This window comes from Stegostoma tigrinum, chromosome 28 (genome assembly GCF_030684315.1).
Source record: "Stegostoma tigrinum isolate sSteTig4 chromosome 28, sSteTig4.hap1, whole genome shotgun sequence".
NCBI lineage: Eukaryota > Metazoa > Chordata > Chondrichthyes > Orectolobiformes > Stegostomatidae > Stegostoma > Stegostoma tigrinum.
The window spans coordinates 36,983,242-37,055,330 of record NC_081381.1 but is presented as its reverse complement, the minus strand read 5'-3'; the positions used below and the strand labels follow the sequence as shown (position 1 = coordinate 37,055,330).

At 42.0% G+C, this 72,089-nt stretch overlaps 1 protein-coding gene across 2 annotated transcripts; it reads left to right on the top strand.

Annotated features, from left to right (window-relative positions):
• Positions 1-13,942: 13,942 nt before the first annotated feature.
• cdc42 (cell division cycle 42) lies at positions 13,943-44,441 on the top strand. 2 transcript variants are annotated; one of them, XM_048561865.2, is made up of 6 exons: positions 13,943-14,058; positions 30,036-30,192; positions 34,332-34,404; positions 35,990-36,099; positions 37,357-37,554; positions 42,119-44,441. In XM_048561865.2, exons 2-6 carry the CDS (start codon positions 30,088-30,090, stop codon positions 42,209-42,211), a joined length of 579 nt encoding a protein of 192 aa, XP_048417822.1. In that variant the 5' UTR covers positions 13,943-14,058; positions 30,036-30,087; the 3' UTR covers positions 42,212-44,441. The 2 variants fall into 2 exon arrangements, with proteins under 2 accessions (XP_048417822.1, XP_048417824.1); XM_048561867.2 differs by lacking the exons at positions 13,943-14,058; positions 42,119-44,441 and adding an exon at positions 40,301-40,634.
• The last annotated feature ends 27,648 nt before the right edge of the window (positions 44,442-72,089 follow it).

The following is a 72,089-nucleotide window of genomic DNA, read 5'->3' as shown; positions in this document are numbered from 1 at the left end:
AAATTTATTGAGGTAACGGACGACCAACCGAACTGACATTGCCCCCCCATATACCCACCAACCCAACTCGCTTCCCAACTCTTGCGAACCTCCTCCCCGGTGTGAAATGTTCAGTCCTTTCCACAAGATATGTGTTCCAAATGTTTAAAAAAGAACCCTATGGAAATTACTGCAGTTTTGAAATGGGGCTAAAGGGTTAAATAAGGTGCTATGATGCAATCAAATCTGTCGTGTTGGCTCCTGCTTATATTTCATCTGAACTCTCAATAAATCTTGTCTGCAGCTTGACACGGACTGTCAGATTATTACTTCCAGCGTGTGAAGGAGCTCACTGTTCATCCTGTAGGTTTGTTATCTCACATGATTTTGCACGTTAGGTGACATTTTGGTTCAAAAACTTCCTGGGGTATGCCTAACAGTTATTCATCTCTTTACTGCTTATGGCTCATCGTGGGGCAGAAAGCATGCTGTATTTACCTGTACAGTAACTGCTCACTGGCGGGGATTGCTTGGTAGAATTGCAGCTGTTATTTCTAGGAACATAGTTGGTTTTGTTTCAATGCTTTTGATATCTGTCTCACTTTGGTGCTGAAATATCATTACCAACATTTGACCTTGTGAATGCAATGCACATTTACAGTAGCTCACAGATCGGCAGCGAGAGGAATGAGATATAACAAGTCTGTCAAGTTTCACCTGTTTCCTGCAACAGTCTCTTATTCAGCAACCTCTAACCAAAGGTTTCGCTATGAGTATAAATAACCCCTTTAGGTTCATTACTTTTCTAAATCACTTCCACCCTCCTCATCCACGAAATCGTTGTTTCCAATAACCTGACCTTGGTGAATGCATCGCAGTTAACAGTTACACTTCCTGCAAAATAGTAACAATGTTGTAACAATTTTATTAAAAAATATATTTGAATCAATCCACACCTCTTTTTTGGGAAAGACTAACATTTGCTTCAACCCCTCTCTAACAACACAGAATCAATCATTATTGTTTGTCGTTCAACAGTATTAACATTACTGACACTACCTGCAAGCGTTCCCCCCCCCCCCCCCCCCCCCCGGCCACCCCCGACCCCCCGCCACCCAAACATTAACATCCTGGTCAGCATTGAGCAAGTAATCAAACTGGATCAGCTTTGTTCTCCCACGACTGCAACAGCAGGTGCCATGCTGAGAATCCTATAGCACTTGACTCATCTCTTGTCTCCCTAAAGCCTTTTCACCATCCAGACACAACTCAGGCATGTGATGGAACACTCTCCACTTGACTGGATGAGCTCTGCTCTAACAAAGCTCAAGAATCTCAACACCATCCAAGGCAGAACAACTCAATTAGAATCACACAGGTCTACAGCATGGAAACAGGCCCTTCAGCCCCCCAAGTGCCTATGCCACACAGTTTTCACAATTTAAACTAGTCCCATTTGCCTGCATTTTGTTCATATCCCTCCATACCCGTCCCACATGTACCTGTCTGAATGTTTCTTAAATTACAAAATCGTACTCGCTTCCAACACTACCTCTGGCAGCCCATTTCAGACACACATCACCCTCTGAGTGAAAAGATTGCCCCTCTGGACCCTTCTGTAACTCTCCTCTCTCACCTTAAACCTATGCCCTCTAGTTTTAGATTCCCCTACCATAGGGAAAAGCTGTCTGCTATCTACCTTACCTATGCCTCTTATGATTTTATATACCTCTATAAGGTAAGTAAGTTTCCTATGCTCCAGGGAAAAAAGTCCCAGCCTATCCAACCTTGCCTTATAATTTAAGTCTTTCATAGAACATAGAACATAGAACAGTACAGCACAGAACAGGCCCTTCAGCCCACGATGTTGTGACGACCATTGATCCTCATGTATGCACCCTCAAATTTCTGTGACCACATGCATGTCCAGCAGTCTCTTGAATGTCCCCAATGACCTTGCTTCCACAACTGCTGCTGGCAACGCATTCCATGCTCTCACAGCTCTGTGTAAAGAACCCGCCTCTGACATCCCCTCTCTATACTTTGTCCCGCTGCAGCCTACAACAGCCCTCTATACTGTCAACGACACCTCCAACCTTTGTGTCGTCTGCAAACTTGCTGGCCCATCCTTCAATCCCCTCATCCAAGTCATTAATAAAAATTACAAACAGTAGAGTTTAATGATATCCTTTCTATAGTAGGGCAACCAGAACTGCATGCAGTATTCCAAATGTAGCCTCACCAACGTCTTGTACAGTTGCAATACTCAGTGCTCTGACAGATGAAAGCTAGCATGCCAAAAGCCTTCTTCACCACCCTGTCTAGCTGTGACTCCATTTACAATGAGTCATGAACCTGTACCCTGGATCTGTTTGTTCTATAACACTCTTCATTAAATGTGCAAGTCCTACCCTGGTTTGCCTTACCAAAATGCAACACCTAAATTAAACTCCATCTGCCACTCCTCAGCCCACTAGCCCAGTTGATCAAGATCTCGCTGCATTCCCAAATAACCTTCTTCCTGTCCACCATACCAGCAACCTTGATATCATCCACAAACTTACTAACCACATCTGCTAAACTCTCAGCGAAATCATTTATAAGTGACAATCAGCAGTGGTCCCAGCACCAATCCCTGTGGCACACTGCTAGTCACGGCCTCCTGTCTGAAAAACAACCCTCTACCGTTTCCCTCTGTGTTCTACAGTTAAGCCAATTTTGCATTCAGTTGGCTAGCTCTCCTTGGATCCTGTGAGATTTAACGTAACTCAACAACCTATTGTGTGGTACCTTGTCAAAAGCCTTGCTAAATTCCATGTAGGCAACTGCCCTCATCTAATTTCTTGATTGGTTAGAAACCCCATCTTATTACATTAAACGTTTAATCCCTCCACCACCAATATATCATGACAACCGTGTATACCAGTGACAAGATGCATTGCAGTAAAACATCCTTCCACATCATCTTCCAAACTCAAAGCTACTGCCATTTAGAAGGGTACAGGCAGTAGAGACGCAGGAGCATGGAAGGTTGCTTTCAGGGCACACCAGGGAACATGTGGTTGTTCTACCACTGTCACAGCGTCAAAGCCCTCTCTACAACCATATGTCCAGGTGCTGCAGAAAGGCTGAGTGGTTCAAGATGGTGGCTCAGCATCACTTGTTCAAGAACAATTAAACAGACGCAAATCCAAAGAATGGATAGAAAAGGGAGGAAACAATGAGGGTGGACTTCTTCATGAGGTGGATAATAAACTAGTTTTGAAAGGTAGAAGGAATGAGAATTCCTACTTCATGCCTTCAAGCATTGGGTGTAGCAAAGATATTTGTGCGCTCGGAGGATGAGCTGTAAAAATTGCACAACACTGGAGAGAGGTATCATAGAGAAGGATAAGCTCACAGAGTAGGATAAGCTCAAAGGCAGAAGAAATGCAGAGAAAACCTAATATTATATAAAATCAAGATACTGAATTGAAAACGCTGAGTTTGGGGCTGAAGACTGGAGACTGTTACAGCTAAAAGTCTCAAACATTCAGTCATTAGGTAGCCATACCGCAGTGACTACATTGGATTTTGAATCTCCCAATTCCCATGGGAAAAATACCTCCCTTCAGTCTCACCCTGCTTATAAGTAATTTATGCTGATGAGAACAATATCATTTAAACATGGGTCTCTGGTCAATGCAATGTTATGATCAACACCACATAAAGAGGAACTTCAACAATTATCAGAGTGTTCTGGATATACCAGTTGTAATGAAACAACACTAAAATGCTCATTTTCAAGCACTGTCTCCATTCCACATTTTCCAATTTATTTCACATTGATAGCATTCACAATTTTACTTTTTTTGCCCTTCAAACAAGGTGAACTTGGCATGATGGCTACTTTTGTGGTAATGACTTTAGTATTTATTATAAATCAGTGTGACAAGCTGAGGTAATACATTTTGAGCTCGATGATTATTCAATATCTTTTCTCTCCTTTTTACTTACAGGTGCTGACTTATGCTGGGATACGATTCAGCAACTCAGTGGGGCTATGACTTCATGTGCTTAAACATTGAGCAATGGTGGGGCTGTTAAACCATGAAAGACTTCACTGCCAGCCTATCCCCATCCTTATCCAACCTAATGACTGTGTCTTCTAACAATCGTGCTGGACAGTTGTGAAAAGGCCAATACTGTGGCCATGAGGAATACATTGAGAAGAAACAATAGGGAAGACTTAAATAGATGGTGTCATGCTGGAACAAATAGATGAGTTTGTTGATTTAGGACAAAATATAACAAAAGATGGTAGACGTGACACAGAATTAGGAGGATAGAGACAACCAGAAGTAATTGTACGAAGATGAAGGATGTATTCACAACATAAACACTCAAGGAAAATACTTATTAGCTGCTACATTCCATTCACTTTGCTAAATGCCTGAAAACCCGTGGAAATAAGTAAACGTCTGTGGTAGAAATTAGCAGCTTGTGACATGTGAATGTATGATGTATGCTAAAAATCCCATGCAGAGACTGTAAAACAAATGAAGAAGGACTTGAAATTGTAAGACCAAAACAACCTCTAAAAAAGTGACACCCAGAAAAGAATACAATTCTATTCCAGCCTTTGATCAGTGCTGAAAAGCTACAAAGATCTCTTCTAGAAGGCAAAATGGTGAGCAGCAACATTGAGCACATATGTTTTAGTCACAGGCCAAGCAAAGCAGGTCCACCAAGCTGCATGATGACCAGACGCAACAGCTCAAAAACCCTCATGAATGTGTAGCCTCCTAGAAGTATCCAACATGTCCCCAAAATAATATGCTCTTTTTGTTAATTCAAAGACAACTAGCACTATCCAAGAATGTAGTCTCCAAAGGTAGGCAAATCATATTTCAGCAAACTCCACACCAGGAGATGCTAGATTATACGAAATACACATGGGCACAGAAAAACCAAGAAATTGGTGCATGAATCCATTTATGGTACTAGCATTAAAAAGAACGTTGATTAACTAATAAAGATATGTGAAACAAGTCATATAGTGTAATAGCTAAGAAAATCTTTCCTTCCACTTATGATTCCTTCTGAGCTGTAATGCAAAATAATCATGGATACTTTTCATAACATAAAAATATGAAAAATAGGAGCAGGAGTGTGCTGTCTGCCCCATCCGCCATGGTCATCATTCAATAAGATCATAGCTGATCTTTTCACGGACTCAGCTTTACTTACCTGCCCACTTACCATAACCCTTCATTCCTTTACTGTACAAAAATCTATCTATCATTGCCATAAAAAAACATAATGAGGTAGCCTCAACTGCTTCACTGGGCAGGGAATTCCACAGATTCACAACCCTTTGGGGGAAGAAGTTCCTCCTTAACTCAATGCTGAATCTGTTGCCCCTTATTTTGAGGCTATGCACCCTAATTCTAGTTTCACTGGCCAGTGGAAACAATCTCCCTGCTTCTATCTCATCTACTCCCTTTGTAATTTATATGATTTTATAAGATCCCAACCCCCACATTCTTTTAAATCCCAATGAGTGTAGACCAGTCCACTCAATCCCTCCTCATTAGCCGCCCCTCTCAATTTCGGAATCAACCTAGTGAACTTCCTCTGCACCCACTCCAGTGCCAGTACATCCTTTCTCAAGTAAGAAGATCAAGACCGTACACCGTACACCAGGTGTGGCCTCACCAGCACCCTATACAGCTATAATATAATCTCCCTGTTTTTAAACACCATCCCTCTAGCAATGAAGGAATTTGCTGTTACTCCTACCAAAATGGATGACCTCAAGTTTACCAATGTTGTAATCCATCTGACATGCCCTTGCCACTCACCTAACCTATTTATATCGATCTGCGGACTTTCAGTGGCCTCTGCACACTCTGCTCTACCACTCATTTTAGTGTCATCTGAATTGTGATACACTACGCTTCATACCCAATTTTAAATGAGCTATGTAAATTGTAAACAATTGGGATCCCAACGCTGATCCGAGGCACATCAATAGCCATTTATTGCCAAGCAGAAAAACACCCATTTATCCCCACTCTTTGCTTTCTGTTAGTTAACTAATCTTCTACCCATGCTAATTGATTACTCGTAACGCCATGCACCTTTATCTTCAGCAGCAGCCTTTTGAGTGACCCCCTGTCGAATGCCGTCTGGAAATCCAGAAACACCACATTCACCAGTTCCCCATTGTGCAACTTGCTCATAATGTCCTCAAAGAATTCCAGTACATTAGTTAACCATGACCTGCCTTTCGTGAACCCATGCTGTGCCTGCTGATTAGACAATTGTTATCCAGATTTCTCGCTATTTCTTCCTCGATTATAGATTCAAGCATTTTCCCCCACTACAGAAGTTAAGCCAACGGACCTATAGTTACCCGCCTTTTGTCTACTTCCTTTTTTAAATGGTGGCATCACATTTGCTGTTTTCCAATCTGACGGAACCCCTCAGAGTCCACTGAATTTTAGTAAATTACCACATATTTGCTGTTACCCCTGCCATCTCCTTTATTACCGTAGGATGCATTTCATCAGGGCCAAGAAACTTTAGCCCCATTAGCTTGTCCAACACTATCTCTTTAGTAATAATGATTGTTTCTAGATCCTTATCTGCCATAGCCTCCTTGTCATCAAATATTAGCATGTTATTTGTGTCTTCCACTGTGAAGACTGATGCAAAATACCTGTTCAACACCTTGGCCAGTCCTCATTTCCCATTATTAAATCTCCCTTTCCATTTCTAAATGACTAATGTTTATCTTAGCCACACTTTTTCATTTTATATATTTGGAGAAATTTTTGCTTTTCTTTTACATATTCTGAGCTAGCTTACTCTCATAATCCATTTGAGTTTTCTTTGTAGCTTTTCTCGTGGCTTTCTGTTGACCTTTAAAGAGTTCCCAATCCTATATTTTCCCACTAATCTTTGCCACTTTGTGTGCATTTGCTGTCAAGGACATGATTACATTCTGGAGTCTCTTTCATTAAATTTCCTTTTGCATTACAATGCAGACTCTAGAGGTGCAACTGTGGTTGACATATTGACCAATAGGTATATTTGGTGTACCTCAACGAATTGTGTCTGCAACAGTCTGTAGTAATTAATGCACCATTCCAATACATGAGCAAGAAATGTGATATTCAACATGTTATCTCATCTATTCACTACCCTCAGTCAAATGATCCTGTAAATTGCAGTGCTTGTGCTGTGATCATTAAATGTGAAACTACTGGCCAAGGTATTCAAACAGCTACATGTAAATTATATGTGCTACTTCTTGAGGTAATGGTCTACCATCACCGGTAACTTTAATGATTCGGAGGCTAATCCATGCAGTTGTTCCTTTCCACACTCTCACCAGCCAATTGTATGTGTACAACACATTATTGGAAAAAAGACAGAAAATGCTACAAGAACATGGTCAATGGGTATGCAGACAGTTGTACTAAATTGAACCAGGAAAAATGTATGAGTTTGCTCGCTGAGCTGCAAGGTTAGTTTTCAGACGTTTCATCACCATTCTAGGTAACATCATCAGTGAGCCTCTGACGAAGCGCTGGTGTTATGTCCCGCTTTCTATTTATCTGGTTAGGTTTCCTTGGGTTACCTGGAAGCCTAACCAGATAAATAGAAAGCAGGACATAACACCAGTGCTTCGTCGGAGACTCACTGATGATGTTACCTAGAATGGTGACGAAACGTCTGAAAACTAACCTTCCAGCTCAGTGAGCAAATTCACATCCAGAACCTCAACCTGAGCTACAAATCTTCTCAAAACTCGCTAAAAATGTATGAGTTTGACATTTTCATACACACACATAGATTCATGGAAAGGTACTATGTTGTTGTGTCCACTGTAGGTTATATGGTGTTGTAATGAGCAAGGTCAAGTCTTGTAAATAAATGGACATCATACCCAAGCTATGTATCATAAACTACTCACCACACAGAATGATGGCTCGGATACTGATAATAAACCTTATTCTAGTTCTAATCAATTCAGACAACAATTACACATCTATGACAAATAATATGCACCCATCCTAGATGGCATATAGCACACACTGTGGAGTGAAGCTACAACATCACATCGTGATAAATACAAAATCTGTGTGTCATATGCCCACCAAGACATTATATGAGTCTACAGATATATCTATATTCATCCTTGCACATTTTTTTTGGAAAAGAAGATTTCTGTTCTTTAAACGGAAAAGTGTGGGACTCTGAATTGTGGCATAGATTTCAGATCAGACAGGTCTGTACCTTTAAAACGCTTACAATGGCATTATGGCCTGTGATGTTACAGTCTAAAGGTACCAACCTCACCTTTAGTCACTCTCTCTGTATTGTGGAATCATTCAGCTTATGTGTGTAAAGTATAGTAACATCTGTAAGCACAGAACCTAAGCTCTGTGTATAAGTCTGTGATATTGTAGCATTATGTATAGTTAGTGTTGTTAATAACCTTCAAGATACCGGTAGTCCCTAGGTTTCAAATGGGTTCTATTCTTGAATCCGCTCACAAGTCAATTTTGTATACAATTCTAAACACAATGCGGGACAACAGAAAATAACTTTTTGTGAGTGTCAGGAAATGTTTGTATATTGGATCTCTAAAATTAATATTAATGTATCCCCATATGAGATCATGTTCAGAAGTATAAATGCTATTAGTTCAGACATTTATAGTATTGGGACCCTCTGCATTTGATATTTCAAGCGCCCAGTTTCATGGTGTATATCGTACAGGCTAACATATGAAAACCCACAAAAAACACGCTGACTCCAAGTACAAATATGATTAAACCACTCTCAGTTCGCAATTAAAATCCAAAGAAGGATGCATCATTTCAAAATTAATTTGTCTAACTAATCCATTGTATTAAAACATTAGTAAAATTATGTACCTGAAGAAACCAACACACCCAAAACAAGTACTTCTACATTTATAGTTGTTCCCTTTTTGGCTTCAGTGTTTGCTTGACTCAGCCCTGTGCTGGTAATATCTGAAACATTAAATTGGGTTTTTCCTTCTGATTTTGACAGCAATTTGTCAGCTATTTGTAATATAGCAGTTAGGATTCACATTGCACTGAGAATCTGAAATGTGCATTTTTCAGGTTGTTATGGGTTTTGTGGAGCATCTAAAGGTGGAGAGGAAGGCTGATGCAGCAGAGGTTGACGATGGGCGATCTAGAGAATAGCGCTGTAGGTTCTGCCACCAGTGGCTGAGAAAGGGAGGTAAGAGGTCCAGCAGCAACGATTCAGAAGAATAAATAATTAAATTGCAAACATAAGGCTGGAAGAGGCTGCAAAGATGCAGTACATAAATCCATGAATCGATTATAAGATGAGAACAAGAAATGTTGTGTTAGGGCCATGAAGTCACTGTAAGTCAGACCGAAACACCTTAGTATTGGATTGAGTGCGTGTCATTCAGGTTTGGATATGCTGGAATAAATGAGGGGGGAGGATGATGGACTGGTAGGAAGAGCATGAAGGGAGTTGAATTTAAAGGTGATAAATGAATGACATGTTTCAGTGTCAGAGGGGCCAAAGCAGAGTTAAAGGTAAACACTCATGTAGAATTGGAAGTAAGTGGCCATTGTGATAAAAATACAATGTGCTGGAGAAACTCAGCAGTTCTGGCAGCATCTTTGTGAGAGAAACAGAGTTTATGTTTCAAACATTCACGATCTTGGTGATGGGTGGTCATGGGTTTCAAAGCCTAACACAAGATCAAGCTACTTAAGGTCAATTCAGATCAACAATGAGAGATTGGCTGAGGACATAGAGCAAATCAAGGGCATAAAGTTTCTAGTGCATTGACTGAAAAATATTGTTTCGGTTTTCAGAGTAGTAAGCTGGGAGAAGTTCTCATTTAGTCAGGTGTTGATGTCAGACAAATGCAGGTAATTGGAGATGGGTTGGAGGAATGGTAAATCTGGGTATTATTATGTGGAAGTTGATTCCATGCCTGCAAATGCTGTTGTTAAGAACCAATGTGCTGGGAAGCAGGGGTAGGGAGCAAATGATAAGTCCTTAGGAAACACAGGAAATGCAAACAGAAGGAAGCAAGGCAAAACTAGTACTGGAACCACACTGGCCGGCGTGAGATTTGTAGGAATTGAATTTCATGGAGACAGATAATAATAAAGTGTTTTAAAGAAGTGTGAAATGGTCAGCTGCTTTGAGCAGTGTTGATGTATCAGTGAGCATACAAATAGATAATCCACCATAAAGACAAAGGATACTATTTATAATGTGGCTGTAGCACAGAGAAAACCAGACTGAGGTAATTTGAAAAGGGAACTCAGGTTTGTGGTGCTAGAAGGTAGTAAAATGTTCCAGAATCTTAAAGAAGAAAGGTAAATACGAAGGATCTATTTGAGTTGAAAATATTCATGAATGTGTTACGGACCTTTACAACAAGAATATCTCAGTTTGAATTTTTGATCTGTGTTGTGCTCAGAAATTTCTCTAAGTGGCAGGTAAATATGTTACAATAGTCTTCCAGAGATGGTTTGCAGAAGTACAAAGTCAGCAAGGATTCAGGGTGAGTTAGTTGACTAATTGAGTGCAATTCTTGCTAGAAAACTTAAGACTGTTGTTGCACAGTGAAATATTTGACTTGACTTACTGACAAAGCAGTTGTTGCTGCCTTTCTCAGATGAGGACAAGGTTTTCGAAAGGAGTTGAAAGTGCCTAATAGTGATCAAAACAACTCAAGAAGAATGTCCTCAATTCACAGCTAAACAGTGTCTAACACAAGGCTATTGATATTTGCAAATGGGCTGATCTGTACATGGCCAGTTCTTGCACAAAAAGGCAGAAACCAAAATGTAGACTTTGAAATAAGAATAAAAATCAGGTTAAGCAGCATTTGTGCAAAGAGACACATTTCAAATCCTTGTCCTTTTGCCAGTATGTCTTGTGTTTTTGAAAAAAATGGACATTTCTGTCCGAGTTTCTGTTCTGAAAATTAGAAGGTGGTTACCCACAACCCATAACTATTCCAGTTCAGATTGGCAGATGATGTGGGGACACATGAGGATCAAGGTGTGGGTCATATCCAAGCAAAAACAAGACAGAATGAGACAAAGATAATAAAATGTGAGGCTGGATGAACACAGCAGGCCAAGCAGCATCTCAGGAGCACAAAAGCTGACGTTTCGGGCCTAGACCCTTCATCAGAGGGTAAATGAGGGGGGAGGATGAAGGGTCTAGGCCCGAAACGTCAGCTTTTGTGCTCCTGAGATGCTGCTTGGCCTGCTGTGTTCATCCAGCCTCACATTTTATTATCTTGGAATCTCCAGCATCTGCAGTTCCCATTATCTCAGAATGAGACAAAGTTGGGCGAGGGCAAAAGGGAAAGAAATACCTCATTGGTTTTCTTTCATTGACTCTTTGATAAAGTTTACAAGACATGGAAGCTGAGGCACTGCTATCAAGTTGACATCGTTCAGGCCTTCAGAGAAGGAAATCAGTAGGTTTTACATGATAAGGCCTAGAGAAGATCGGCAAGGCTACGTGTAGAACAGCAGGAGATGGACAAGATACTAAATGAGTATTTCACATTAGTGTTTACTCTGGAATAGGACATGGAAGCTAGAGAACACGGGGAAATAAATAGTGAAATCTTGTAAAGTGTCCATATTACGGGGGGGGGGGGGGAGCTGCTGGATGTCTTAAAATGCATAAAGGTGGATAAAATCCCGGGGCCTGGTCAGGTGTACGCTCGAACTCAGTGGGAAGCTAGGGAAGTGACTGCTGGGCCCCGTGTGGAGAAATTTATATCATTAATGACCACAGGAGAGGTTCCAGAAGACTATAGGTTTGCTAACGTAGTGCTATTATTTAAAAAAGGTGGTAAGGAAAAGCCAAGGAACTGTAGTTCAGTAAGCTTGATATCACTATTAAACCCGACAATGCGGTGGGGGGGGGGGGGGGGGGGGGGGAGGGGGTGCATGGTGGTAGTACGGTAAATTGACCTGTACATCGCTGAGGCCAGATGCTGACTCTCTGACACCTCCTCCTCATCACCTCAATCATGACCTCACCTCTGATCACCTAGCCAGCACCTCTCAAACCATCAACAACCTCATCACTATGGGAGATCTCCAGTCCACAGCCTCCAACCTTCACCAACACCTTTCAACTTGCTCTTAAATTCATCTGGACCATTTCTGACACCTCTTTCCCCTTCCTGGACCACTCCATCTCCATCTCCGAAAACCAACTCACCAGTGACATCCATTTCAAACCTACTGACTCCCATAGCTAACTCAACTACATCTCCCCACATCCACCCTCCCGCAAAAATGCTATCCCATACTCTCAATTTCTCCTCCTCCACCATATCTGCTCCCAGGATGAGATATTTTTCTCCAGAACCTCCCAGATATCCTCCTACTTCAGGGGCGGGCAGTGTGGCTAAACGAAGAGAACTTGGGAGGCATATTCATAGTTCCTTGAAAGTGGAGTTGAAGGTAGACAGGACAGTGAAGAAGGTGCTTGGTGTGTTTGCCATTATTGATCAATGTATTGAATATAGGAGTTGAGAGGTCATGCTGTGGCTGTATAAGACATTGATAGGCCACTTTTGGAATACTGCATTCAATTCTGGCCATCCTGCTATAGGAAAGAGGTTATGAAACTTGAAAGGGTTCAGAAAAGATTTATGAGGATATTGCAAGGGTTGGAGAGTTTGAGCTACAAGGACAGACTGAATAGGATGGGGCTACTTTTCTTGGAGTGTCAGAGGCTGAGTTGTGATTTTAAAGAAGTTTATTAAATCATGAGGGGCATAGATAGGGTGAACAGCCAAGGCCTTTCTCCAAGGCAGGGGAATCCAAAATTAGAAGGCATAGGTTTAAAGTGAGAGGGGAATGATGTAAAAGGAGCAACATTTTCACAGAGTGTTGTGCATGGATCAAATGAGCTGCCAGAGGAAGTGGGGGAGGCTGGTACAATCACAACATTTAAAAGGCATCTAGATGGGTATATGAATACGAATGGTTTCGAGGGATATAGGCCAAATACTGTCAAATGGGACTGGATTAATTTGAAATATCTGGTTGGCATGGATGAGTTGGACCGAAGGGTTTTTTCCATGCTGTGAATCTCTATGTGTCTACATGACTGCAGTCCCAGGGAAAAAGCAATGGTTGACTATTAACTGCACTCTGAAGTGCAAATTGCAGCTGCTCCAAATCGCAGCCTGTAGTGGTTCAAAGAGGCTACCATTCTCCTTTTCAGGGCAACATGGAATGGGCAATTAGTGCTGTCTTTACCAGTGATACTTATGTCCTGAAGGTATATTAATGGAGAAAGAGTCCACCATGTTTTGAAGCAAAAGCAGTTATCACTTTGAGCAGATATGGACTATGCCTATGGGAATAGGTGCTTCACTTTCTCTAACTAACAGAATCAAGGCCTGGTTGGTCTTGGTCAGTGGCTGTAACGCTTAATCCCAACAAGAGGCAACATTTTCAGGACAGGGTGGGGGCACCTAATCTACTCCTCTGATCCCTAATGCAATCTTCAGATCCATTTTTCTGATCTCATATCCACACTCCTGATCCCCGAGCCATTCCTCTGATCCCTGGGCCTGTCCTTTGATCTCTGATGCAATCTTCAGATCCATTTTCCTGATCCCAGATCCACTGTTCTGATCCCTGAACCAGTCCTCTGATCTCTGATGCAATCTTCAGATCCATTTTCCTGATCCCAGATCTCTCCTGATCCCTGAGCCAGTCCTCTGATCTCTGATGCAATCTTCAGATCCATTTTCCTGATCCCAGATCCACTCTCCTGATCCCTGAGACAGTCCTCTGATCTTTGATGCAATCTTCAGATCCCCTCTCCTGACCCCTAATTCACTCTCTTTACCCCTTGGAGAGAGCAGAGCCTGCGCAGACTGAGTGTGGTGACGTAAGACGTCTGGCTCAGCGGTGACGCCACCGCGACGTGCCCCTGCTGCAGTTTAAAGCAGATCCGGAGACCCCGTGCATTTGCCAACGCCCGGTGGAGACGGTCGGCTTTCGGGGGAAGGGGGTGAGTGAGGAATGGAGGGGCGGAGGGAGTGATAGACAGAGTGATGGAGGCTGTGAAAAGTGAAGGTGGGGAGGCGAATGGGAGGTGGCCGTGTGTTCTCTCAGTCCCTAGCCCGTGCCGCTATGTCAGGCCGTGAGCGGCTCGGCTCGGCTCGGCCCGGCCCTGCCGGGGCCTTGCTTCCTGCGCCGGGCTCTGGGGTTAGCTACCGTGGTGGGGCGGGGCGGTGCGTGCGGGAGCCGGGTCGGTGGAGTGGAGGGGCGTGGGGATGAAAAGCCTGGCCTGTTCGAAATGCGATCGATCCGGTACCCGGGTCTTTAGCCCCCCCGGTTTCCCCCAAGTGTGGGACCCGGTGTCGGGGCAGCGCCCTCCCGGCTCGAGCTGTTTCCCCTCTCCCGGGCGAGGCTTTTGGAACCTTGGGGTGGGGCTGTGTGACCCCGGCCAGGAGTTACCTGTCAGCTCGGTGCGGGGATGGTGGGGCGGCGAGGAGGGCCAAGCGATGTTTGCTGCTGCTGCATTTACTCAGGTCTCGCCGAATGCCGCAGTTTGGAGGCGGTTTCCTTCTGGAAATTCCAGCTACGATTTGACCTTAAACAGCATCCCTGCCTTTTTCGGGAGGGTGGGGGGAGAGAGTGATTTACTGAAAATTAAAACTATCGATCAGAAATGGGTTTCCTGCTTTTGGTATTGCTCAGAAATACAAAGCATTTAAAGAGGAAGTCAAGAGGGTGTGATATCTCAATATTGCCCGCTTCCTTTTGAATAAGGTTTATTTTGCAGGTTGGGGAGAAATCAAAATGAGACAAGCCTGAAGAATTAATCAGTGCACTTTTGTCATTTGGATGTCACTTAATGTTCAAATATTTACAGGTTTTTTCCATGTTTTCAGTTGTTGTGATGCTCTTGCAATGAGTTTTTGGTCCAGGTAGTACATTATACAGAAAATGTTCTGTCAACTGTTTAGGGATTTTGCTGCAGTGAAGCTGCACTGCTACTGGAAACAATAGGGCTGTCTGAAAAGCTAGACTCTATTTTCCATGGAATCATAGATCCTGTGCACTACTTACAGCCTGCAGTAGGGCCTTTCTGCTCAAAATGGTTGCTGCCCCTCTGTCACAGATCTTAAAAAGAAGTGATAATGGGAACTGCAGATGCTGGAGAGTCCACGATAACTGTGGACCTGGATGAATGCAGCAGGCCAAGCAGCATCTCAGGAGCACAAAAGCTGATGTTTTGGGCCTAAACCCCTCTGATGAAGGGTCTAAGTCCAAAACATCAGCTTTTGTGCTCCTGAGATGCTGCTTGGCCTGCTGTGTTCATCCAGGTCCACACTTTGTTATCTTAAAAAGAAGTGATATTCCTTCAGTTGCTGATATCCCCCAGTGTTATAGTTGTAATATGGGGATTGTAGGTTTCCTTCTCCAGTGACTTGTTTCTGAATCACCAGTCATAGATTGTGAAACTGATAAGCTGAGGACAGTTGTACTTTATCATTGCTTTACTATGCCACCAAATCACTCAGCAGTATTAGTAAGACATTGAATTGTTCTTGTCTTTGCTGCATTCTTCTGAGGAAGAGTTTCCTGGGCTGAGAATTCTATTTATAGATCTGATCCAGTTTGAAATCATTTTGATATGTGCATTTGGGATGGCATATGTTATTTTGTTTGGTACAGACTGTTTTCAGTAACAGGAAGTCTGCAACAGTGCTTCAGCTAATCTGTTTTAATTGTTACTGAATCCACAGTCTCTGAAAATGGGTTAGGTTTAGTTTTTTTTTGGTGTCTTAGTTGAATTAATGTTCACTAGCATTGTTGTAACCAGAGTTCAAACTGGAAGCCAGAGCTAATCCTGAAATGGAAACAGAATGCTGCAAATAATTGAGCAGTAACAAAATGAAGAGAAACAGTTTTTGAGTATCTGACTTTCATATGAACAAATCGTTAATCTGAATCATTAACACTCCCTGTCCACGGTTGCTGTCTGACTTGTGTATTTCAGTTTTTAATCCATCCAGCATCTGTATGCTTGTACAGTATTTGAATTTCCTGAGTGTCTGCCCTTAGCTGGGAAGGGGGAGTTAGACCTTGCAAGGCTAAGCCAGCAAGAATATAGGCATATAAGAATCTGCTAATTCTGTATCAACTTTTTAAAATGTTAGGTCAACATTGGTCAATGGTCATCTGACTATTTGCTTTTCAATGTGGAAACTCTTTTATAAATCAGCCTAAGATCTGTGAGAGTAATTGAGAACTGTCTGTTGATTTAATATTAAAGAAGGTTCTCTTCCCCAAGGGAGAATTATGGAATTTTGAATGTGCTGCACCATTGAGTTCATTGTTTTGCATTGCTTCAGTTAAGCTGTCTGATAGGACAGTTCCCCTGTTGTTTGTTTTATTTTGCTGTAATCTTGCAAATTTAAGTCCTTCAAATATTTCAGTTCACTTGTAAATTTCAAAAATACTAAGTTGTATTTGTAAGTACATCTTGGGTAAGACTTCAACCTGTATCTGCTTGTTCAAATATTTCAAGAGTTGTCTTGCATCAAATTTACATCATGATCAAGTTTTCTTCCATAATTTAAAGGAACAAATTCACTATTTTATCATGGAGATACTTGCATAATCGGTAAAGTTGGTACAGTGGTGCCATGTCTTGATCTGCTTTAGTGACTATGAAAGCAAAAACGAAATGTCTTGCCAGTGTCTTAAGCCCAGTTTCCTGTGAGGAGGTTTTACTCTAGCTGTGGTTCAGATCTTTGCTATATCTGATTCTTGTTTCACTGTACCTTTAAAACTGTCATTGTTTTCAGGTAATAGTGCATTTTTACCTACTTTCAAGTTTTTGTTGCAATCCAATGCATTTATTTCCATTGGTTGGACTGTCTTTTTGCTTTATTAGAAATTAGTAGTGCAGCATTGCAGACAAATAATTTGGTTATGTTCAAGTTTCAAATTCTATCCTGGGAACTGTTCCCTGCAAACAAGGCAGCATTGAGACAAATGTTTGAAAATTACCACAGTAGGTTGCTGCAGGGAAGTCTCATAGTTTCTGTACTACTACGTGGCTGGGATTCTCTTTTTTTAAAAAAAAATCTGAGTAACTGCTACAGACTTGTTCAGGGCTGGTGGAATTTGCTGGTTTCAACTTGAATATAGCCTCCAGTTCTAAAATTGAGTTCTTCTATCTATTTCCTGTTGGAGCAATGAGTAGAAAGGCATGCAGTCTTGATTCTCTGCATCACTGATTTTATGAAGAAAAGCAACTGTCTCCAGTTGCCTTCTCTGTTCCCATTGCAGTGTGGAAGCTGAATAAGAACTCACTTGTAGTTTAGACCTCAAATTGTAAACTTGTACTGTTAATGTAACTCTTTAGTTACAGGATGCTTCAGATTTTCTCCGCTTATCTTTGTTGAAACTTTGTTGACCTAGATTCAGTTTCTAATAGTCCTGGGCGGATATCCTGTTGCTAGTCGGGAAGTGCACCTGTTTTCAGCAGTTAGCTTCTTGTGCCTCTATGATGGCTCCCAAGCATGAGTTTTATGTGCGTTTTATTAGTATGGATTTTTCTTGCATCTCCAAGCTGTGGGCATCACAAATATTAGGAATTTTTGTTTTACTGTGGTTTTTTTAAACTGAACTTTGTAGTGACTGAATTTTGCTTGCATTTTTTTTTGTAGATCCAGAGAAATTTGGGCTGGAAGCTGCACTTGAAATTGGTATCAGCAAATGAAGCTTGTCTGACTTTACCTCTTTGGTTCCTTGGTAGCTGTTGATTTTAAGGTCGACTCCATAAGAGAATGGGGTTCAGGAATTTTGATTGTTCCCCAGAGGCACCTTCTGTATATAATTCGGGCACTGAATGAGGTATCTGCTTTTCCTTGGGAAAACCTTGTGTTTTGGTGCAAATACTTTTCACTGGTTCTTCGGACCTTCAGGACCCCAGGATGTACAGGAAATCCTCTGTTTGTGGTAAAGCAATTCTAAATGATAGATTGCATGTTGTAATGGTTCAGACCTTTTGGAGTTACAAACTGTAGGCTGTAGACCATAACCCTCATGAGTCATTGTTTTCTTCACGTCAACTCCAATATGGGGTGGTGAAACCTTTTTACATAGTGCCTTCTGATACCCCAAAACAGTTTCCATTTGCTGGATATGCAGCACCTTTGCCAGTGATATCCTTTCATCGTGTTTGTTCATTTTTGTGCTTATTTGGACACCATGTTCTTACTGGCAGTGTGTGCATGTGCAGAACCTTCCGTGTGTGTGTGTAATGAGAACCTTTCTGCAGTAGTCCAGAGACCAAGCCTTTTCATCTAGTCAACTTAGACATTGCAGTCGTTGAAGATTTTAAGTGCGAATCCATGAAGTGATCCAGGCAAAACCCCTAAAAGAGGGACATTGAAACTAAAGTTCAGAGGGGGTTTTTGGTCTCGCCTGAGTATTTCTTTGCTTTTTCACAAACCACTTCTTCCCTTGCCTGTTGACAGAAAAATGAGGAGGGAAACACCTACTTGATCTATCCCATTCAAATGCTTACATGATGGTTAGACCTGCCACCTCCCTTTTGCTAAGTTTGAAAATAGTAGCAAAATGGAGTTGGAAGAGCCAGAAAAATCACTCTTGCCCTCCTTTTCTGGTTAGTCAGACTGAGCCTCACTATAACCAGAATTTGTCACCTGGGTTATTTCATGTAATCTGACTTGATGGAATAGTGTTACACAAGTCCTCTGCTTTGGGAACGAAACTCACTTCATTCTGCTCTTGTGCAGCTTTGGTTTTTTTTTTACTTTTTTCGTAAGCTCTCCAGGTGAAATCATTTGTCAACAAACAGTTGCTCTCATAAGTTTCCTTCCTTGCAAGGAATAAAACCACTTTGCTATCCATGATTATTCACCAATTAATGATTAGCAACGAAGTATTAGTAGACATCTAGAAGTTTTTAATTTTAAGTCGTCTGGATACTATTCTAAACTTAACTGTTTACTTGGTGAAACAAATTCAGATTTACTTTGGGACAGAATAACTTGGTAGAAGTTTTGTTTTAAATTCAATATTGGCAGAATGTCATAGTGAACAAATCTAACATTTGGTGCAAAAACATGAGATTTAAGCTCTAAATTTCAAACTCAACTTTATTGTATGCCTTTGACTCCCTGATAAGGTATTGGTACAAGAAGTCCTATTTTCTTGGTTATAATTGACAACCTCATGAATCATGCAGTTATTAATTCAAGTTTGGATGTAAGCATATTCCGTTGTGACTCCATGAGAAAGATAGCTGGTTAAGGTGAAAATCTATACAAAAAATGCTTGACTGCTTCTGGCAACTCTAAATTAATTGACCAGCAAAATGTTCACATAGAACATAGAAAAGTACAGCACAGTACAGGCCCTTTGGCCCACGATGTTGTGCCGTGGAATAATCCTAATCCAAAAATAAAATAACCTAACCTACATTCCCCTCAATTCACTGTCATTGTGCATGTCCAGCAGTCGCTTAAATGCCACTGACTCCCGCTAGTAAACTATTCCATGCGCTCAACTCTCTGGGTGAAGAACCTCCCTCTGATGTCACCTCTATACTTCCCTCTTAACAACACCTTAAAACTGTGACCCCCTCGTGGCAGTCAGTCCTGCCCTGGGGAAAAGTCTCTGGCTACCGACTCTATCCATGCCTCTCGTTACCTTGTATACCTCGATCAGTCACCTCTCTTCCTCTCTCTCCAGAGAGAAAAGTCCAAGCTCAGTCAACCTCTCCTTGTAAGACAAGCCCTCCAGCCCAGGTAGCATCCTGGTAAACCTCCTTTGCACTCTCTCCAAAGCCTCCATCTTTCTATAATAGGGCGACCAGAACTGGACACTATTCCAAGTGTGGTCTCACCAGGGTTTTGTAGAGCTACAGCATAACCTCGTGGCTCTTAAACTCAATCCCCTGTTAATGAAAGCCAAAACACCAATGCTTTCTTAACAACCCTAGCCACCTGGGTGGCAACTTTGAGGGAGCTATGCACTTGAACACCAAGATCCCGCTGTTCCTCCACACTGCTGAGAATCCTGCCTTTAATCCTACATTCAGCATTTAAGTTCGACCTTCCAAAATGCATCACTTTGCATTTATCCAGGTTGAACTCCATCTGCCATTTCTCAGCCCCGCTCTGCATTCTGTCAATATCTCGTGGAAGCCTGCAATAGCCCTCGATACTATCAACGGCACCTCCAACCTTTGTCATCAGCAAACATAATAACCCGCTCCTCAACCAAGTAACTTTTTAAAAACTACAAAGAGCAGAGGCCCAAGAACAGAGCCCTGCGGGACACCACTCAGCAGTGACCTCCAGGCAGAATAATTACCATCTACAACCACTCTGCCTCCTGTCAGCCAACCAAGTCTGAATCCAGACAGCCAAATCACCCTGTATCCCAGACCTCCTGACTTTATGAATGAGCCTGCCGTGGGAAACCTTATCAGATGCCTTGCTGAAGTCCACGTACACCACATCCACTGCTCGACCCTCGTCAACCTGTCTCGTGACTTCCTCAAAGAACTCAATAAGATTTGCAAGGCATGACCTGCCCCCCTCGAAGCCATGCTGACTGCCTTTAATCGCGCTATGCTTTTCCAAATAATCATAAATCCTATCCCTCAGAATTCTTTCCAAAAACCTTGCTGACCACAGAGATAAGACTGACTGACTAGTCTAATTTCCAGGGATTTCCCTATTCCCATTCTTGAAAAGAGGAACAACACTTGCCTCCCTCCAGTCTTCCGGTACGACTCCTGTGGAGAGTGAGGAAGCAAAGATCTTTGCCAGCAGCTTAGCAACCTCCTTTCTCGCTTCCCAGGATGAATCTGGTCTGGCCCTGGGGACTTGTCAATCTTAATGTTTGCCAAAATTTCCAGCACATCAACTTCCTCAATCTTGATCTGTTCAAGCCTGTTTTCCTGCTCAAAGTTCTCATTCACAACAAGGTCCCTTTCCTTGGTGAAAACTGAAGCAAAAAACTCATTTAGGGCTTCCCCTATCTGCTCAGACTCCAAGTTCCCTACGCTATCCCTGATCGGCCCTACCTTCTCCCTGATCATTCTCTTATTCCTCTCATATGAATAAAATGTCTTCGGGTTCTCCCTAATCCTTCCTGCCAAGCCTCTTTCGTGCCCCCTCCTGGCCGCCCTCAGTCCACTTTTGAGCTCCTTCCGAGCAAGCCTGTAATCCACTAAAGCTGTGCTAGACCCTTGCTTCCTCCACCTTGTGTATGCTGCCTTTTTCCTTTTGACAAGAAGCACCTCTGTACCTGTCATCCAAGGCTCCTTAATCTTACCCCTTCTTACCTGTCTTGGAGGAACAAATTTATACATCACTCGCAACAACTGCTTCTTAAACAGCCTCCACATGTCTGCTGTGCCCTTTCTGTGGAACAATTGTTCCACAATCTACTTCCTAACTCCTGTCTGATAGTTTCCTTTTACCCCAGTTAAATATCTTACCCTGGTAACTGCTCCTTTCTCTTTCCATGGCTATGGTAAATGTGAGGCTGTTGTGGTCACTTTCGCCAAAATGTTCACCCACCATGAGGTCTGACACCTGTCCTGGCTCACTGCTGAGCACCAAATTCAACCCCCCTGGCACGTCACCCTGTTCACATACTGGGTAAGGAAATCCTCCTGAACACACCTGACACAAACGGCTCCATCCGAACCATCTGCACTAAGGAGGTTCCAATCTATATTGAGAAAGTTGAAGTAAGTCACCCATAACAACCCATGCATACCATAATTTGAGTACACTCGTCCTGTAATACTCTTGTTCCTGGCCTTGCATCTTCCCAATCTGAGATTTGTACACAATAATTGAAATTAGTCATATTCACTTGAGTGCATGGCAGCCACTACATAATTCAGCACAGATATATTTGTGTGATGGTGAGGGTTCATGTTCCATTCTCTAGTTGCATGGTAAAATTTTTAAATGCACTAAGTTAACATGAAGTCAGACTCTGTCATCTGGTGCTTCACTACTCTGGCATTCAGTAGGATCTGAGTCTTTGCATTCACTTTCCCATCTTCCCCGTAATCTTTGATTCCTGTACAAAGAGAATCTATTTCTCTGCCTTAAATATACATGGCAAGGAGTTCCCGAAGGCACTAACCCTCAATTCCTCCATCTTAATCTTAAATTGGCACCTGTTTTATTCCTGAGACAATGCCTTTGATTCTAGAGGGGCAGCCACCCTTTCAATATGTATGCTTGTCAAACCTCTCAAGAATCCTGCCTTTCAATAAGATCACCTCTCATTCTTAATTCCATGTGTAGAGTCCTAACCTGTTTAGCCTTTGTTTTGTAAGACGGCCTTGCTGTACTAGGATCAAACTATATTGAACCTTCTCTGAACTGCCTCAGATGTATCAGTCATGACCTTCATTTGGCTAACTTGAACTTTTCCTAATTGATGATAGGAGCTGCAGATGCTGGAGAAGCTGAGGTAACAAGGTGCAGATCTGGATGAACACAGGTTGAGCAGGAAAGCTGTTTTGGGCCTAGGCATGCCCCCGCTGCGTGCCCCCCCCCCCCCCCCCCAAAAAAAAAAAAAAAATCCAGCCCTGAAACTTTAGCTTTCCTGCTCCTCTGCTGCTTGGCATGCTGTGTTCATCCGGTTTGAAACATTATCAATTTAACTGCCAGGTAATGGCCCTGGGATGGCTTTATGCTGATGCCTGGTATTGGCCATGCAGAGGCTAGGAATTGGTTTTTGGAATAAATGTGGTCATTTTGTCTACAGGTTCTGGTGCTGTAGAAACATAGGATAAGGGATGCTTTTGTGATTGGGAGCTATCAGCTGGCTCCCCACTCAATGTATCATCATGATCTTGAATCACTATTGCCTTTGCTGGGTTATAATATTGGAATGGCCTGCATGCCTAATCCCACAAACAAGTGCAAAGATTTAGCCCGAACTGCACAAACATTCTGAGTTTGTAGCATAAATCCAATGGATGACAGTACCTAATGCTAACCACCATTTTAACCACTTGATTGGTTGCTTCATGTTTGGCTTCAATCTTGAGCAGTTTAGTTAAGTAGCACTTTGGTGACAAGACTGAAACTTTAAAAAAAAAATTAATTACTGAAGCAAAATCTGCTCGTTAACATCTGTGATTTTGGAGTCAAAGCTTGCAGAATGTTAAAATAGAGCCACAAATGCAATATCCCATGGTACTGTGCAGAATTAACTTAGAGCCCAGTGAAAATCTGATTATTCAGATAGCAAGAACTACAGATGCTGAAGCTTGTCAATGCTGTGTGGAGCTGGAGAAACCCAGGCCAGGTAGCATCAGAAGAGCAGGACAGTTGATGTTTTGGTCCAGGCCCAAAACAGACTCTTATGCTCCTCTGCCACCACCTGACTCTTCACTGTGCAATAGCAAAGCCAGTTTGTCTCCCCCTGATGGAGGTGTCTTTTTTTACTCCAAGTTGCTTGATGCCATTGTTTTTTAAAGGCACAGTAAGGTTTGCTCAACACCTGAAGTCTGACCAAAGTTTAACTCGGACCAAATGGCATTCAGGTTTGAACAACCAATCTGCTATTTTGTAATCTGCCCACGTAAGGACTTATGGATAGGTACGTAGCCAAATCTGTACCATACTGCTACTTGGAAGAATACCAGTTTGTAGTAATCATGTGCTGAAAAATGGTTTGTGTATATTGCAAGAGTACTGTACTTGTCATGTGACAGCTTTAAGATGCTGTGAAGAGTGCCATTTCTTGGTATGGTTTTTGCTGTGCTAACTGCAGTTGTAAATAGGATTGAGTGCTGATGTAGCTGAAGTGGGGACTTGGCACTAAAGCTGTATTCTTAAGATGTAAATAGCATTTTGTGTTCAATTGCACGGTTTGGCTTTCGCCTTGTTGCTTATTTAACCAGATTGTTTCACAATAAACCATAGAGCAACTGGGAATTTGTAGCTGAGCACTAATTAAACATCAAAATAAAAATTTGAGGTTGGCTTTGCTGTCTGAGGAGCTCTCGGTTGAAATGACTGAAGTAGTTTGCTTCTAGACCAACCAAATCCTGTTCACGCATCCCTTGTGCTTGCTGACCTATCTTGGTCCCTCTGTTTGGTATTTATTTCACTACTTGTTTAAGAATCCCATGATGCATTCTTTGCTATTCCAGCTGTAAGACCTCAGAATTGGAGGAATGCAGCAATCAAAATATCAATCTGCCCTTCTGAATATTTAAAATTTGCTTATCAGTGACCTGTAAGCTGTCAAGACCTCAGGCTCTAATTCCCTTTTAAAACACTCTGCTGTGACCCTTTTAACTAATTCAAGAAAATCCAGAAATCCTTTTGGTTATCTGCCATAATACCTTGTATGTCCTAGTGGTGAAATTGCATTAATGCTAAAATGAATCACGTTGATCTCAAATGGTTCAAAGTTTCAAACTTGTGCTCTGTAACAACCCAATCAATGGGCCTCTTCCCATTCACTTGAAAGAAGTGGGTCTGAAAAGAATTGTAATTATCTAGTTTGAAATAATTTCTCTGAACACTTTAGTATCCATAAAGGCAGCTTTCACAGGGTGCTGTCTATAGCCCCACTTACAAATGTTTAGCCACTGGTCAAGCAGGCAATTGTCTTCAGCATGGAAGCGCAAATCATAAAACCCCTACAATTAAAATTTGAGGCAATGGATCAGGCCTCAACCAAGATGTGAACCCACGACCTCAAGTGTTTGTGCAGCATAAGCCCCACAGTGAAAATTTATACACCCAGACCAAAAAGCACATCAAGCCTGCACTGGTCAAAAAACCAACACTTTTAATATTCTCATCCCCATTTTCTAGTACTTGGTTCATAACCACATATGCCTTGCAGTTACAAGTGCACATCTAAATGTGCATAAATGTTATGGGTTTGTGTTCTGACCACTCTTTCACCTACCACTTTTGTTTTAGGCAGCGAATTCCAGGTTACCATCCTATGGATGGAAAAGTTTCTGCATGTCCCCTGTAAACATTCTGCCCATACCTTTTTAGATTGAATCTTGCCTCTTCACCTTTAAAACAAACTATGCAAGGTCTTATTTGGAACTAAAATTTTGCCACTTTTCTCAGAAGTGGGATGCTGACCTCTTGATTGCATTAAGAGACTTGTAATTCAACACTCTTTTTTTGCTGCTGTTTAGAACTAGTGGCATTGAGAATCATTAGTGTGGAAGCAGGCCATTCAGCCCAACAAGTCCATGCTGATCCTCAGCATCCCATCCAGATTCATTGTCATGCCCTATCCCTGTAACCTGCATTTTCCATGGCTAATCCACCTAATTTATACCCCCCTAGAGACTAGTAGCAGTTTAGCATGGCCACTATACTTAACTGGCACATCTTTTGGACTCTGGGAAGAAACCAGAACACCTGCTGGAAACCCATGGAGAGTGAGTGACTGTCTTTGTGAAGTTTGCACAAGGGTGGAATCAAACCCAGGTCCCTAGCACAGAGACAGCAGTGCTATGCGGGCAAATGATTTTTATCAACCTGCTTCACTTCCAGACTCTGTCATGGTGAGAATCATGCAACAAACAAGTTAGAAGTTGTTATTGTGCTGAAGTTAGTGTTCCAAATTTGTGGAGAACATTGGTAAAATACTGTTGCCTTTTCTCACTTGGAAGTAACACTCTTTTTTGCCAGGAGAAAAGATGTTACTAAGTGACTGAAGTTTACTTCAAACAGAATCTAAGCTTGAATGTTTGTTTTGCCTGGACACCAGTGGTCTGATGGAAGTAAACCTGTTGGAGAAATGTGAAGAGAAACCATGTCACTGTGGCTGAGTGTAGACACATCCTGTAAATTTCCCTCTCTTGCTGTCTTCCTCCACCTCATAATGCAAGTGTTGTTTAAACCTTCATCTTGACCCCAAGTTCTGGATTTCTCCTGTGCCCCCCCCCCCCCCCCACCAACTCTCAATTTTAACCTGTCTTTCCTCCAGCACAACTTGATGAATCACCTTTTTGCTTGTCGTCTTATATTACCTTGTGAATAATTTTGCTTTAACTTCTGAAGTTCTTTGAGATGTGCATTCTAGCTAAGACCTGTCATGACTAATGGACACTTTTTTAAATGCTTTAGCTGTAAAGCATTAAGTGCAGTTTTTGAAGGAAACATCTCAAGACCTACCAACACCTATCTTTTTAGGATTATTGCTGGATTGCATTCAAGAGTAAAGTAGCTTTCTGCCCTCTTACACTCTAGCTGAACTTCAGTGTGGCAACTTGGGATAAAGTGCCTTGATTATTAAGGTACACTTGCAGCAATCTTTAAGCTTGCATATATTAGTGGATAAAGGCACTCTTGTAGCAGTTGGCACTGAAGTTAGTTCATGTTAATCTCAATGTGAATTGCAGCAGGCAGACCAAAATGGGTAGGGAAACTAACTTGTAAAAAACATAAGTATTCAGCATTTCACAATACAGTATTGATTTTGTACTCAGTAGTAACTTCACTCAGAACCTAGTGACTAACTGATGGTAAAAGTTTAGTTGACAAGTTTATTTTTGATTGGAGTGTATTTTGGTTTTGAGGCTTTTCCTCTGGCTACCTGTCACTAATGGGCAGTTGAAACTGTAGAGTGTAGTCTGCATGTTGGAGGTCCTGTTGGTTTTTGGCCCAACAATTTATGAAAGAACATGTCCAAGTTATGATTCTGACCTGGAGGTAGTGGTGCATTTGGACACCTGATTAGGTTCTTGAAACTAAGAATCTGAATTCTAACTCCTTTGAAATTAGTGTGTGCCAAGGCAGATTTGTTTTCAGCCCTGACACTCCAAGGCTGCAGATGTTTTGTCTTCAAGACTTGTTGGTCTGTTCAGTTAATAAAGGTGGTTGTGATGGGATTTCTCGATGTGAATGGAAGATGGTGATGGTGAATGTATATTAGTGTCCAGGCATTTCCTGAAATATTCCTGGAGCTTGGTATGGTGTGGAAATTTTAAAGTTTTTTTTTTGGCTTCTCACTCCCAAGTGTTTTCTTGCAGTATCTAATCTCGGACAAGGCTGGATACTGCTTCATATGAATACTTAGCAAGCATCTTTATTCCTGGATAATCTTGCTTGATTTTAAACATTGCTTTGAATTGTCAGAGTCTGACAAAATCTGGCTCTTGCAGCTTTGTTTCCTGAATTGCTTCCTCCTTTAGTCTGAAAGAAGTTACAAAACTTGACTGTAGCATTTATGTCATCTACTTAGCTTTTTAAGTGTCTCATTTTAGGTGCCACCTTTTTGTAGATAGAAATTCCTGCCTAAGTGCTTTCTTGGTAGTAGGGAAGTTCTCAAATTAGAGGAGCATCCTTTTGGGAAGTGTAACTTGTTATTGGCTACTGAAGGTTGGATATTCTTAACCAGTCTGTGGATGAAGTGCAAAATTTTGGTCACTGATCCAAAAGAATTCTTCTTTAAGATATTATTGAATTTCTCAAAGCAAAACAAACTAATTTGTGTAATTTTACTTTCCCTTTGAAGGTGAGAATTAGCAACAAAGTATGTAAAATGTGGACAAGACCATAATTAATGTGTTTGTGTGCTATTGAGTACCTGGTGACTTGTCTTTCAAGCTAAGACATCAAACAAAAAGATGTTGACCTGATTTTAATCATACTTTTGAGGTCTGCATCATCTGAAGAGCAAAGTATATTGGAAATAGCCATGAATTTGTGGTGGTAAGGCAGTGGGGTGGGTGACAGCTTGGGTTAGCCAGGATCTGTGAAGGAAAACCATTACCATTTCAAGTCTTGGCCTTTGTCAGAATCTTTTCTTAAAATAAGATGGAAAGTCCTCCCCACAAACTTACTGCATGTCTTGTCTCTGGATTGGAATGTCTTAGGATGCTACCAGTTGAACGGCTGAGACTTTGCTTTACTCCTATTCAGTTGTATACTACAAATTTAGTTATGTTCTCCATGTTGAAATTGCTAGCTGCTGTCACAAACTTATGGAAGTCCCCTGATTTCAAATATCCGACTGACAAAAGTGATCCAGTGGGGACATTCTCATGATGCAAATTTGCTGATACTTGCAGCTATTTCATTGTCTTAAGTTGTATTCTGGTTTTGACATACAGAACCATTTTGCAACCTGGAGAGACTGCACTTACAGTGAACTTTATATTAACTTGCACCTATGGGACCAGGAATGTACCAGCTCATCAAGAAGTTTGCATAATCAGTGTAATGTAGGGGGTATGCATATTACTGCTTTAATTGCAGTATAAATCAATTGAATAATCAACTTTCCCTTAAGTAAATCTGGGCACAGTCTTCTCTCATGCTCTTAACTGACCACTTGGATGTCAATCATATAGTTTGCTTCCACAATTTGAGACACAAAAACTTTGCCAGCCTGTTGAAGGTACTTGTTAAAGGTTTGCTGTTTTGTCAAAGCTTGTTCTTCCCCAGCAGTAAATGTGGGGTTTTTAAATTTTGGTGTTAAATGTTAGGGAATTGGTGGTCCAAATTGTACAAACTCACGAACCCAGCACCTCTGCCACATGATTATTTGGTCATTTGAAACTCATTGGCGCAGTTACCCATTGAACAACAGTGTGGAGCTGGATGAACACAGCAGGCCAAGCAGCATCTCAGGAGCACAAAAGCTGATGTTTCGGGCCTAGACCCTTCATAAATGAAAGTTTTAAGTTAGTGTTTTTGCCAGCCTAGTACACCCTGGTGATCTTGAGTTTCCAACTAGCTGGAGTTCATTCCATGAACCAGTGCTATTGATACAAATGTCTGTAGGATAAATGTGGCTTGAGGGTTATTTCTGACTGCTTGTTTGTGAATGTTGGGGACTGTGTAGGAGCTGTTGGACATGTGACCAGTTGAGATGGTGGACACTTCCATTGGCTGAGTGATGTGAAAATAACAACAAACTGCCTGTTGTCTAAAGCTACTCAACCCACCTGACACTGCGGGAAATTAGGATAATTGTGTACACAAACTCATTCCCTTCAAGCTAGTTAAAGCTTTATGCATTTTGGGGTGTCTCTTTTCCTCCAAGTGGAATTTTATGTAAATTTTACACATTGCTGTTTGGCATGATAGTAAGTTATTGTGGCAGACTGTGTAGCTGTCAAATTTCTACAGTAAGGGGCTCTTGTGATGCAGAGTTAGTCCCTACCCCTTGGCTGAGAGGCTTGGGTTCAAGTCCAGAGTTGTGTAATAATATCTCTGAATAGCTTCATTCGAAAAATGTGAACAAATGGGTTCCTGATTGAGTACGACATAACAGCCAGCACTAACAGGACACTTCCTGTCAGGATGTAAGTAGAACCATCTGCTCACATTTTGAGGGAATAAAGTTACATTTTGTATTTTTGACTTTATACAAACATCTTTCAAATGCCTAACAAAAAATGCAATGAATTGCTGACTACCTGTGTCTACTGCATTTTGACTGTGTATTTTTTTTCATAGTTGTAAATTCTGCCTTCTCCACAATATTTACTGTTCTCATCTCTTGGGAAGGGAGTTTCCTATTCCTACCTCCTTGCTCTGCTTTGGCTGTTTGACAAGCCTGGAGTGAAGACTTTAACAATGTTCATTGAGTGTTTTTAAACCACTTAGTTTGGTAATACAGCAAAATTGTATTAACTGGTACCTGTTGGGGTCACTGCTGGTTAATCGGGTAAAGTTTATTGCAGTCGTGCATATGCTTACTTAGCAAAGATTCAAGGTGCTAACATCCCTCCATGACTTTAGATGAATTGATGCATTTAACAATGTAGGGTTATGTCCATCAGTCTTGTAGTTCATTGGCAGCACAAATATTTGCACATCAGGTAGATCATGGTACTTGAGGTATATAACTGGGGTTATCAAGAGTGCCAGTTGATAAGGTTCTGCTTAAAATAGTTTGGTTTAGTATAGACAACCCTTATACAGTATTCCACCAATTCTAATGGTATTTTCTTTTTTTTTTCAGATCTGCAATACATTGGATCCAGTGTGAAAGTGGAGAAAAGTGACCTACAACTATGCAGACTATTAAATGTGTTGTAGTTGGTGATGGTGCTGTTGGTAAAACATGTCTCTTGATCTCCTATACTACAAACAAATTTCCATCAGAGTATGTTCCCACAGTAAGTAAAAAGACTTCAGGGCAGGATTGACTGCCACAAGGCGTCATAGTTTTAAGGTGTTAGGAGGAAGGTGTAGAGGAGACGTCAGAGGGAGGTTCTTCACCCAGAGTTGAGTGCATGGAATAGTTTGCCAATGGTAGTTGTGGGCGCAGTCATTAGTGACATCTAAGCGACAGCTGGTCATGCACATGGACAGCAGTGAATTGAGGGGAATGTAGGTTAGGTTTTTGGATTAGGATTATTCCACGGCGCAACATCGTGGGCCGAAGGGCCTGTACTGTGCTGTACTTTTCTACGTTGTTCTATGTTCTAGATAGCTATGAAATGCTTAATTTCAAGTAGACTAAAGCAAATTTGGTTCCAGTTGCTGGCATATAACTGGTTACAAGCTGGAGGAATGAAGCCCAAACAGGCTTCAAGTCTGGCAGTTATATTCCTCCAAGTAGTTGCCACATGTCATTCCACTGCTTTGCTTTTCAGTATCTGCACCTTTGCTTGGGTACAGAAGCTAGTATTGTGTAATGCCATGGTCTACAGTGCAAATACCAGGAGCACTGCCTACATCCTTATGAAGGAACAAGTTCTCTCTTATTCTGTCCACTTTATGCCTGTTCCACTCAATTAACTAGAATTTGGTTCCTCCTGACATTGCTGACAAAGTTTATCCTTGGGATATTTTGTGGTGCAGGCAGCCTGGAAAATATTTCAACTGCTCATTTTCCTACTGTTAGAATAGGTTCACCATAGCAGAATCAGTGTGGTAGTACTTGTATGATCTGATGTCTCATGCTTTTCGTTCTGAGCCAAGTTCAAAGGAAAGTTGTTTAATCCAATCAACACTGGCTTAGTTAAAGGCAACCTGGCTGTGTTAATGCTAAATTTGGATCCCTGTAACTTGATACCATGTTTTATAGCTTCCTTATCCTACAACCTAACTTGTATTTTAATTCCCTTGACTCGAGTTCACTTTTTGTGCCTGTTGTGTATACTGGGGCATTCAACAGCATTCTCTCTAGTCATACCACATCTCTTGATGAGCAGATATATGCTGTTATGCATTGTGTTGAATCACGTGGGAGCTATCACTTTTTTGGGTCTTGGTCAAGTCTTTCCTGAGTGCAAGGAGGTTTCCCAAATAGCTATACATGTAGTTCTGCTATAACATGATTGTCACGTTCTTGTGTGACTTTGAGCTGTAGAAAATCACCAGAAGATTGCATTATAGGGAAACTGCTAAACCTGTACAGCAGAAAGTTAGTGTTATCCAAACAATGTCCACTATTCAATTGTTATACCAGTTCATGTTAATGAAACATGTTATAACAGAATTACCTGTTTAACTTGATTTCTTGATCTGAATGGTTATTAGGCTAACTCAAGAAGTCTTGATGTTAAATACTAACTTTTGGTGTTCTTAATTTGTGGAGAAACTTTGTGGAACCAGTTAAGCCTAGTTCCAATGCTAATCAGTTAACTTTTTTGTTTGAACCTGATGTAATTCACTTCAAACAAGGCCTGAAGAATGGAACAAAGCTTAATGTCACCTTGTATCTGTACATTGAGCTAGTAAAGCCTGCAATTGCTGACAATATTGAATTGCATTCACTACTCCAAACTATTGGTTTTTCCAAATCTTACACAACAAATTTCTTGACAACTCCTGGGATCAAAATTTCATGTTAGAATGACCTGAGATGACCTTTGTCTTTCAGATGTTTACCAGTTTATATTTCCTCCCTGACAGTCCATAAACCTCCAATGAGTTCTCTAACTTGGGCTTTTTTAATATCCTCCATTTTAAATGCCACTGGCTACATTTTCAGTTGCTTGAACCAATGCCCAAGTCTTAATAACTAATCAAGTTCTTGCTAAAACATTGCCTTTGACTTCAACCACTTTCTTAGGCTGAGAATTCCAGAGGCTCACCACTTTGAAGAAATTTTTCAATCTCCATTTTTAAATGGCATGCTCTGTATCCTCAGACTCCTGGTTCTGGACTACCCAGTCAGAGCATTCAGTTTGTATTTACCTTGTCTAGTTTTAAATTCTTATGGGTTTCTTGGATACATCCCTTATTCTCTGAACTGCAGTGAATATTGTCCTGATTCTTCTAGGCTCTAGAAGTCAGTCTTGCCATCCTAGAAACCAATCTCCTAAATCGGGATAGGGAGGAAATGCAATGCAGAATAGTCATCCTCCAATAAGGACACCAAAACTGTGCACTGTGCTTCAGTTGTGGTGGCATCAAGGCCCTGCATAACTAGAGCAAAACATCCCTGCTCCTATAACTCTGATCCTCTCTTTGTGAAGGCTAGTATGTTATTTGCCACCTCCATTGACTACTGCACCTGCAACTTTTGTGACTGGTATATAAGGATACCTCTTGCACCAACCCACCCCCACCCCCTAAATTCACACCATGTGGATAATCTGCCTTTCTGTTTTTCACTGCCAGGTGGACCAGCCCTCACTTTCCGACCCAAGTTCAGCATCTGCGAATCTGGAGCCATTGTGTTTACTACCCTCTCCCAAATGCTTTTAACATGCTGTGAATAGCTGGTGTCCAAATACTGATTGCAGTGCCCCACTAGACAATGCCTGCCCCTTGGAAAAAGATAATTTATTCCTAATCCCCTTTTATCAATTAAATTTGAATAGATTTGTCAAGCATGGTTTCTCTAACTCCATGCTGACTGCCTAACCCTTCCATAACTTTGAAAGTGTTCTACTGTTCAGCCTTTTTATGATGCACTCTGGCATTTAGCCCACTAACTATGGCGAGAGATAACCAGCCTATAATTTTAGAGGAAATAAGTGCTAATGCTGGTGTTTGACATATGTTGAAGGGTCCTGACCTGACACGTCAGCCTTCCTGCTCCGCTGCCTGGCCTGATGTGTTGATCCAGTTCTGTGCCTTGTTATCTATAATTGCTGCTTTTTTGACCTTTTTTAATAGTGGGATTACCTCAAATCCATGTGTTCTAGGGTCTGTAGAATCTTAAGGTGAACACATTTGATCATATTTCTAGGGCTACTTTTTAAGCTCTGTAAGCTCTCTGTAGATTCAGACCCTGGGGATTTAACACTCTTCAAAGCCATCAGTTTCACCAACTGAGTACTAAAGGAAATCAGCACTTCCTTACGTTAGTTCCCATATTGTCCAGAATATTTTGGAATGTTCCTTTGTGAGGGCAGAACTATAGCATGTGTTTAATTGGTCTAATGTTTCCCATAAGTGCACTCTTTTTGGCTGCATGGGAGACCTACATTTGTCTCATTTTTTACAATACTGTCAAAGCTTTTACAGGTTATATTCCAAGCTTGTTCTCTTCCACTTTTTCCATCTTAATCAGCCCTTTGAAATCTAAACTCAGTTCTGAATCCCAGTTCTTGGCTCTGATTCCTACAACCTGTGCCCCCTTCATTTGAATGTAATATCCCTAATTTCCCACCTTTCCTACTTATATTTTTGTAGCAGACAAGAATGAACCAGTGTTGCAGTTCCTCTGCTTTTTAAATGTTTGCCATTGTCTGGCCACTGCCATCCTGTTTTAAATGTTCTCCAGTTTAAATGTTCTCCAGTTTATCATCACTAGGTCGTGCCGTTTTAGCTTCCTTTTCAGATTCGGAATCGATGTCATCACTCTCCATCTTTAAAGTACCTTCCACAAGGGGCCTTGCCTAGCTAGATTACTAATTATTCCTTGGGCACAGTAACCAGTTTAGGATTGCCTGTTTTGTCATTAAAAAAGTGAAGGAACTGCAGACACTGTAAATCAAGAATAACAAGTTACTGGAAAAGCTCAGCATGTCTGGCAGCATCTGAAGTAAAGGTTAACGCTTCAGGTCTGGCTGAGCTGGGGTCACTAGACCCAAAAAACATTAAGTGACTTAATTTTTCTTTGGATCTTGCTGAGCTTTTCCTGCAACTTCTGTTTTTGTTGCCTGTTCTCTAGCTGTTCCAAAATGTGTTAATCCAGAGACCCATCCTGTACACTGTCCATATATACCACCTCAATGGCACTGTTACTGAATGGATTCCAACTTGTAATGAGTGAAATATTTGTTTTTTTTCCCCCCTCATACCTGCAGTTGCATGATACTGACATTGCAGTTAACTTATTCTCTCTCTTTGAAAGGTATTTGATAACTATGCTGTAACAGTTATGATTGGAGGTGAACCATATACTTTAGGACTCTTTGACACTGCAGGTAAGAAGGCTTGCCTAATATGAACTGGGGATAGTCAGCTTTGTCTACTGTTCCTTGAGTTTTAGATGTCTGAATGCAAAAATAATTATAGCTTTGGTCACAATTTTCTAGAAGTTCAGTATGTGCTAGTGAGGGCTAGCTGCTTAAGTGACTAAACGTAGGTGTATGGAATAATTTCTAGTATTGACACCTCCCCAGTGTGCAACTTGAAATTAATTTTCTTTTGCCGTGATACGTTTGTGGAAATATTCTTATGTCTTGAAATTGGGGTAGGTGAGGCTTAATGCCATTGCTTGTTTTTTTTCCCCTGAGCCATTCAGCAGGAATAGTGAACACCATTGCCTCTGCCTCTTCTTTTCTCTCTTCCTTGCACCCCCCCCCCCCTTCCCCCATACATCTGATTCTGCACTAGGTTTATGCAGTGACCTCAATTGTCTGGATATTCTTGTGTTGGGACATACCTGTGTTGATATTTGAATGTATAAAATCCTTAGACTATCACTAGTAGGCTGTTCTTAATGGCATTTAGGTTTTTGAATAAAGAAATGCTGCTATGTTTAAGGACCAATCTTCCTTCCAAGTTTTTTCCTCTTGGCAAGTGCTCATAAAATTGTGAATTTTACACATATCTTGACCCACTAAATATTCTGAGCACTGGGGTTGAATGCTTCTAATGTGCAGACAAATGGAGAATTAAGGGCACAAATCTGATTGCCCAGTGTTAAGTAGCAGAACAAGCTCTAGAGAGCAAAACTGCCTAATTGTACCATTGTTCTTTTGGTAAACTACCATCCCATTCACTGTCTTGGGTGCTTTTTCATTATGTTTGGAGTTGAAGTTGATTTGCAGAACTACATGTTCAAGGACTTAAACCTGTCTGTTATTTCAAATAGTTTTATGCAAGCAATATTGAATTGTAGAATCCCTACTGTACAGAAAGAGGCCACTTTTTGGCCAAGTGAGTCTGGACCACTTCTGAAGGGCAACCCACTCAGACCCTGACCCCTACCAAATCTCTCTATTCCCTATGGCTAGGCCATCTAGCATGGACACTACAGGGCACTTCACTAAAGTAGTGCCCTTGTTATACTTGGCCTGGGAAATGGGTGTTGATCATTAACTTAGCATGGTCAGTCCATTCTAACCTGCACATCTTTAGGAGAAAACTAGACCACCCAGCAGAAACCTACATAGACAGGACAAAATGTGAGGCTGGCATCAAACCTGGGTCTCTGGCACTGACAGCAGCAATGCAGTCTCTGCTGCTTCATTCTCCTCCAATTGCTAACTCTGGCTGCTGTATTTGGAGGAATTTCTGGTTTTTGAGTGGGTGAATATGCTTCAAATGTTGCAGTTGTGCACCAGTTTTTATTTGTACTCCTCTTCAGCTTACCAAGTTACTAATGTGTCAAAAGGTGACTGCCAACCTTTAACAGCTAGAAAAAAATTTCCCTAGTGTGGTTAGTGGATATGTTCAGGTGTTAGGTGCTGACTTCTGGTCTAAAATTTCTAGTTTTCAAAAACCAGGGTAGAAAACAGTTTGATATTTGCTCCTGTTTTGACTGTCTCCTCTGGTCTTCCACAGGTCAGGAAGACTATGACCGACTACGACCACTGAGTTATCCACAGACTGATGTATTCCTTGTGTGCTTTTCTGTTGTGTCACCATCTTCATTTGAAAACGTTAAAGAAAAGGCTAGTATTTGTCTGAGCTTTTTCCTTGGTACAGTTTTTCACTTGTTACAGACTCAATTTCTGTTGGAAGACTGTTAAACTGTGGTTCAAGCTGCATTGGTTGCATGTTCTGTTTTGCCTTCTGACCTTGTTTGCTGGTCCAGTGACTCAAGTGAGAGGAGTGGACGAGTGACTCTCTACTAGTTGATTTGTACATCTCTCACCTGGCCCTGTTAATACTGCCAAGGGATGGGAAATGGCTGCTGATCACCCAAAATTAGTAACTTGGCTACTATCTTGGAACTATTGTAGTACCTCCTTTATAAAGCTTACAGCTTGTCTGTCAAGACAATTGAATCAGTTATGTTGGTGTGATGCTAGTGTCTGAGGCCACTGAGGTAAGGACTTATTCCTGTCTTGCATCTGGACTCAACTGGTTTGTTGCCCTTTATGAATTAACTATTTCATGGCTACTTTTCACTGGCATCTGTTTTTAATTTCCTGTTCTGTAAACTAATGGAATTTAAATTTTTACACTAGATTAACGCATGCAACTGCTAGAATAGAGACATTCCAACTTAAGCTAAAGTTTATTCTATAAACCACCTTGGGCTTCAGTTGTCAAGTTTGGTTAAATGGCAGATTCTCTTTGCAGAACTGAGAACCACGGCAGAATTATCATTTTTAACAAAACACTTTTTTGATTACAATCTACCAAGAGTCTTGTAAAGCATTGTTGCTTTCACAACAGACTGGTTCATACAGCAGTGTTGCTGTGTGTTTTTGACCATGTTTTTTGGCTAGTTACTGAAGGTACCATTTGAAATGAAGCTTGTGCAATTTGAGCGCAGGCCCTATGAAAAGGTTGGGGGAAATGGGTCTGCTCTCACTGGAGAGAAGGAGGCTAAGAGGGGATTTAATAGAGATATACAAGATGATCAGGATTAGATAGGGTGGACAGTGAGTCTTTTTCTGAGGATGATGACTTTAGCTTGTACAAGGGGGCATAGCTACAAATTGAGGGGTGATAGATTTAAGACAGATGTCAGGGGCAGGTCCTTTACAGTGGTAAGGGTGTGGAATGCCCTGCCTGCCAATGTAGTTAACTTGGCCACATTAGGGGCATTTAAACAGTCCTTGGATATGTGTATGGATAATGGGATAGTGTAGGGGGAGGGGCTTAGATTAGTTCACAGGTCAGCACTACAAGGGCCGACGGGCCTGTTCTGCACTATATTGTTCATGTTCTAATTCCTCTTCCTGATTCTCTGTCTATAGTGGGTACCTGAAATAACTCACCACTGTCCAAAGACTCCATTCCTGCTAGTTGGGACTCAGATTGATCTAAGAGATGACTCCTCAACCATTGAAAAGCTTGCCAAAAACAAACAGAAGCCCATCATCCTGGATAATGCTGAGAAACTGGCTAAGGATCTGAAAGCAGTCAAGTATGTGGAATGTTCTGCTCTGACACAAGTGAGTACTTAATGTTTCACTGCAGTACAGAGTATAGTAAGTTTAACTATTTGCATATCATTCTGAAAGTAACTTAGTCCATATTCATGGGTATATAGACTAGGTTTGAATTCTCCTGGGTGGGTACATAAGCAATTGAATCCACTAGGTTTGGAGGTGCACAGTAGTGTTGAGGGGCAAGTGTTTATTGTGTACCTTTTTGCCCCCTTTGCATCTGTGCAAGATGCATAGTCTAATCTGTTGCAGGTACCAGACTTGCAAAGTAAGTAGATTTCTTGGAGTCAGCCACAGTATTTACACCTGTAGTTTTTTGTTTTGGTGGTGAGCCAACCTTGATTTTTACATTTCAGCAATGTTTCACTGCTTCTGTACAATTCATCTTCCAACAATTAGCTGCTAGTTATTGTAGTTCAAACATGATTTTCAGCGTGCACACTTTTTTTTCTGCAAAGCAAACACTGCAGATATGGAAAACAATGGGCTAGAAAGCTCGCTGACCTTTATTCCGCTGACATGGTATAGTTTTCAGAATGAATCCTGTGGCGTTCAGCTGCTGTTTTGTTTGTATTTGAAAATGAAGTTAAACTTTGAAACAATTAATTACTGTGTTCATTTTGTAAAATCACTTATTAAAATGGTTGCCAATGAGCTTCCCTATTTGGTTTGACACTCCCAATGAAAGTCAAGTCAAAAGACCATTTCAGCTGTCTGCTGAGTTTAACCAACTAGCAGCTTAAACTGTCTGTTATCCAGTGTTTTGTCATGGAGCAGTCAACTGCCAGGTTAATCTTGACTTGCTCTTTGTTCAAATTACTGGTAGAATTGAACAAGTATCCATTTAAATCACTTCCAGTTTGTAATTTTAAATGAGGTGTGCAATTTTTTCAGGTTGTGGGCCACTTCCTCTTGTCCATTTTATACCAGTCTCATGTCATCTTAAATCCTTATGGTTCTTTGGTAACATTTCTACAGGACAGTTCATCTTGGATATCTAGTCTAAATTTTAAATTTTGTTTGGGAGTAGATAATATGGAGCTTGTGCATTACATCAATGGTTGAGCAATTATCTACTTTCACTGCAGTATCTCTTGATTTAGTGGATAAACTATTGAAGTTTACTCAGACCTATAGAGATAAAAATGGCTCCCATTTTAATTCCTGGTCTCTAAATGCACTTTAGCAGAGGCACATTCCTGGTAGTCTCTGGTTGCAGGGAGGTAGAGGGCAGTGGTATTCTTTTCTGAAGCATTTCAAAGTTGCTTTGCCGTGGATGGGTTTTCATGGAAGTCAATTGCTCAAATAAAACTTGGGTGGTTTGAGTTTTAAACTTCAGGTTGTGGATAAGGGGAAATCCAAGGTGGACTTGTGTGCATGTGCCTCCTCAACTTGCCTTTCCTGATTGGGATATCTTAGTGACTGACTTAATGTGACACTAATTCATTATACAGATAATTTAAATTTGTATGGACCTACTTTATCATTTTTGCATTTCAACACTTCCATATGTGAAGTACTCAATTGGTGCATGACCCCCCCAGAATGTCAGTGGCCTTAGCCTTACACATTTTTAGAAGGTAACCTAGTTTGTTCCAGTCTGTTGAGAGTTTGTGGCTGAGTAGTTTGACCTCAGCATCCAAATGAAATGAGCAGTTTAGCATGAAATTGAATGCTGAAATCTGACTTGTACAACTGTGATTCCTTTCCCTCTGCAATTGTTGCAGTGTATTTCCTGTTATAACCTTGGCCTCAGTGCTCATTACTGCTGTGTTTTAACATTTTATTCTGGTTAAGAACCTTTTACTTTTGCAAATCAAATTTAGAAAAGTCTATCCACGTGACAACTTTTCCAAGATTTGGAACAGTTAGGCTCCTAGGTGAACTTGGGACTGGAGCTATAGACTGTCAGCTTGGTGTAATGTTTTTAAATGTAAAACGTGGACTGTTTTTGTTTGAAACAAGTCAAGTTTGCTTATTTTTTTTTGCTGCCATGATTTCAATCTGCTTTTTATGTAGTGAAAGACACTGGGTATGTACATCAGCCTTTAGCACTTAATCACTGGGCAACAGTTATGTTGTGAATACAACTAAAGCTAACCTGATGAAGGGTCTAGGCCCGAAACGTCCGCTTTTGTGCTCCTGAGATGCTGCTTGGCCTGCTGTGTTCATCCAGCCTCACATTTTATTATCTTGGAATTCTCCAGCATCTGCAGTTCCCATTATCTCTAAAGCTAACCTGGCTGCTTTTTTTAATTATTGATGCTGCAAGCCCTCTCTTACTGGCACTTGAAGTTATTTTCTGTAATTGCTGGAATATCATGGCCAGCAAGTTGATTTTTTATCTGGGAATAACTGGTAACTTGACCTCACCTTTTTGTATACACATTTAATACAGCTTTGAGTAAAGCTATCCCTACCCTCTATGTATTGACTGAACAGAATTTCTTGAACACCAAAGCTTGGAATAAAGTGAGACAATCAACGTCCAAGTTGCAAGTTGGTTTCCAGTGAGATTAGTCACACAGCCCATTAGTTTGTACTGAAGCACAGTACCCTCCTTTCAACATGAAGATTGGTGTTTTTATTTTGCTTTTAGTTGTGCATGTTGGGTTCTCCTTGGTACCCATTTAACCAGGGATTTGTTAAAACTGTCTGTCTTCTAACCTGAGTCTCTCCTCTAACTTCATGCTGTTTTTCCATTCCCGTCCCCTTCTTTCTCTCTTCCTCCCTTCCAAATCTTGTCTTGTAGAGAGGTCTGAAGAATGTTTTTGATGAGGCTATCCTAGCTGCCCTCGAGCCACCGGAAACTCAAAGGAAGCGGAAATGCTGTATATTCTAAGCGTCCCTCCGTCTTTTCTCTGTATCCGATATTATAGAAATGCTCTTCAAATACGTCCTTTTTAAACTGTTCCATTCTCTCCTTCACATGGAAATGTAAAAGTTGCTGGGTGCCATTTTTTGGACTTTCCAAAAGTTTCTACTGTAATTGTGATGTACTCTTATAGGTATTGTACAGTTGCACCTTTCTCCCTGCCCAGGTGTCTCGCTGTTTAAATTGGTTGAAATAAAGTTGGTTCAAATTAGTTTCCTGGCTCACCATATTGGAGACATGTGTAAATGGAGCTGATGGCATTCTGTATGGATATTTGATCTTGTTTTCTGTAGCCTCCACCTATGTGGCAAAAAACAAGGGTGCCCTTTGTCTTTGTAGCTGTTATCAAATTGGCTATATTTATTTCGCTGAGTTAGTGCCACATATGGCATATTGCATTATTGCCCTTGCCTCTGCCGTGAGTTCAATACCTGAGCTTTAACAGCAGATCTTTTGTCTTCTAGCAATAGTTGTAGCAGAAATAGTCTAAATTTTTGTGTACTACTTCCTGTCTCCTTTGTTTGGACAATTTGCAGGTGAAGTCTCTAGTTTTGTTCACAAGTACCTCCATTCTTGACTTAAATTTATGTATTGCAAAGCAAACTTAGATTTGTTTAGTGCTGAAGATTGGGCAACCACTTTAGTCATACAGCTGGTAAAGGTTCTCACATGGAGACAGTTCTTTAAGCAATATTGCTTTAACTGCAGTTGTACTAAATACTAACTTGGCTGCAGCCATCTTTTGCAAAATGAGTATCATCCAAGGTACCATAAAAACAAAATTTGACAGTGCTTAGTAGCAGTCTGTTGTACAAATGTTGGGTTCTTGAGTAGCTACTGTCTTACTGTCACCAAGATTTCAAATGTTGAATGTCCATAACTACCATGAGTCCCAACAACTTCACCACTAGCAGGTTTTAATTTTCCCTTTTACGGAAGTTGTCTTTACAAAGCAAATTTAGCCTTTGGCCCTTGAATGAAGGTGGTTAGTGGTAGCTGTTGTGTAGTGTGTACAGTAAATATCAGCATGTTATGGTGCCAACATCCCAGTTAAAGCTTTAAAATTGTACTTGCTAATCAAACATGAAAATGTGCATTTCAAGGTGATTCATTTTGTTCTAGTGCTGCTGTTGTGTAGGGGTTGGGTGGGTGGTGGTGGGGTGTGGTATTGGAGAGGTACATTTATTGACCTCTAACAAACTGTACTGTTGGAGCAAGCTTTAAGTGGTTTCCTTGTCTGGAGTAGATATAGTGTAACTTAAGCAAGATGTCTCAGACGACAGTCTGAACTGATAACTTAGTTAATGTAGCAATTGTGGGTAAAAGTGGTGTGGCCTCCATGGTATGATTTTCCATTAGTATGTAAAGTTGATACTGCTTTGTGTAGCTAATATCAGGAGTGACGATAACCTAGTGCTGTTGGTCACCTGAGTTTCAAGTCAGTCTGGGAAGAAACCATTCCATCACCAAGATGGCGACTTTGAAGGCACACCTTTTTAATCCTTTTGTGGTTGCAACTTCAGGTATTTCAACTTAATCAGTATAGCTCTTTTTAGAACATCTTCTGTAACTGCATCTTTTACTGTTAATCATGTCAACAAGATTTGTTTCCCAAATGTAGTTACTTTTGGTTTGGTTCATTTTCATTTTGAATCTGTAACAAATGAGACACCACCTTTCTCTCCCACTTTCCAGAAAGGACTAAAGAATGTATTTGACGAAGCGATATTGGCAGCCCTGGAGCCACCAGAACCCAAGAAGAAAAGACGCCCTTGTTCACTGTTATGAGCAGTGCCTGCAGGCTGACATGTTGAAGCATTGTTTTAAAAAAAATCATCTTGCAATAACACCCTGCACACAACCACACGTGCGATGATGGGAGGAATAGAATAGCCAATGGTGAATTTCCCCCTTTCTAATGTAATGTTTATGTAGTCAAAATGAATTTTTTGTTCCTGATTTATTTTCCACAGGATACTTATCCATAACTAGGTTTTGATCTGCTGTTCTAAAATTCCTTACCACAAACATGAGACTTTGCACAGTAATTGCTTCTGTTTAATGATCAACTAATGGCTTTTCAGATGTTGCCACACTCCCAAGTGCCACATCCAACAACCTAGCAGCATTGTTCTACTTTGTGTTGCCACCAAGCTAGATATTTAAATTATTCCTGGGGCCCCATATGCCTTGGTGAGCTGACTTTTTCATGGGAATATTTTTGTCTAATACATCAGTTCACACACTTCCCACCAATGGTTTACATGGAATTTGCAATGTGCTCTCTCCAGAAGTAACCCAAGTTTTAGGTGGGACAAAATCTTACTGTCAAGTCTGTGTGAAATGTACTAGACTTGCTTTAACTTAAGTCCAAGTTACAGCACAAGATTGTTTTTGAAACAAGCTGGGTACTAGATCGGAAGTCTCCAGCCCCAATTTGCCACATGCTTGAGCCATTAAAAGGCTATTGATGGACTGTTGTGCTTGGGAGTGGTGTTAGAAATACTTGTGCATAAGTGCAGACTGGATTCCTGTGGGAATAATAAATGCTAAGGATCCTTTGTAGAATTCAGTGTTAAAATTTTACCAAATTTTGAATTTTCATTTGAAGTCATGTTTCATTGTCCTGTAACTTTTTTGTTTAGGACAAAAGCTTTATTTCACTGTGTTCTTTGTATATGCATTTTCAAAATATTAAACTTGTACCTTTAATGGCCTTATTGCTGAGTTGTATTGAAATTGATTTGCCAGTTGGCTAACTTGTCTGCTTCCTTTTTGTTAAAGCTATACTGTACATAGACTTAAGTAAATTAAAATGGCATTGGCTTTGTCCTGCATCTGTTCTACCTATTGGTTATATTCAGTTGACATTCCAAGCTCATACTTGATTGTCCAATAGGGGCTTGGGCTTATCAAATGGCTATAGCTAAAACCAGTTATGGCAATCATGACTAAGCTACATAATCCTCCAGTTTGTGCATTTTAAGCTACGATCTTGATCCAAAAGCAAATAATCCTTTATGAAGGAAAAAGCACGTTCAAACTGAGGTAGACCTCCTGTGTCAGTTGACTAATGCTGTGTAAATTGATTCAGAGGTGTATAACCTTTTGTGTAAGAAGGTTCTCTGAAATGTGATTTTAAGGAGCACTGTGGCTTTGGGAACACTTAAAGGCAGCCATAACAAGAGCACTTCAGAGTACCACTGAAGCAAGTAAGGACAGTGGTGAAACATTCAGTCATGCTTGGCATTTGCTTAGAACATGCTGTTTTCATTTCTAATGAGTGTACATTGCCTGAAATGGTGAATGAAATAATCATTTGTGCCATGCAGTGTTAAAATTTACTGCAAGTGGTGACCTCTCGGGGCTGGGCAAGGGAATTGATATTTTGGCTAATGTGCACTTTAGGTGCAGTGTAAAATCTTAAAGGGTACTGTATAACATGCCAACTGTTCCTAGCAATTTAAATCTGAAGCTGCAATGACCACTCTTCTGCTAGTGCTTTCAGGTGCTCCTGCAATGCATTTTGCTTAACAGCCCTAGTATATAGGATCTGGTGCAAGCGTTAGTGTCTTTGCATTTAATTCTAAAGTTACACAGCAGTTTGTTTTTTCCTTTTTTTGGGTCTCTTTAAGTATACATTTGGATGAAGATCCCCATCTCATTTGAGGAGAATGTTCCATAGGCCCCTACCAGAATGGTTTGAAATCCAGTTGCATTCACCTTAGGTTTTTTGTTTGACTTTCATTACAATGAGCACAGTAGTTAATTGCATGTGCTCCCATCAGGGCATCTTGCATCTGAAGATTTGGAAAATATTGAATAACTATGCTTCAACTAATTTCCATAATTTTTAAGGAACTGATCTTTGTAGCTCTCGGCTAAATAGTCTGGACATTCTGGCTGAGGGATCTGTATGGAAATATTGTCTTGAAGCCTAATGGTAATTCTAGTCTTATGTAGCATGTAAGTAATGTATTTTTCCTATTCAATATTAAAGTGGTACATTTTAATTTTCTCCTGTCCTCATTCCTAGTGTTCTTTTATCTTTGGATCTACCTGAACCACTTTCCAGATTTGTAAAGGATGGAGAAATTGACTTAAACTACCCAGTGCTCCAACATTTTTTCAATGCTAGGGCTCTTGCATTGATTTGCAACTAATTTTCAAATGTTCAAATGCTAAGTAGCACTCACCCACTGTTTTGGTTGACCAAAGTGGGGAAATGAAGAAATATATTCACTGGCTTTCCAATGGCATTCAGTGGTTAAATGCAAAGCTCAATTCTGTTACTGTCTCTTTCAAAACAAAGGCAACTGCAGAGGGGGGTAAAAATTGTTTTGGACAGTAGGAACTGCAGAATGAGATAACAAGGTGTGGAGCTGGGTGAAAACAGCAGGCCCAGCAGCATCAGAGGAGAAGGAAAGCTGATGTTTCAGGCCTAGACCCTCCTTCAGAAAATTTTCTGAAAGGTCTAAGCCTGAAACTTCAGCTTTTCTGCTGCTTGGCCTGCTGGTTTTCATCCAGCTCTAAACCTTGTTATTGCAGAGGGGGTAAATGAAATAATGCCCCATTAACCCTTCTGTACAATTGTATTACAAGTGGGCTGTTTTGAGCTCAAATCATAGTCTAAGCCCTAGCCCTTTGGCCAAAGGTAGCAAAATAAGTGACAATGCAGTCATTAGTGTCCATGAATACTGGACATGGACTTGTACTGTTCTACCTAACACCACTGGGTCTATTTATTCAGATACTGGGCTTAAATTCCTCTGTTAACTGAATAAGTAAGTTGCATTTAAGAATTCTTCTCTTTAAGAGAATACCCTGGGTTTTTTCTTGCCCTGCGCTGCCCCCACCACGCGCCCCCCCACTAAAAGGGCTTATGAATAATGTCAACTCTTGACACCATGCTCCAATTTGAATGACCAATGAATGGGCTCTTGCTTCCCTTCATGCAGCATTTTTGACATTATGCTGTGATTAAATTATAAAATCACAGCAACCATAACATCACTAACACAATAGTGGATAATTATTCCAAAAGGAAGCCTTTCAACTTGCTATACATTAACTCTGCACCCTTCAGTTGAATGGATTTTTGCCCATTCACATTTAACAGGTTGCTGTTGGTTCTCATTACAAATTGTCTTTTAATGCCCTAGCATTCCCTCTTTAACTAAATGCAGAGTTTCTGAACCTCACTATTTCAAACACTTTGGGCGGTGGGGTGGGAGTAAGTCGCGAGCCGATTCTGAACTGCTAGTATTCAAAATAGAGCCTGCTGCTGTAACGAGTGAAGGGTTGGGTTTTTTGATGTTTAGTGCACTGTTGTAGCTAACATCCTTTTTTGACTAGATGCTTGCTTTTTGAACTGAAGTAAGGGAGTGTAAAATGTTTAAACTTTGTTTTACAAGTTTTTGTTCATTGTCCTGTACACCATTGCCAGAAGTAAACCAACAATCTAGATGGTTAATGAAGGAATGAATACCTGAACCAGTTTACTTGTAGTGAATCTACAAAGCAAGTTGAATGCCCAAATCTGGGCAAGAAGACCATTTCCTTTCTGGAAGGAATCATTAACACCAAAATACATCTTTTGCCTTCAGTTTGGATTCCTCTCTGAACCATTGGACTAAAATCAATCACCTGGTGTAATGATTCAAACTATTCCTCGTGTCATTTTGATGCCAAATGAACTGTACTTGAGACATCTTCAGCTTTATTGGTTTGTTTTTGGCAGAGTTAAATGGCTCAAGTAAGGTTTCTTGTGTATCTCCACACCTAAAGTTGTTTTTTTCTTAATGGGATGTACCTCCCACCTTGTGCAAACATACAGGGTGGAGGATGAAAGCCTATTTATTAATACTAACTTACAATTTAATTGCATAAATTTAAATATTTTGGAATACAGTGACAACACTATAGCCTTTTTTTGAAGGTCTGTTTCACATGTTTACTTGCATACCAACAGTTTAGTCAAATTCAGATACTAACACTCATCTGGAGTTCAGCTCCCATCTCTTGGCCCAGTAGTAGTCAGAATTGCTATTGGCTGAATCCCCCCCTTTTAAAAAGGAAGGAAAAATGGGCATCTAGATTAGAACATGCTGCACAGCTAAAGTTAACTTTGCTCCCCAGTCTTGAATCTATTCAAAACCCTGGCTTGATAGTGTTTCTTGGTAGTACTTTGCATAACAAATAACTTCACTGCTTATGGTTGAATTTCAATTCTAATCGGATTAGTGCAGACCAGTTTTTTCTGATCATTTCAAACTGGCTTATGTTGTTTCAAAATTCCTATAGTGTTGAAAGAAGCCATTTAGCCCATTGAATCTGCATCCTATAATCTTCCCTCTAAGACGCCCAGTTGGACTTTTCTCATGGCTAATCTGCCTATCCTGCACACATCTAGACACAGGCAATATTTAACATAACCTGCATCTCTTAAATGGATTGGGCTAAGTCTGTGGGAGGGACGTGGACACCATGCATGCTCCCAAACAACATGCAACAATCAAAGGCTAGAATCAAATCTTCTCAAAACTCGCTAGCTAGAATCAGACATGGCTGCCTGACACCAAGGCAGCAGCGCTAACTGTTTCACTGCCAATTTTTAACTCTACCAATTTTGTTAGGCCTGAGGACAAAAGGCCATTATCTGCACAACAGATCTATCAGACAATTTGTTTTTAAACTTAACATGAGGCACTAAATCATTTTCCAACTTGTTTGAAAACCACATGTTTGCAGACCTCAGTGTTCCATGCCAAAGTCTACTGCATCCCTTCTAAATCTTCAAGTTTCTGCTGCTTGTCCTTCCTGATCCATGCTGTTTCATATTCTGCACTATATAGCTTGATTTTGATTTCCTCCAATATTTCTCCAACTTGAACTTCTTTCACTGACCACCATTTCTGTTAACTATCCTGTCATTTATCTCTTGCTGTTTTTGGCGTTGTTTGACATGCTAAGGGTTTGCCAGTGTGAAACCCTTCATCTGTTCTTGTAAATCCCTCAAATCTGTCTTTCCACTGCCAAACCCTTTTGAGCCATTGGCCAAACTTTGGAACTGTCACTACTGCCTCTGACTCACTTTGCAGCTTTTTTGTTCTTGTCAAGATACTTTTCAGTGAGGGGTGCTTTTTTAAAATGCACTTTAAACCAGTACCAAACACAGCAGATGTTTGGCCTTGAATGAAACTTGCATACTGTGCTGTTACAGCAATCTCAAATAGCTTGGCTTCCTGTCCAGTGGTCATTTTAATTCCACAGACATTTGTTCCTTTTTAAAAATCTTCCATTTTTAACTTGCCCTTTAAGCTATGACTTGGACTCTTTATTGTGGTGAAGATTATGGTGTGGCTATCATCCCTTTCTTTGTGTAAAGCTGATTAGAATTGCAAATGACTGTTTTTAGTATTCCCCTGGTAAGTAAGAAGATGGATGTAATTGGTTAGTCATCCTTGTTTCAAGAAAATCTCCACGGCAGTTTCTCATGGTAGTGTCTTCGGTCTGATTATCTTCTGTGACCTTTTTTCAAAAGATCACAACTGGGAATGTTCAATTGTACACGTTTTTAGGTAGTGAAGCAATCGTTCAAATGCAGGTATATCCAGACTTGGGCGGAAATGGAAGAAACTTGTACCACCCAACATGCTGGACAGCAACTATATTCGATGAGAATTTGACACTCTTTTTCTCTTCTCCCTCTCTCTTTCTCCTCCTCCCCCCCCCCCCCCCACCAAAAACGAGTACCCCCACTGTCAACATGCCAGGGGTTACCATTGACCAGAAACTAAAGTGGATTAACCATACAAATACAGTAGCTTGAGCAGGCCAGGCTCGGAATCCTGCAGTGATTTCACCCTGTCACCATTTGCAACATGTAAATCGAGAGGATAATGGAATACTCACTGCTTGCCTAGTTGAGTGCAGCACCCCTCCAATGTGTAACACAAACTGACACCATCCAGAACGAAACCCTGTACTTGACTAGTACGTCTATTCACCAGCTGCTGCACAGGGGCAGCAGTGTGTGCTAGCTACAAGGAGTCTGGATAAGGGCAGCAGATATGTGACACCCCCAACCACCAGCAAATTCCCCACCAAACTACTCATCTTCCTGAATTTAGAAACTGCCGTTGCTTCACTGTGTTGCTGGGTCAATCTCCGGCATCGTGTCCCTGCAGTTTATGGCTTGCAAGTGTTCGAGCTGTTGGCTCCTTCTTCTTCCCCCACCCCACCACCTTTTTTAAGGGTAATAAATGCTAGCCCTGCTAGAGTGATTTTTAATTAGTGGTTGCAGTTTCCTTCAAAAGTACTGCTGCGTCTTCCTGAGAAACCCAGATGTGAAGTAAGCGGAATGGCAATTCAGTTGCTTACCTATTTAAACTCGGCAGACAAACATTAGGGCTTGTACAGTCCAGGAAACATCCTCGTTTTTAATGTGTTGGACTTTTAATTACTGGCCACCAACCTCCAACACTGGGGAGAAAAGATGTGACAACTCATTCAGGTTTGTGTTGGGGATTTTGACATTGAATTCGATTATTTTCATTTACTTCTCCAGGTTTTGACTTGATTAGTTCTTCAGTGATTTTAAGGGATTTACACAGTAGCTTGATGAAAACCTATGGGCAAGTGCTAACCACAAAATGTGACCTATTGCAATGGTGCTTTTTTTAAAAAAGAAAATCAGTCTCTTCTTGCTGTTTTGTTTTTTTAAAATGTTGTATTATCCCTGGAGTCCTTCTAATCTTTAGCTCTCAATCAACATCTCTCAAACTGATTATCTGTTCATTATCACATTGCTGTTTGCAGGAACCAGATTGCATTTCCTATGTTGCAATAGGAGGCCACATTTCTTTTAAAAGGATTTCATTGGCTGTAAAGAGCTTTGGGATTTCAACATGTAATAAAATGTAATGTACAAATGCATGTTTTTTGGCTTAATTAATACAATCTTCTATGGTGTCCTGCCTGCCATTGAATTTTCTCTCTGGTATAACTCGTGAAGTAAAGTAAATGGATTGAGCAGTTGAAATGCAACAGATTAGTAAATAAGATCAATTTAAACCTGCATGTTTAGGTTGGAAGTACTTGACCTGATCTCTGGCAGCTTCAAACTGAATGAGCACCAATGCTTGCTTCCTTTTATACACCAGTAGTTTAGAAATACTGAACATTTTCTCTGCACCAGACTGTTCTCTTAGTGTGTCAGACTGCTGCTGATCTATATCAGTCCTCAGGCCCTGGAACAGTGACCAGCTTACACCAGCTGCCTGTGAAATGAATGCAGTCCAGTTCAACCTCTTTGTCAAAAGGAAATGCTGGAGAAGTTTCATGACATCTCATTTTCATGATTCCACCTCACCCCCACCTTGTGTCCTTTCAAACTCATGACCTGATTTTAGCATTGATCAGTATTTGAGCAAAGTGTAACATATTTGTTCCCATTTCTGGTTTGACTACATGTCTCTCTGCTGCCAGCCCATCGTTGCTCTGCTTTTTCCTGTCAGTCATGGTATGTGTCACTAGTTGGACCTCTCTTGATTGTCTGTCACTAACTGCCCTTCAGAAGATAGGCTGTATTGGTTCAAGACAGCTCAGTACTATGTGGCACAGGTGCACTCATGATAAGGTTGGGGAGGGAGTTACAACACTTTGTCGCAGCAACACTGTTCCTCCAGTGATGTATTTCCAAGCCTGGAATGTGAGTGGCTTAGAGGGGTGTTTGCAAGTGGCCGTGTTCCCCTACAACATCGGTCCTTGGAACTTGCTATTCAAGAAGGGCAGATACTGCAATGGCTAATATCCAAGGAGCCTGGTTGAGTTGCTGCAGTATATCCTGTAGATAGTAGACACTTGCTACTAGGTGTGAATTAGCAAATAATAAAAGATGGTAGATGATTTGCCTGTCAAGCTTCAGTGGTGTTGAAGCAGCATTTATCCAGGCAAGTGCGGAGTATTTGATCACGCTCTTGGCATGTACCTTGTAGATGTAGGCTGGCTTTCTAGAGTCAGGAGGCAAGGTGCTCACTGTAAAGTGCCCAGCCTGTGACCTGTCCTTGCTGTATGGCTGGGTCAGTTCAGTTTTTGGTCAATGATCACCTTTTAGAATTTTACTGGTGAGTTCAGTGATGGTAATATCTTTGAGATGGAATCTCTGGTCATTGCCTGGCAGTCAAGTGGCAGTTCAGATTTTTATAATCTCAGCCCAAGTCTGGATGTTGTCCAAGCTTGCTGTATATGGATATGGACTGTGTAAGTACGTGAGGAGTCTCAAATGGCGCTGAGCATTGTACAATCGCCAGTGAATGTCCCACTTCTGGCCTTATAATGGAGGAAAATAGTTGAGGCAAATGAAGATGTTTTGGGTCAAGGAACACCTGCAGCGGTTTCCTGAACTAAAATGTCACTCCAATCTCAAAACACTTTCTGTTGTGCCAGGTATGATTCCAACCAGCAGAGTTTTTTTGCTCCTGATTTTCATTGACTCCAGTTTTTTGTTAGGGTTCTTAAATGCCACACTTGGTGAAATGCAGCCTTGAATTCAAAGGCAGTCACTCGCACCTCTCTACTTGAGTTCAGCTTCTTTGTCCATGCTTGACTCAAAACTAATCCTCTGTGATTTTTCCAGCCGAATGCTGGTCTGTCTATGGCTGTCTCCCTGAGCCCATCACCAAATAGGAGCAGATGAGGTCTGCGTGGCCAGCCCATGTTTTTAACTGAACCACTATCATGCAAACATGCTCTGCTCACTTATCGTGTTGCTTCGTGCAAGATGTTAGGCTCATGTTGGTTGCTGTGTTTTTTTTCTTAACATTGATGTGCTGTCACTGCAATAAACTACTTATTTGGTTGTAGAATACTCTTGGAATGCCCTGAGGTTGTGGAATAATGCACTTTTGATTATCTCCTTTTTACTCTACTTTCCCACAGTGTCTCTCCCTCTTTTCCCCTCTATCTCCCCCTCTCAGAACTGGGCCAAGGATTCCTTCTGTTCCTATCATTCAATGACGACATGGAGGTGCCAGTGTTGGGCTGCGCTGGACAAAGTCGGAAGTCACGTGACACTAAATTTAATAGTCCACACGGTTTACTTGAAATCACAAGCTTCCAAAGTGCTGCTCCTTTGTCAGGTGCCGAAAGCTAGTTTTTCAAATAAACCTGTTGGGCTCCTAAGATGCTGCTTGGCCTGCTGTGTTTGTCCAGCTCCATACTTTGTTATCTCGGCCTAAAACCTGGTGTTGCCTGACTTCTGACGCCATTTAATGAGATCTGTAACTGAGCCCTATTAATCCTAGAGTTCATGCTTGGCCAGTTATCTATTTAACTGAAAACAGAAGCTGCTGGAAGTTACAGTGGGTCAGGCAGCATCCCTGGGGAGAGGGTATTGCTGCCTGATCTGCTATGACTTCCAGAATTACTTTTTTTTTTGTTCCAGTACAGATTCAATACTGCTATTATACACATGTGTGTAAGCATTTTCTAACTCCATGGCCTGGCTCCTGGCTCCAATTCTCATACAGTCCCTAGTCCTAAATTTTTCAACCGGCAGAAATTTTTTTTAAACCCCAACACTAAGCAATTTACTCAATACTTTGAAAAGTTTGATCAGATTGCCCCTTAATTTACTAAATACCAGGAAATGCAACTCTTCTAGAGAAGAGGTGGATACAAGCCAGATAAAGGAAAAGATAGGTGGAGAGGAGAAAGTCAGGTCAAAGAGACAACAGTGGAACTAGTAAAGTTGAGTGTAGGTGTAGAGTTGGGGGGGTGGAATAGGTCAGTCTGAGGTGGATGGACAGATCAAGGGGGTGGGATGAGGCTGGTAGGTAGAAAGGGGCTTGGGGTGGGAGGAAGGACAAGTTAGGGAGGCAGGGACAAGCTGGGCTGGTTTTGGAATGTGGTTAGGTGAGGGGAGGTTTTGAAGCTTGTGAAATCCACATTGATACCGTTAGGCTGCAGGGTTCCCAAGCGGCATATGAGTTGCTGTTCCTGCAACCTTCATGTGGCACTGCAGGAGGCTCAGGATGGGCATGTCGTCTGAGGAGTGGGAGGGGGAGTTGAAATGGTTCGCGACTGGGAGGTGCAATTGTTTAATGCGAGCTGAGCGTAGGTGTTCTGTAAAGCAGTCGCCAAGCTTTCGTTTGGCTTCCCTGACGTGGAGGGTGCCACAATGGGAACAGCGGATACAGTATACCACATTAACAGATGTTAACAGCAGAATGTTTTGTGCAATCTCCCTCTTGCTGCTTAATTCCTGGAATTAGATACCATGTTAATAAAACCACGCTGCTCTCTGTCCAAGGCAGCTGGACAGAGTGCTGAAGAGCTTAACACTGAACTGATCTCACCCAGAGTTTTGTGTAATCCTGGCACATCTAGCCCCTTATAAGTAAAGTTATCAACTCTTAATTTGGTATTTTCTTGAAGATTTGTCTGGTGACATTGAATCACAGATACCCTTCAGTATGAAAGCAGATCATTCAGCCCAATGAGTCCACACCGACTCCTCCAAAGAGCATTTCCTGTAACACTGCATTCCCCACGGCTAACCCACCTAGTTTGCACATGACTAGGCACTGTGAGCAAGTTAGCATAGCCTAACCTGTACATTGTGGATGGTGAGAGGAGACTGAAGTAAACCCATACCTACAGTTGTCCAAGGGTGGAATCAATCCTGGGTCCCTGGTGCTGTGAAGCTGTAGTGCCACCCACTGACCAATTGTGTCAGCCCAACTAAGTTTAATCATATGGAATTTAGCCCTATGACTTCGGGTCTGAAAGGGTAGATTTGAGCGTTGTAGTGCATTCCTGAACTTCCTTCGGCCATTGACAGAGAGGGACACATAGAAAAAGTGCAATAAGCTGCTGCAAACCTGAAGAAAGTAAATCCGTCAAAGATTAAGGCCCTGCGGTGTAAGTGGAAACAATGAGAAGGGAAGAAGTCTATTCACCACCTTCACCCAGACAGCCAGAGCAAGAGAACCCTTTCTGAAACCTCCCTGTAGTGAGATCAAAGAGAGAAACAAATCAAAGTTTTGATTGTATCAGTGATAATGGGAACTGCAGATGCTGGAGAATTCAAGATAATAAAATGTGAGGCTGGATGAACACAGCAGGCCCAGCAGCATCTCAGGAGCACAAAAGCTGACGTTTCGGGCCTAGACCTCTAGGCCCGAAACGTCAGCTTTTGTGCTCCTGAGATGCTGCTGGGCCTGCTGTGTTCATCCAGCCTCACATTTTATTATCAAAGTTTTGATCACTGTTTTCAGTGAATAATGACTGGGCAGAGGTTCTATATGAAAGATGAGCATTATCTCTCTGAATCATCATTTCAAAGTGCTCAGATTTCTTTCACCTGGCCATTCAGGAAGGCTTAGCAACTCTCCCAAGCACTCGAACCCACAGGATTTAAAAACCAGCCATATTCCCACAGCCTTTTTGATTACTTTTTGCATCTGTCCTAGATGTTCTGATTATCTGAACACATGATCCTGAAAACGTTTCTGCACCTTCACTGTTTGCAGCCTTTCAACTTTCAAAAAATGCATTTGGGATGTGGGCATTGTTGGGATTTGTCGCCCATCCTTAATTACCCTTGAATGATGTGCCATGCCATTTCAGAGGGCAGCTGGGAGTCAATGATATCGCTGTGTCTCTTGGAGTCACGTTATTGGCCAGACCGAATAGGGAAGGCTGATTTCTTTACCTGAGGCACAGTAGTGAACCAAATTGATCTCATTGACAATGATAGGGGTAACCTTGAGAACGAATTGAGACTAACTCTGATTTTATTAACTTAAAATGCACCACCTAGCAATGGTAGGATTTGAACCGAGGTTTCCGGTGTATTTACCCAAATCTCTGAGTTGCTAATCTAATGACCATTACTGCTATACCCTTTCCTTGTTCAAGCATCTTGAAAACCGGAAGATCTTGCATTTATATAGAGCCTTTCACGACCTCTGGACACACCAAAGTACTTTTGAAGCACAATCAGTTGTTTTAATAAGTAGGAAACTGATGCCAGTAGTTGCAGGCAAGCCTACCACTGAGGCCAAGATCAGCTACCATGAGCACATCTGCAGCAAAATTGTAGGAGCACTCTACAAATATCCAGTCAAATAGTGCAGAGAATGAAAAATCCTTCTCTTTTCCAGTGGACATGCAATAGCAGAAAGTACCACCAGATGGCAGTAGATCTCCATTGGCCAAGAACACACATTGCTGCAGTGATTTACTGCACTGAATCTTCAGCAGAGTAATCCAGTTCAAGTTTAGTCTTTTGAAGCTTTGGTTATATCAAAGTGCAGCCTTGTCTCTTAAAAAATTCATTCGTTGATAATATGACTTGATACTGACTGTGAGTTATTCCCGTCTCGTTCTTTTTGTTGCATCCTTAACAAACCAGCATCCAATTAATTTATAGGGCTGGCACTCATATTTGTCTGCACAACAGATTCAGTAATTTTACTGCCTTCACAACTGACCAGCTAAAAGATCAAAGCAGTTTTGGATTGAAGTAAATTATCAATTCCCTTTTTTGGAGTTTTAAAATATGATGCACCTGAAAGATGTCCTGTACATTATGAAGAGACTCCATTGCATCTAGACATTCTTTCCCTTTGTTACAGAAAAACGAAACAGTCCATTCAAGCCAAGGTAGAAGATGCTCTGCAGTTTTACCGGTTTAAATCCAGACCTCATTGGTGCGTGACAGCAGAAACGGGAGCCTTCTAATCTCATCCCGCTCAGATTAACTTGTTGTTCAAAAAAAAATTTACTCCATTTTTCAGAATTTCAAAATATCCCAACATGCTTTCTAATCAGTTAATTACTTAGAAGTGTCATCATTGTTTTAGTGTAGGAATGTACAGTAATCTGGTAACGAGTAGATATTTGTGCATTGCTGGAAAAAGACGCAAGCTGGCTCAGCTTCCCATCTTGTACGGATCAGGACAAAATCACAAGAAGGCCAAAATTCAATAAGGACCACAATTTACATCTTGAGGCGGCACAGGACATTGGTTAGGTCACTATTGGAATCCTGTGTGCAATTCTGGTCTCCCTGCTATGGGAAGGATGTTGTGAAACTGAAGAGGGCTCAGAAAAGATTTACAAGGATGTTGCCAGGGCTGGAGGGTTTGAGCTACAGGGAGATGCTGAATAGACTGGGGCTATTTTTTTTTTCCTGGAGCATCAGAGGCTGAGGGGTGACCTTACAGAAGTTTATAAAATCATGAGTGGCATGGATAGGGTGAATAACCAAGGTCTTTGTCCCAAGGGAGTCCAAAACTAGGGGCATAGGTTTAAGGTGAGAGGGGAAAGATTTAAAAGAACCTGAGGGACAACTTTCTCACACAGAGAGTGGTGCGTGTGTGGAATGAGGTGCCTGACAAAGTGATGGACACTGATACAATTACAACATTTAAAAGGCATCAGGATAGGTATGTGAATTGGAAAAGTTTAGAGGAATATGGGCAAAATGCTGGAAAATGGAAGTAGGTTAATTCAGGATATCTGGTCAGCATTGCTGAGTTGGACTGAAGGGTCTGCTTCCATGCTGTAAGACTCTAAGGAAAGGATATAAATGCAGTATACAGTCTTAAACAGCATAAACCATTGTTCCCTTCAGGGTTTGGTATTCTTCAGGTTTGTCCTGATGAGTGCAAAATGAAAAATTTAGACAGCAATATGATTTTGCCAAAGTCCTGTAAGACCCATTGAGTAAACAATCAGACGGTTAGTTCTGGTGATGTTACTTGAGAGATTAATACGAGTCAGAACACTGAGAGTATCCCCTGAACCTTCCTCTCAAAGGTGTCAAGGGATCATTACTATTTCCCCGAGAGGCTAAGCAGCACCTCAGTTGAACATTTCATCTGAAAGACTTTGAATTGTTCTATTCACTGTCAGATGTATTTTGTTACAAAATACAGTGAATAGTATTGTTTAGTGTCACCACTCTCCAGCGCAATCTTAAAACACAAAAATAAATCAAAACATAGAATATAAGGGCAGGGTAATGAAGCACTCAAGAAAGTGTTCAATTTTACAGTCCTTCTAGTTAATTGCCCTGGCATGGGCCATGGGCCTGGAGTCCCCTTTGAACCTGATGCTGCTGGCACAGGGGCTCAGTGGTTAGCACCGCAGCCTCACAGCGCCAGGGACCTGGGTTCGATCCCACCCTCGGACGTGTGGAGTTTGCACATTCTCCCCGCATCTGCGTGCGTTTCCTTCGGGTGCTCCGGTTTCCTCCCACAGTCCAAAGATGTGCAGGTTAGGGTGGACTTGTCATGATAAATTGTCCGTAGTGTTTGGGATATGTAGATTAGGTGGGCTATGGGGGGAGATGGTCTGAGGATCACTGTTGACTTGTTGGGCTGAAGGGCCTGTTTCTACACTGTAGGGATGCTATGAAAAGTTGCCCATTCTTCGGCACCTCCACCGACACTCCCGTCACAATAAGTTCGTACGGACCTCGCCATGCAGATGCCACCGGTGCCAGTGGGGACTGCACCGACACAACACGGTCTCCGGCACATCTCTGAAAGGCAGGGGCTCTGACAATGCAGCACTCCCTCTGCACTGCATTGCTGGGTCAAACTTAAAATAAGTCTTGAACCACAAACTAGTGAATCAAAGATGAGGGTCCTATTGGCTGAGCCTAGTACAGCCAACTGATATTATGTTCTGAGCCATCAGGATGACAATACACTTTGGTTCCATTGAAGAGCCCATCAAAATGAAGATGAGGAGGTTGTGTTGTTATTACGTAGTCAGCTGTGATGAACTGGAATATCCCGCTGGAAAATGGAATGGAAATAGATTCAATAGCAACTTTCCAACAGAAATTCGCAAAATACTTGGAAAGGAAAAGAAAATGCAGGGGTGTGGTGAAAGAATATTGGAGAGCTCATAGAATCCCCACATGTGGTAACAGGCCATTTGGCCCAGCAAGTCCACAACAGCTCTCTGAGGAGCATCCTACCCAATCCCTGTATTTCCCATGGCTCATCCACCTAATGTAGGCATCCCTGGGCACTATGGACAATTTAGCACGGCCAATCCATCTAACCTGCACATCTTTGGACTGTGGGAGGAAGCCCGTACAGACAAGGGGAGAACATGCAAATGCCAGACAGCAGCCACCTGAGGCTAGAATTGAACCCTGCTCCCTGGTGCGGTTAGGCAGCAGTGCTAACCACTGAGACACCACAATACTGCTCACTTAGATTGGGTGTAGATTTTGTCGCATTTCTGAAACAGGTGTCAGCTGAGCCACTCTCAGGTGATGCTGGTTAACCGAATAGCTGGTTTGATCGAGTTCAGAACAGGAGTGAACCTCCATGCTACACGCTGAGTATTTCTAGGCTAAATGAGAGTGTTTTAAATTTGGCTGAAGACAGGGAGTAGATGAAGCTAAAAGACTGAGTGTGGCGCTCAGTTTCAGTCTTGCCAGTTCAGGAAGTGACAAGTCCCAATGGAAACAGCTAATTTTTAAAAGAAAGCTGCAGCGTACTTTTTCCACAGTTTTTAGAAGTATAAAATATTAGCTTAAATGAAGGTAAGTACTAGAAGTGTTGGAAGTCACTAGCATAATTGAACTTGGTTAAAGGGAGTAACTAGCTGAACCTATGGAGAAGATCGCTGAGCTGTGGTCTGCTCCTCTTGTGCTACGTGGGAAATAAGGGACAGTTCCAGCGTCCCTATTGACTACGTGTGCAGGAAGTGTGTTCGGCTACAGCTACCTTTGGCAGGAAGGGAGTGGGTGACCATCAGACAAAGTCTAAGGGTCAGGAAGGAGGTGCGGGGGTCCCCTGTGGTCATTCTCCTCTCAAACAGACAGGCTGCTTTTGTTTTTGGGGAGGGGAGGGAATGGCCTCTCAGGAGAAAACAGCAACAGCCAGTTTTATGCCTGTGGGTAGCTTTGCTGCCCAGCAAAGGAGGGAACCCAATGGCAGGGCTGTAGTGAGAGGGGATGCCATAATGAGGGGTACACACTGGCACTTCCGTGGCAGCAGATATGAACCCAGGATGGTCCAGGATCAGGAATGGCTGCAGGACATTTTGGAGCACGAGGGTAAATAAGCCGGTGCTTGTGGTGCACAGTGACACAAAGGACACAAGTAAATGAAGGGGTGAGGACCTGAAAGCTGGATATAAGGGGACCATTAGGGTGTAAATTAAAACACAAGACCTCAATCTCAGGATTACTCCCAGTGCCACATGCTAGCATGAGCAGGAGTAAGAGTTTGGGTCAGATGAATGAGGCTGGGAAACAGTGGAGCAGGGAGGGGTTTAGACACTTGACATATCGGGTAAATTGCTGGTGAAGGTGGGACCTGTATGAGCCTGATGGGTCGTAATGGGCTGGAGCTGGGATAAATCTCCTCGTGGCAGCTTCAGTTAGTTCCATTGGTTGACGGTTTTAAACTAGTTTGGCGGGGAAATGGGAACCAAAGTGTGGGCTTTGCTGGGTCAGATTCAGATCGGGTAATGGGAGGTAGAGCACAAGTTAGTGACAGAGCCAGTGACATGAGAAGACAACAGAAACAAGGATTAAAAAGCTTCCAGCAAAGGAAAGTAACGGGGTTTACATGTCGATGCGAGAATACTATGAACAAGGCAGATGAGCTAAGATAGACATATGGCAGGATGATGTCATTGCTCTAATGGAAAGCTAGTTAAAGGAGAGATAAAGGGGAAGGTGATGCCCTAGTGATATTATCGGCCGGCTGTTAAACCAGAGACCTGCGTAATATCCTGGAGACCCAGGTTCATACCCTGCTAGGGCAGATGGTGGAATGTGTCATTAATGATAGGAACGCAGAGTCTAATTATGACCACAAATCCACTGTTGATTGTCAGGAGAAAACCCATCTGGTTCACTCATGACCTTTAGGGAAGGAAGCTGCCACCCTTACCCGGTCTGGCCTACATGGAACTCCAGATCTCCAGCAATGTGGTTGTCTCTTAACTGCAATTAGTGATGGGAAAAAGTGCTGAACCAGCCAGCAACACCCTCATCCTGTGAATGAATAGTATTTTAATACAAAAGGCTGTTCAATATCCCTGGATATAGAGTTTTCAGGCAGAGTAGAGTGAGTGACAATAAAGGAGGATGGCAATGTAATATATTGGTTAAAGAATTAATTACAATTGTAAGAAGGGATGATATTCTAATCGGGTTAACAAACAAAGTTCTATGGGTTGAGTTTAGGAATAAAAGAAGGCTGTCGTATGACTAGCAATGTATTACAGATGCCCACATTGTGGGAGGGTGATAGAAGAGCACATGTGCATACAAGTGTCTGCCTGTTAGAATAAAATGGAAAAACAGAGACTTTAACTCTTCCAAAATTTGGTACTGTGTCTGGAAAACATTTTTAAACAACAAATGGCAACTCATTCAGAGAAGACGCAATTCTGGATTTCATAGAATTCTGACAGTCTGGAAGCAGGACATTCAGCCCATCAAGTCCACACCGACCCTCTGAAACTTAACCCATCCCATTCCCCCACCCCCTCCCACATAACCCCAGTTGGTCAATCCACCTAACCTGCACATCCCTGAACACTATGAGCAATTTCCCAGGGCCAATCCACCGAGCCTGCACATCTTCGGAGTGTGGAAGGAACCAGAGCACCCGAAGGAAACCCACGCAGACAGGGGGAGAATGTGCAAACTACGCACAGACGGTCGCCCGAGGGTGGAATTGAACCCGGGTCCCTGGTGCTGTGAGGCTGCAGTGCGAACCACTGAGCCACCCAGAATGTAATCACACGGCTTTGGGTCTCAAAGGGTAGACTTGAGCCCGGTAGTGCATTCCTGAACTTCCTTCAGCCATTGACAGAGAGGGCCACCTGGAAACAGTGCAATAAGCTGCTATAAACCTGAAGAAAGCAAATCCATCGATAGGATTAAGTCCCAGGTGGTGGTGGTGGTTGGGGGGGGGGATGTGTAAGGAGGGTGGTGTAAGTGGAAACAGCGAGAAGGGAAGACGTCTATTCACCACTTCCACCCGGGCAATCAGAGCGAGGGAATCCTTTCCGAAACCTCCCTGTGGTGAGATCAAAGAGAGAAACAAAGTTGCCTGGGTGTGGAATCAAACCCAGGCCCCTGGTGCTCAGAGACAGCAGTGTGCCATGGTACTGCTTAGTTTTGGGAAATGAGGATCGACAAATGGGCAAAGGGGCAGTGGGAGAGTTTGGTTAGCTCTAGTATCATTATGGAAAAGGGTTGGCGGAACACACAGGAAAGTGGCGGAAGGAGTTGAACACTGATATGTGTGAAGGAATGCATTTATTGAGGTCAAACAGTAAAAGGAAACACACAATTAGCTGGAATGTACTGAGAGGGGTAGATGACGTGAGAAATCTTGGCATGTAAACTCTGAAGGTAGTCGTACTGGTCGATAAAGTTGTAAAGGAGATATATGGAATGCCTTTCTTTGTTAGCAGATTATAGAGTACAGAAGTAGGAATATAAGAATGAAACTGTACAAGGTACTGGGTAACGCCACAACTGTAGTATTGTGTGCAGTCCTGGTCACTACATTATTGGATTTGATTAATTATTGTCACTTGTACGAAGATATAGTGAAAAGTGTTGTTTTGTGTGTTCTGCAGGCAGATTGTAGAATATAAAGTGCATCAAGGCAGCAGAACAGAATGCAGAATACGGCGTTACAGCTGCAGAGAAGGTGCAGAGAGAGAGATCAGGATTAACATTTGTAAGGTCTGCTCAGAAGTCTGATAAGAGCAGCAAGGAAACCGTTCTTGAACCCATCAAACTTTTATATCTTCTGGCCAATGGAAAAGGGTGGAAGAGATTATAACATCACAGGAATGGTATAATTTTCCTGGAAAGAGTGCCGAGAAAATTTGCTGCAATGTTGCCAGGGCCGGAGAATTGTAGCTACGAGGAGCGATGGGAGAGGCTGAGGTTATTTTCCTTGGAACAAAGAAGGCTGACGGGTGACATGATTGAGGTATAGAAAATTGAGAGGCACACAGAGATGGAGTAAACAAGAGGAACCTGTTTCCCTTGGCAGAGACCTCAAAACCCAGGGGTCACAGATTCAAGCTAAGTGGATTAAAGGGGATGTGAGGAAAATATTTTTACAGAGAGGGTGGTAGGTGTCTGGAATGCGTTGCTTGATTTGGTGGTGGAGGCAGAGACCCTAAACTGTTTTACAAAGTACCTGGATCTGTACCTTAAGTGCTGTAAAGCTGCAGGTCTATGGGCCTTGTGCAGGACAACGGGGTTACAAAGGGCATCTGGGTGTCTTTGGGTCAGCATGGATAAGATGGGCCAAATTGTCACCCTTCTGTACTGTATTATTTCTGTGGTTCTTAGACAGAGATATAAAGACAGAGATAGATAAACTCACTGATATCAATGCAGTGATAGATACACTGTGAGTGAGAGCAGCAAGGATGTGTACCTGCAGAAAACTTTCAGCAGATTTTGGGTGCATGATAATTTACAGCAGTCATTAGTCAGTGGTTTTGGACCTTCATTTGTTTGGGAAAACACCTGACAGAGCACTCATCGCACCTAGGGGCCAGTGTATGAAGTTTTTCCCCAGTTGTTGGGTGGGGGTGTTTGGGAGGGAGTAGAGTTGCTGGGTGGACTGCGAGATAGGTGGAAGGCCCTCTCCATTGCCTGTGCCTCAGCACCGTAGCAAAGTGAAGCCTGAGCTCACTAATCCGAAAACATGACAGCTGGAGTTCAGCTGCTACCAGGAGCTGAGTTTTGCAGAGTGTAACAGGGGACTTGGAAGGGTTGCCCCAGATACTGGGGGGGCTACCTGCTGTCAATCTTTATACATGCCTGCAGCTGGAAAAGTAGTGAGAAGCTTAATACTGCCCTGTACTTGTGAATTGTGTAGTTTTTAGTCCAGGGCTGTTACACTCACTGGAGTATTTGCCTCCTGCCAGCTAGAGACCAGGCTACATGGACTGAGGCAAATGCACTGCGCCACCTGTGTGGATTGGCTATGCGGGGGATCCAGCTGCCAGGCTTTCTCTCCAAATCCCGTGGCATTTCCTGGAATGTCCTCCACACCGATCTGCATCTGCAGCAACTTAGCTCCTGGACGCAGAGCAATGTCTAACCCTTACAGAGCGGGTGATTCCGTTAAACCAGTTGAGCCAGTGTGTTATACAGCAAGCAGGACTTTGAGAGTCACATGCCCAGACCGTCCGATCAACATTTCAACAATTGCTTAGCATGGTTGTTCACCCTGATCCAGTCTAAAATTTGGTGTATTCCAGTCCACCCCACCACATTAAATGCATAGGTATCTGTTGTATGTCAAATACAAGAGTAGGGCAGTGCCAACAGGCTTCTATGCCATTGTATTTTGGGTGTGAGGTCGTGTCCATTACTTTTTGGCCTCCAGCTATGGACCAGGCATGGCTACCATTCACTCTGCTAGGGATAAAATCCCTGAGCACCTCAACCACATGCCTGTTTTGGTAATGTTAGCACAGTAACCTTTCACTGTTGGTTACCAGTTACCTGAGGGGGCACTGGGGATTGAACCCAGGGCCTTTCAGCTCATCTGGTGCATGAAGTCACTGGGGCTAACAGGAAGGGCAGATATTGTATTACTAGCTGGAGATTTGGCTCCCTTTTCAGGTTTTATTTTAAATCATTCATGGGATACAGGCATCACTGGCTAGTTATTGCCAATCCCTAATTGTCCAGAGCATAGAACATAGAACATAGAATAGTACAGCACAGTACAGGCCCTTCGGCCCCCTCTGTTATGCCGAACTTTTACCCTAATCCTAAATTCTATCTGACCTCCACTCCTACCTTATACTGTCATCCATATGCCTATCTAATAGCTGCTTAAATGCCCCTAATGAGGCCGACTCCACTATCCTCTCTGGCAATGTATTCCACGCTCCGACCACTCTCTGAGTAAAGAACCTACCTCTGACTATATCTACCTCCACTCACTTTAAAACTATGCCCCCTTGTAAATGCTACCTCCACCTTAGGGAAAAGTCTCTGGCTGTCCACTCTACCTATACCTCTGATCATTTTGTACACTTCTATCAAGTCACCTCTCATCCTTCGTCGTTCTAAAGAGAAGAGTCCTAGCTCTTGCAACCTTTTCCTCATGAGACCTTCCTTCCATTCCAGGCAATATCCTGGTAAATCTGCTCTGCACCTTTTCCAACACTTCCACATCTTTCCTGTAACAACAAACCAGAGCTGGACACAAAACTCCAGATGTGGCCAAACCAGGCTTTCGTATAGCTGGAGCATAACTTCGCTGCTCTTTAACTCAATAAGAATCAAGCACATTGGTGTGGTTCTGGAGTCACATGCAGGCCAGATGAGGTTAGGATGGCAGTTTCCTTCCCTTTAGGACTTTAATGAACAAGGTGAGTTTTTCCAACAATAGATAATGGTTTCATGAACATCATCAGATTCTTAATTTCAGATTTTTTTCAATCAAATTCAACAGTAGTAGATTCACCAACTTTAGGTACATTTAAGACGTCATTGGATAAGCATATGGACGTAGGTGGAATAGTGTAGGTTAGATGGGCTTGAGATCGGTATGACAGGTCGGCACAACATCGAGGGCCGAAGGGCCTGTACTGTGCTGTAATGTTCTATGTTCTATGTTCTAAATGGCACCACCTGCTGTGGCAGGATTTGACCGAGGCCATTACCTGGGTCTCTGGATTAACAGTCCAGTGATAATACCACTAGGCCATTGCACCACCCCCCCCCCCCCGCCCCCCCGCTGAGAGAGGTGAAGATATTTGAGAAACAGTAGCAATGTGGAAAACATCAGTGATTGATATCCAAATTCCATTATCTGATTTTACAGCCCGAAACATTCATGGGCTACTGTGATCTTTTTGACAAGAACAAAAACTATCCTAAAATAGCTGCCCACACATTGAGGTCAGTATGGGGAACTCATACAGAATGTGCTGAATTGGCTACGCTGAAATCAGCATTTCATCTATAGACTGTGAAATCAGACAATGAAGTCACCATCAAGAGATTTGCATCTCCCTGCTTGATTCACAATGGATTGTCCAGCTCACATATTGGAAGATGAAAGAAAAACTGAACGAACCACAGATGCTGTAAACCAGAAACAAAAACAGAAGTTGCTGGAAAAGCTCAGCAGGTCTGGCAGCATTTGTGAAGAAAAAAAAAAATCAGAGTTAACGTTTCAGGTCCGGTGACTCTTCCTCAGAACCAGACCCAAAATGTTAACTCTTGAGTTTTTTTCTTCACAGATGCTGCCAGACCTGCTCAGGTTTATCAGTAACTTCTGTTTTTGGAAGATGAAAGGTTTCCTGCAGAGTATTCAGCAGAAAAAGACAATTGAGCTATGAGTGGGAGTATTCAGTGACGCTACAAATTGCTGAAAGTACAAGATAGCCGCTGAGCAACTGAAAATTCATGTTTCACTGTCTCTGCTCCTTAAATACTCTAAACAGCATCTGCTTTTAACTTCCTAGCTGTACAGAATACCCTCCGCAATCTTCTTAAACTTTTCACCTGTGTTTGTGTGTGTGTTTGATGTCACATTCTATTAATTTATTCTTGGGGTTAGAAAGTAATAAAATACCACTCTCTTTCACTCATGAGAAGTTTAGAAATGGCTCCTTTGTTTTGATCAGTTTAACTTTGTTTTAACTGACGTGTGATGGCTAAGTGCAAAAAGAAACGAAAAGTATTTTCTGCACCAGATGGGGCAGGACCTAGTCAGATATGAGCTGAAAGGCCATGGGTTCAATCCCCAGTGCCCCCTCAGGTAACTGGTAACCAACAGTGAAAGGTTGCTGTGCTAACATTACCAAAACAGGCATGTGGCTGAGGTGCTCAGGGATTTTATCACAAGCAGATTGCATGGCATTAGAACTGCAGGCATGCCTGGTCCATATCTTAAGGCCATTGAGTAATGGACGCTACCTCACCCCTAAAATACAATGGCATAGAAGCCTATTGGCACTGCCTGGCTCTTGTATTTGACATACAACAGACACTTAAGCATTTAATGTGGTGGCGCTGACTGGATTACACCAAATGTTACATTGCTGTAACAAGTTAAACCGAAATTGGAACAACCACATCGAGAACACCTTGCTTTTTGGAAAGTTGCCACGGAAGAACCATTCGATCTAGTTTGTGGCCAAGGCATGAGTCTATTCTTAAATCTAATTCTTCCTCAATGGCACATTTCCACAAGGAGCAGATAATTTGCCTCATGTCTCAGTCAACAATTACCCATCATCCAACACCATTTGAAGTGTTTATCTGATTCTGTCATCTATTTTTAGTGAAACTGATAGTGTTCACCGTCTGACTGCCACAATTACCTAGAAATGTAGTGAATGCTCCAGTAGTAACGTACTGTCAGAAAGATGTTTTGAAAAGCACAGAGAATGCTATATACACAACTTACTTCATTTGTTTGCCTTGTACTTCTTTCTCTTGCAACATCCAGATATTGAGAATGAATCTTCTCAAGTCACAACTGCCAATAGAGTTGTAATTCAGCTTCAAATTATCAGTCTATCCTTCCCCTCCAGCTCCCCTTTCTGAAGGCAGTGTTTGCTCTGGGACAAAGATTCCTGGGTTCTTCCAGCTGTCCTTTTTTACCATGTGTTCATTCTTGGGATGACGGTTTTGCTGGCCAGGCCAGTATTTATTGTTTGAGCCATAGAGATAGGCTGGGGCATTTTTCCCCAGAGCATGGATAGAATGAATAGTCAAGGTCTTTTCCCCAGGGTAGGGGTGTCCAAAACTAGAGGGCATGCGTTTAAGCTGAGAGGGGAAAGATTTAAAAGGGCTCTTAGGGGCAACTTTCTTTTGCAGTGTATGTTGCATGTGTGGAATGGACTCCTAGAGGAAGTGATGGAGGCTGGTACTATTACTTCATTTGGAAGGTGTCTTTATGAACACATGAATAGGAAGAGTTTAGAGGGATATTGGCCAAATGCTTGCAAATGGGACTAGATTAATTTAGGGTATCTGGTTGGCATAGATAGGTTGGTCAAAGGGTCTGTTTCCATGCTGTACATCTCTATGACTCTACATTGCTATGGGTCTGGAGTCACACGTAGGCCAGCAGTTTCCCTGCCTAAAGGACATTAGTGAACCAGATGGGTTTTACCAACAATTGACAATGGTTTCATGGGCATCGTTAGACTCTTAATTCCAGATATTTATTGAATTCAGATTCCACCATCTGCTGCAGCAGGATTTAAGCCCCGTTCCCCTGGATTAACAGTCCTGTGATAATACCTTTCAGACATTGCCTCCCCCTTTACTTATAGCACGGTGACAGGCCTTTCTGCCCATACCAACCAAAATGCCCGTCCATGCTAACCCCATTTCCCTGCACTTGGCCCATATTCTTCTAAACCTTTCCTGTCCATGTATTTGTCCAAATGACTTTTAAATGTTGTTAATGTACCTGCCTCAACCAATTCCACTGGCAGCTCATTCCATGTGTGTACCACTCTCTGTGTAAAAAAAGTTGCCTCTCGAGTTTCCGAGTATCCATTCCCATCTTACCTTAAACTGATGCTCTCTGGTCAAATTGCCGACGTGACCTAGATATTGAATCCATCTGGCATTTGCAAACAATGAAGAAGTGGACCAGCCCACCAAATTCTGTGCCCTAGTCCTGAGGAAGAGTTATGAGAGAACAAGAGGTGAACAAACCTGGCTGCTTTGTTTTTTAAGCATCTTCAGAACTTGTTGACAGTCCCAGTTCATCTCTGCTTCCAGGCAGGAGGTAAGACCAGCTGTGTTCGGGACAGACTTTCAGCAAAACCTACAGATCTCTGGGTCTGGGTGACTCGATCCAGCATTGAACTTTGTCATGTTGCTTGACCACAAGCCAGGGGCCCCTCACAATTCCCCAATCCCCCTTCAACAGTGATCTAACATTTGCTACCGTAGGAAAATATTCCAACGAGCTAAAAGGAACTCTGAAATAAACACTGACTGGCTTAACAACCCTTTCAAAAGCAACTCCTCTGATGATTTCATCTTCAAACAATTTTAAAACAAAAATATAAAGAAAATCAACAGAAATTTGCCCCATCTGGGCTCAGGCTTGTTTAAGCAGACACGAGTTTGTAGAAACAGGATAAAAATCCATTAAGTTGAGAAAGTTTAACTCCTGCAATACTACCCAGCAACTTTCACTCCCTATCCGTCAGCCCATCATTGCCCGTAAGCATATTGAACAGTACAGCCTGTGCTTTTTAAATTCTAGCATGCGATGTAGTATTTCATCCTCACCCCTAATTGTCCTTGAACTGAATATCTTACAAGGCCATTTCAGAGAGGAGTTAAGGATGCATTACGTTGCTGTGGATCTATCACATGTAGGTCAGACCAGGGTAAGGATTGAACAGAAGCTTTTACAAAAGCTATTCGTGAATCAGACAGATTTTAATAATAATTGACAGTGGTTACATAACCATCATTCAATGAGATTTCAGCACCATAACTTTTGAATTCAGACATTAACATTTGACATGGTGGGGTTTGAGCCCACATCCCCAGAATATCAGTAAGTTACGAATCCAGTGATTTTAATATGAAGCTACTGCTTCTCCTACTTCTCACTGAGATAAGATAGGTTGGTGAATTAGTATTACACTCATAACACTAATACCAAACCACACAAGGCTTAGAAGCAGACATTGGCCATTCTGCCCCTCCAACCGCCTCAGCGATGGCCCAGCAGTATTATTGCTAGACTGTTAATCCAGAAACTCAGGTATTGTTCTGGTGACCTGGGTTCGAATCCCACCACGGCAGATGGTGGAGTTTTAATTCAATAATAATCTGGAATTAAGAATCTACTGATGACCATGAAACCATTGTCAATTGTTGAGAAAAAACAATCCCATCTGGTTCAATAATGTCCTTCAGGGAAGGAAAATCTGCCAATCTCACCTGTTCTGACCTACATGTGACTCCAGACCCACTGCAATGTAGTTGACTCTCATCTGGCCTCTGAAATAACTTAGCAAGCCACTCTGTTCAAAGGCAACTGTGGCTGGGTTGAAAAATGCTGGCCCAGCCAGTGAGTCTCTCGAGTGAATTAAGAAAAAAATCATTTGCTAAGATCATTATGGATCCAATTGTGATCTCAACTCTACTTTCCTCCATGTGTCCTCACCTTTGACTCCCTTGACCATTAAAATCCTGTCTAACTCAGCCTTGAGTATATTTGGTGATCAAACCTCCAGTGTTCTCTGGGGCAGAAAATTCCAGAGACTAACAATCCTCAGAGAGAGAGAGAGAAAAATTCTTAAGTAGGAGGCCCCTAATGTCTAAACTGTGTCCCCTTGTTCTAGACTCCCCCCATGAGGGGAGAACATCCCCTCCCTATTCAAAATCCTCTTTTAGTGCACCCTGACCAGGACCAATCATTTTACCTTCTCATTGCTTTCTGAACACACATGTCATCTCCAAAATCCTGTCTTATTGTTTTCATCACTGCCAGTGAATTAGATTTCCCCTTTCAATCCTACCTTTGTCGCTTCTTTGAGGAAATGACCATTGGCGCCCCCCTGTGGAGTCACTGGTATATTGTCTTGGGGCTAACCTTCCAGTGTCCTGCTGTTTCTCGAGTGGAGGCTCCTGGAATCGCCATGGATTTTGGGATTTTTTTTAGCTGAGTCAACATGCTGAATCATCCCTCTTAAAGGTGCAAACATCACCTCAACCCCTTTTCCACTAAAAGCCTTTCATATCTTTCCCCATGCCATGACTGAAATTCCTGATGGTTGGAACTTTTCTCACACAGAATATGAAGGAATCTGACAATACACCAACTTGAGGTCACATTAACAAAGCTTTTCTCCTTTATCCCAAACTCCAATGGCTCCACATTTCCCTGCAGTGAAATATTTTGAGTCACTCGGTTTCCTAAAAAGCTGGTCAATGTTGAGGGCTGGAGGAACTCCCTTGCTCATTGCTCTTCAGCTCTTTGAACCAACTCATGTGGAACCACACACAAATGGTCCAGGTTCGTTCTGAGTTAGGTGATATGTCTTAGCTAGGAGGCCGCATGGAGAAAAAGGACTTGAGCAATAATAAACCCAGACCATCATCTCTGAAATTCACCCCCTGTCCCTCTCTCTTCCTCTCTCCCCATCTTTATAATGCACTGTACAACCCGTCTCTTCAGTCAAGCTTTCACTCACCTGTCCCGATAGCTCAAAGTTTGTTCCAGCAAAGCACTGTGTGGCCATTAAAATGGAAGTTGTTGTTGTTTGGCTGCTCCTGTGAGCATTTCACTGGTGGCATGTGAGTGTAGATGTTAAGCGAAGGCAGGACTGCGATTCACTGAGATAGTCCGCATCCACCACAACCTCCCCCCAGCCCTGTCCACCAAATGCCGCTCTCCTGGAATCACATACATCTCAGTGGCTTAGGATAAGAGGGCAACTAGAGGCCAAAGGGTTGTCGGTAATGGTGACATGGATCACTTCTGTGTGTTGAAAGAGTCCTTTTAGTAAACATGCGCATTTATTTACATTGGATTAAGCTAAGAAATGATAAACAGCTTTGTGTTATTGAGGTATTTGGAGTGACTACAGATGATGCGTGCAGAATGTTATTTTTCTTTGAGTAATAAATATTTCAGGTATATATATTTATCTAGATTCTTCTGCAACTCCGTGTGCTATTTTCGGTGCAATCGTTGGTGGAGAGAAACCACCTTTTATCTTTCAGCCTAAACTTGAAAGGGCTAAGTGACTTCTTGATGTCTAATAAACTCTATAAAAATGTCTCACTTGTTTGTTAAAAAAGGTTGTTATTGCTTATTTTGGCCCCAAAATCTAATAAATGGAGGAATTTATTAAGTGAAAATAGTACTTTTCCTGTCATGATGGCCCAGACTTTGAAGAAGATGATAGGAAACAGACTATCTTTTCTGGCATGTCAGCAAAGCCAAGCCTCTACCAGTCAGGCAGGCTGTACTCTCTGCAGTGACTGTTTCTGTGCTGAATATCAGAAACATACACAATCCTCACTGGTCTCTCTTTGAATACTTTCAACCATGAATTCTTTCTCTGCCTCCAACATGTTGTGTTTGAAGGAAAATAAAACAGCTACACCGTAATCTAAATGATACAGCGCACAAAGAGGCCATTCATTGTGCCTGTGACAGCCCTTTGAAAGAGCTTGCCAACAGGTCTCATTCTCCTGCCCTTCTCCCAGGGCCTTGAAAATGTGTTCTTTTTCAACCCATTGTCCATTTTCCATTTGAAAGTTGTTATTAAATCAGCTTCCAGTTCCTTGCCAGGCAGCATGGCCCAAGGACATTAGCTTCACATATCATCAAGAGTTATAGAGTCCTACAGCACAGAGACAGGCCCTTTGGCCCAGACTGGTCCATGCCAACCAAAATATCCATCCATGCTAAGCCCATTTCCCTGCACTTTGCCCTTATCCTTCTAAACTTTTCCTATCCATGTAATTGTCCAAAATGCCTTTTAAGTGCTGTTAATGTGGCAGTTCATTCCATATGCATACCACCCTCTGTGTAAACAAGTTGTCCCTCGGGTTCCCATATATTCTTTACCCTCTTACCTTAAACTGATGCCCTGTAATCTTCAATTCCCCAACCCTGGGAAAAAGACTGAGTGCATTCACCCTTATTCACGCCTCATGATCTTATACACTTCTATAAGATACCCTCTCAGTGTCCTGCGCTCGAAAGAAAAATGTCCTAGTTTGTTCAAACTGTCCCTATAACTCTGTTCCTGGAGTCCTGGGGCAACATCCTTGTAAATTTCTTCTGTATCCTTTCCAGTTTAATAACATCCTTCCTACAGCAAGGCGATCAAAACTAAACACAATACTCCAAGTGCAACCTCACCAACGTCCTGTACAACTGCAAAATAGCTTTCCAACTTCTGTATTCAGTGCTGTGACTGATGAAGGTCAGTGTGCCTGCGGCCTTCCTCACTGCCCTGCCTACCTGTGACTCCACTTTCAGAGATTGTGCACCTGAACTCCGAGGTCCTTCTTTGCCACCACGCTCCTTAAGCCCCCACCATTCACCATGAAACTCCAACCTCGATTTGACTTTCCAAAAGACAACACCTCGCACTTATTTATATTAAACTCCATTTGCCATTTCTCAGCCTATTTCCCCAGCTGATCAAGATCCTGCTGCAATTTCTGATAACCCACCTCATTGTCCACAATCCCACCTATTTTAGTGTCATCTGCAAACTTACTAATCAATGCAATGGGACCAGCACTGACCCCTGAGGCACACCACAGGCCGCCAGTCTGATCAGCATCCTTCCGCTATTACCCTCTGCTTCCTACTATCAAGCCAATTGTGTATCTAAGTTGCCAGCTCTCCATGGATTTCATGTGACCTAATGTTCCAGAGCAGCCTACCATGTGGAACCTTATCAAAGGCCTTACTGAAATCCATATAGACAATGTCTACCGCCCTGCCCTCATCAACCTTCCTGATCACTTCATCAAAGAACTCTAACAAATTTGTGAGGCATGATCTTCCACACACAAAGCCATGCTGACTAGTCCTTATCAAACCCTGTCTTTCTAAATGCATGTATATCTTATCCCTCAGAATCTTCTCAAGTAACTTACCTA

Coding starts and splice junctions, on each gene's coding strand:
- cdc42 (XM_048561865.2), top strand. CDS start 30,088: ATGCAGACTATTAAATGTGTTGTAGTTGGTGATGGTGCTGTTGGTAAA. Junction 30,193..34,331: donor CATCAGAGTATGTTCCCACA/GTAAGTAAAAAG, acceptor TCTCTTTGAAAG/GTATTTGATAACTATGCTGT. Junction 34,405..35,989: donor AGGACTCTTTGACACTGCAG/GTAAGAAGGCTT, acceptor GGTCTTCCACAG/GTCAGGAAGACTATGACCGA.